The sequence below is a fragment of the Adiantum capillus-veneris genome, chromosome 25, assembly GCF_014529385.1.
Source record: "Adiantum capillus-veneris isolate H3 chromosome 25, ASM1452938v2, whole genome shotgun sequence".
NCBI lineage: Eukaryota > Viridiplantae > Streptophyta > Polypodiopsida > Polypodiales > Pteridaceae > Adiantum > Adiantum capillus-veneris.
Window position 1 is genome coordinate 75,206,227 of NC_140955.1, and position 72,089 is coordinate 75,278,315.

A 72,089-nucleotide genomic window follows, 5' to 3' on the forward strand; every position below is an offset into this window, starting at 1 on the left:
TGCGCAGAGGAGAGTTGGGTTTTCTTGAGGTAGAATTGACCAAGAAGTGGATCGAACTTCAAGACACTTTCATATTACCCGAGCATTGTGAACAAATAAGTCAGTAAAGTTTGCCTCATTTGACTTTAGAGGACTTGTGTGCCTTGACCACTCATGTAAGATACATTTCTCTTGCAGGTGCAAAGTCACAACCAGAGTGGTGGTATGTTATAGAGGTAGCCCCATGCAGTGAATGGGTGTACGAGGGGTACAATTTTCCAGTCACCTTGGCATCCGTGGAGGAGACCGGAGAGGAAAAAAAACAAGAATCCACGGATGTGGTGCCAAATGAGCCCAAAACTGCTTTTGAAAGAGGGGTGCATGTAGAGGACCTCCTAGATGAAATAGAGACATTTTCTTAGATGGAGAGCTCTATATAGACATAGGGAGTTATTTTGAGTTATGCAAGGATGAGAGAGAGAGACCTCTTAAAGTCATAGACATTGTATCTAAGAAATTTTTCTCCCTTTTGTCATAGAAGTTATATTTGAGTAGTTTTGTCCCCTCTTGTCTTTGTACTAAACTTGTGAATAAAATTGTAACCGGTTCGAGTTTTCCTTCTCCTTCTATCCTTCACATGTTTTAACTTCAAAAGTCTTTTTTTAGAATGAAGAAATGGATCCAAATCAGTTTAACACTTCCTTGGACCCCGAGCAGAGGAGGTGGTACGGCGTCCACCATGATGGAGGGTCACATGCGCATCATTCCACTCCTTTGGAGTCTTCATTTGCTTTGGAGCAATCAACACACTCTGAGAGCTCGATGTTGACTAGATGGACTCACACTCCTCTAGGCAGCGACGCTCTAGTGGTGGAGGTGATGCCTACTATGGAGAATGCTCCATTGAAAGTTCCACACTGCCTTGTAGCTGTCAAGGCTCCTTACCTCCCCCTTCTTTGCCTGCCCCCACACCGGCCATGGTGTCACCCTCTATTCTGAATTTTGTGCGACCATCAGCCACTCCTGGCTGCACACTACTCGCTACTCCTCTGAGACTCACCCCACTCGACACTCCTTGCTTCGGAGCCCAGACTCTCTCAGAGACACGTGCAGCCCCGCGACCCCTTTGAAGATGCCATTCGAGACCCTATTGTGACATGTGCAATGACACCTAGGTTCAATCGCAATAGGCGATGAGGCTTTCCGTACTCGATTGACATTAATGGTGGCAGCATGATATTGGATGAGGACTGTAAGAAGGTGATTTTGCGCATGCACGATCTATGCTCTCAGGTCTCTCGGCACTACATATTAAATACCTGGAGCAAAGTGCCCAATAAATTGAAAGACAGAGTTGCGAGTATGGTGCATGATAGGTTTCCCATGGCAAATCAGGAAGAGTGCTTCAATGAAGACTTAATGAGGATGCAGATGTGTGGGTACTACAAGCACAAGCGCTCCAAAGTGCAAAAATCAATAAAGCATGGGTGGAGCAGGCCAGCTTAGCTTATTAAAGAAGATTGAAAGATTGCAAAGTGAGAAACGCGCAAGAATCTCGATAAGTGGAAGCAACAAAGGGAGACGGCCAAAGCGCGAGTAGAGGCACGGAGCTCACACCACTTGGGGAGCGACGGATGGGCATCATTTGAGGTCGACTTTGTAAGTGTTATTCTAGTCCCCTTTGAAGCTCGAACCACTTCAATTAACCACATTGAATCTAACCACATAGTTGAAAAAGACTTTTTGTGTAGAATCACTTTGGAAGTTCATCTAGACAATCAAGAAGATCCATCTAAAAACAAGACACGGAGAGATAAGACATAGTAGTACAACACCATATTAGAGAGTTTGAGACTTTAGACACAATTTGGGAATCACCAATGTCTTGAAGATTTGTCTATATGGACAAATCTCAAACTATTTTTGAAGGCCAAAGACTTTCACAAGGTAGTACTTGAAACAATCTTCCAGGATATGCTCTAAAAACTTTGGCTAAGATTTGGCATGTGGTCAAATTTTAAGCTTATTTTGAAATTAGAATTGAAATTTTCCCAAATTCATTAATATGGTATTGTACACATGTGGAACAAAACTGAGTCTATGCAGTAAGTGATGCACCATATCTGCACTTCACCTCTCTAGCACATAAGAGCTAGTTTTGACCTAGAAAGGTGAAAAGCAATATTACACATGCACATGAGGCATCTTCATCTATCCATGAGGCTCCATACATTGTATGATATCATTCCATCAACATTAACATGATGCAAAACAGCCCTGACACTTAGGTCAACCATAAATCATTACTTCAAATATATGTGATTTTTTTTTCATTTTTGGGTGCATGCATAACACGCAAATGAAAGTGTTTGACCTCAAAAAAATGCATCAATCTCATCCTCATAATATAGAATAACACCTTATCACATCACTTTGCTCATATGATACTCATGCAACAAACAATAACACGAAAAGAAAGCCACTTTATGTAATTTGCCCGTACGGTTCGGGTTGACTAATTATATACCCCCATATAAGTTTATGGACATTTAACACTTGAAATCAACTCACAAAAACAAAACATAAACCATATATAAACAACTCGGTCAACTCACGACGTCATATGGTACTCCTCCTAGGTAGCACCCCTACACGTTGTCAGGAGTTTTTTGGAGCAAGGGATTGCGCATATATACATATACATGCATGGTGCATCAAATAAAGGATTGCCCATTTTCCTTAGCCAGGTGGTTATGTGGGGCCCACATGTGTACAGGTAGGACAGTGTGTACATAGTGCATCGATTTTCACTATCACCAGTACCAGTATGTTTTTTCTACAATAATGAGGAGTTTATAGCGCGTAAAACTTCTCGAGGAAGCTATCCGCGGGCCGACGACGTGAGATCAGCAGGTGCGTCAGATGGAATCTAGTGGCGTCAGGAGGGCGAACGAGGTCAATATTTGCACGCGGATGAGGACGGACACAACGTGGGTTTTTTCTTGTGAGAGTTATGCAGAAAGGTCATCATTAGGACCACTTTTTCGGGCCACTTCACGTGGTGGCGAGATGCATTATTGGAAAAAAGCTGAGTGCCAGGTGTGCAAATGATGCAAAAAGGTGACAACTATGCACTGCGAGGTCAGTTTTTGGCCTGTTCGGGGTCTGTTTGAGGTCATCTAAAAGGCCAAGGGTGCCCAACTAATAAAGCTAAGTGTGGGAACTGAAAAAACAGAGAGAAGACCAGAAAAAACATGGAGAAGAGAGGAGGAACAGCCGCAGGTGTGTTTTTTGGGTTTTTGGAGCCTGTTTAGGCCGTAAACTGCTCATCCGAGGTCGGATTTGAGCACTTTGACATTGTAGACTGGGGTTTTGGGCCGTTCCGGACGCGATGACGCTGTCCATTTTGCCAAATTCCTCACTCTTTTCCTGCTGTTTTTCTGTGTAAGTTTCTCCTATGAGCGAAGTTTCTGCTCTAGTTTGTGATTGTATCTGGTATCTTTTACCCATATTGTGTGAGCTGTTTGCCCCATTGGTGTTGGCCCAAGCTCATTTGTATCTAAACATTAGAAATTCTCCTCCTTTGAGCTGAGTTTTGTGTGTGTGTGTGTGTGTGTGGAGTGGGCAAGTGGATAGTCTCTCTCCTCTCACTCCAGAGGTGTGTTCCCTGTCTCGGCCAGGTGTGTTGTGTAAGCCGAGTGGTGCCCCATAGTGTGTGTGTGTATCTTCCCAAGAGTGTGTGTCGGGTCATTATAGAGGCGCTCTGTGTGTTTTCATCCCGCTCACAACGTGTAGGTAAACGTGGTTATGGAATAGCTAAAAGCTTGCATTTTTGAAGTGACATCGGAGACCTAAATACATTTATCATAAATTTTAATCAAGATTTTTATCTGGTTGAGTGGGTTTGCATATCCAATGAATCTATATAGTGGTTCTCCAAGGAGCTTGGGGTCCAAAAATTTCACTAGGTGTAGTGGGTAGCAAACTGTTTTTTGACCATAACTCGTGCGTGATTTTCACATGACACTCAAGAGAAAAAATGTTCTAAATGTTCCCTACTGGGTCTGGCTTGCGTACATTAATTTATTAATACATGAGATTCCCTCACGAGATTATCGCAAGAAGGAAAACTCGTGCCTGCTGCGCTTCCCACGGGGTCCACCTGTCCACCTAAGCCTAGCGTCACTGACGCCGCCCAAGAATTCCCAGCGCCGTGCGCAGGCGACTCCATTGGCCCGCAGACACCAAACCGCTTCCAACCATGCCTGGGTAGTGTGCTCCTTTTACAACCCTGACAAACAGGAAATCTGCATTCAGCGTGGTGGTCTCACAGCACACTGGCTTCACAGACAAAGGCAACAGTCCCACGCACGAAGCAGGAAAACCCCTGCAGCCAGTCGCGCACGCACCCACGCGAGAGAGAGAGAGAGAGAGAGAGAGAGAGAGAGAGAGAGAGAGAGAGAGAGAGAGAGAGAGAGAGAGAGAGAGAGAGAGACTATGGCTGGCATCTTCCTCCCTTGCCCAGCCTCATGCTCCTACAACGCCGGCCCTGTCTTCCCCTCCCTCAGCATCGTCTCTGCAGTGCCTTTCCCAGGCTCGCACAGAAGCAATGGGGTCGACCCCAGGGCATTGAAACATTGAGTAGCCTAGCTGCACACAAAATATCCCACAAAATGAGACGACATACGCGCGTCCAATCCCCCCCCTCTCTCTATCTCCTCCACGTGACACCTGTGCCTTCTTCCCCTCCAAGCTGTTTAAGAATCTTAGCAGATACCCCTTAATGTGTCCTGCCGCGAAGATTAGGGCCACATACTGATGTGTTTTGTCTCTAGTTTAAAGGGTTCAGAATGATTCAAAACAGTTTGTGAGTTATGACTACAACAGTGTTCCTACCGCTTACCTGACACACACACATGACCATAAACACATCGTGTGCATAAATCAGCATGCCAAACATGAAGAAATAATTATGGAGAAAATTCATACGCACTCGACAAGTCCATACATGCACTTGTATACAGAAAAGCAACCACCAAGAGGGTAACTACTCATAAAAACGAGCGAGAGAGAGAGAGAGAGAGAGAGAGAGAGAGAGAGAGAGAGAGAGAGAGAGAGAGAGAGAGAGAGAGAGAGAGATGATGGATATGGAGTTTAGAGCTTCTCACCGTGCTTTAGGATTGATTAGGGGTTGTCAAAAGGCTGCTTGACTTTTTGCAAGAGAGCGGTGATGAGAGCTATGTAGAGGTTTTCACCCCACGAAAGCCATCAAAGAGCACATACACCGTGAAAAGAGAGAGAGATAGTAAGCAAGTAGAGAAAGAGCATTTTTCTTCTTATTCTTCCCAGGAACGAGAGAGAAGAGTTTATGGAGATTGTTATGAAGAGCTTGCACCACTCCGTATAATAGGTATGTATTACCGTGCAGTAGTATATGCAACTGACGACACAAAAAACTGAGCATTGCCTACCAATTTATAGGCTCTGCAGAAGGCTGGAGTGTTGTCCAAGCTGAGAACTAACGCTACCTTCTTTGACCGGATTAGCTGCAAGATTTTGGGAACTTTGCTAATAACATGGCACAACTTTTGACAGTCAACTGTCCCAATTTTCCTTCAATTTTTACATTAAATTTGACTAATTTGACAGTATCCGAGCAACTAATGAAACCATGACTAGATCATGCCGCAACGTGATGTCTTGAAATGATTATGACTTTCCAGTACTATCCTAGTGTATTTTACGATACCGCCTTTTAAAAAAATAATTTTTGTAAAAACCCCGTTTAATCCCGTTTTTTTCTCCGAGTGGTCACTTTTAAATCTGACAAGACTAAAAATAATATTTTTATGTTTAGAACATCCTAAAAAGCACGTTGCTTTTCAAAAATTCAAAAAAACACAAAAAGCTAAAAATAACATAAAAAGAAAAAAAAACATAATTGTCTAAAGTTGAACCACGGGTTCCCCTTGTCCACTGGAATAAGAAAGCGGACTCGCTTTTCACTAAAAAGCACTAAAAATCATGAAAAGCAAAATATAGCGTGAAAATTGCTCGAAAAGCAGATGTTTACAAAATTGAACCATAACTTTCTTTAGACTCGTAGATTAAGGGGAAAAAGCACCGAAAGCATAAAAAGCATGAAAAAACTAAAAAGAAAGTGGATCTTTCTAAAAATGAACGAAACGTCCGTCTAACCTACCAAAACATGTAAATGACCTTGCTTTTCACTTTAGAACCCTACAACACTACCACACAAGCATTTTAAACCAAAATCTGGCAAAACAGATATTGGAATCTATTTTTCTTATTTTAAAAAGAGACCCAAAATTTGGGGATCTTACACAAGTGGACATTTTTTTGTCAACAAAACTGCAAAAGAAATTCTTTTTGCAAGAATTTGGTGGTCTCCCTTGTTCATGGCTGTTGAAGCTTACGTGAGAAAATGTGACGAGTGCTAGTGAACAAAGGTACCTATGTAAAGAGATGAGATGTCTCTACGACCAATGATGAGAGTGAGAGCATTTTCCAAATGTGGTATAGATTTTGTAAGACCTGGAGCACCTCCAACATATCATACACATGCTCAATACATCCTAATTGCCACATAATATTTGACCAAATGGGTAGAATCAAAGGCGGCACAAAAGAATGATGCAAGAATGATAGCACAACTCTTGTATGAGAATATTTGACCAAATGGGTAGAATCAAATGTGGCACAAAAGAATGATGCAAGAATGATAACACAATTCTTGTATGAGAATACCTGGGCTACCAATTGAGTTGATTCCTACACTTAAAGTAGCCAAAGACTTAGATTGGACAGGTCATGAGCTATCTGAGAGGTTAGATATTCTTGAGAAGCTAGATGATACAAGATTAAAATCTATCGCAGGCATATATGTGCAGCAAAGACGCATAAAAGAATTTCATGATAACATGTGATCAACAAGGAACTCAAAAGGGGAGACTATGTTCTAGTCTACATGTTGAAACTGCACTCCAAAAAATTAAAGAGGCGAGGTAATGGTCCATTTTTTATTTATGACATGTCATCGAGTGGAGCCATAAAGCTTGCTACATTAGAGAGAGAAGCGATGCCCAATTGGATCAGTGGATGCAGGTTAAAGAAGTATCATTTACCACTAACCACTAAAACATTAAAAAAGATCTACATAGTAAATAAAAGGAAGAAACAAGCCAACGCTAATAAAGCAAAAGCTCAAGAGGAAGCAAAGCTGCAGATTTTAAAGCACAAAGAACGAAGAAACAACTTGCAAAATTTACCACATCCAAAAATGGAACCTCCTCAAATAGAAGCAATTCAGATGGGACACACTTGGCTTGGAGGCATGGATGTATGCATCAAAATACAACTTCCAAGTAGATCAACAAGAGGAGCACTTGTAGACATAGAAGCAAGAGCCAATGTCATCAATTATTCTATGTATAGGAAGATGACAGATGTGCCACTAATGACAAATTGGGTAGAGTTAAAGGCTAGAAATCAAGAGAAGATTGTGAGCTTAGGCTAGATCAATCTAACAATCAATATCAAAGGCCATCAATGCCACATCAGTTTCACGTCATGGCAAATACAGATATAAACAAAGTAGTCATCCTAGGCATTCCTTGGATGCAAACATACAAGCAACTCTAGTTTGGAAAGAAGATGCATTGAAGTTCATTTACTTAGTAACACCACTTATTCACTCAGCTTGCAAAAAGTGACCACTTGTGGGTATTACAACCCATTGTTGCAAATCCACAACAATTGATGAAACCTACACATGTGTGACATCATAGCAAATATGGGTAAATACATCTATCATGGCCAACAAACCTAAGCATATATGGATACCCAAGGCCACACTTAAAAAGTAGCAAATCAAAATGAAATGGCATAGTCCTTCTAAAAAATCTCAATAGCCTCAAGGAAATTATACTTGGAAGTGGCAACCAAAATGACAGTCGAACTCCAGGGAAAGCCCACACAAGTCTCAATGGTTTCCAAACAAACCACAAACCCACCAACCCCAAAGAGTAAGAACAATTTTGCAATGGAGATCAAAACTACCTATTCAACACCTAGCCAAACTGTCTCCACCAACCACAACAACTAAGTACAAGTGGGTACCTAAGCTACCAAAGACAACTAAAATCATGATACATGTATTTCAAAACCTCACAATCAAAGAATGAGTATGCCATCTTCAAGCACTTTTGATCAAAAACCATAGTATAGATGAATACTCTGCAACAAATACCATTGAACAAACAGTTTAGTACCGACATCTTTCATAGCATAGTGTTTTCCCGTACATTTTTTCCATTGGAATAATAGGGCCACCTTACATAGCCTTACACAAACACAGTGTTATCGCCCATGCACATTACATAACCTTTTGTCCACGATAACTCAAATTAAAAAGGAGGGAGTAGTAGCCCATGGCTATTGTAAGATGATGATGAGAACTCATGTGTATAGCGTACAAAGGGTGTTTTTTGCTAATTTTTGCTTTTTTCAGGTATATTAATGAGCTATACTGACCAAATTTTTGCAATCATAATACCTAGAGTGAAAGTATGTGTCTATGAGTGTGAGGAATAATTTTAACAAATTTTTGGCCAAATAATAATAAATTTTAGTATTTTTTCTTAATTTTAAGCTAATAAGGATAAAAAACTAATAAAACTACCCAAGAGAGTCAAAATCAAGTTCTAGAAGCAAACACCAAATTAGCAAAGCAAGAGCTTTGAACATAAGTTTCAAAACATTCGGTGCAATTCAAATTTTTGGCTAACTTACAGATGGTCAAATTTGCAAAATCAAGGACAAACAGTGATAGGATATCAAAATCACGAGCCATTTGACCTGCAAGTGATATGACATGAGCAATCAAGGCAAAGAAGGTAAAAGTACACTTGGGGTTCTAGGTAAGTTGGATACTTATATCCAAAGTAGGGCAAGTTAGACCTGAGAGAGAGAGAGAGAGAGAGAGAGAGAGAGAGAGAGAGAGAGAGAGAGAGAGAGAGACCTAGAGCACACACTACATTTCTACCTGCTTACGAGCCACCAAGGACACCACTCCTCACCAAATTCAACATGTACGGTCTATATTCCTTACTCGACATGTGTATATGGTCTGCACAACAGAGAAAACACCAAAATGATTACACCAATGAAAATTAAATTGGTCTTTTTGCAAGAAATTTAGTGCTAATAGGAGGATCAAACCGATCCAAATCCAAGAAGAATTGGGCAAAACACTCATCAAGATAGGTACTTCAAGGCCATGTGATCAAGTTCTAGTTTATTGGAGAAACATGGATCGCGATTCATGCTCTCGAGCAGCCAAACTTCAAAAGATTTTAGGAGAAGACTTCCCCTACCCATACCAATGCACTGCAACAAAAACTACAGGAAAAGGAGATCAAACATGGACCAATCCATGACCCAAAATTGCTTAGAATTAGGGAAAGTCTTACATGCATCTAGAGAATATCTTTGGAAAGTGCTCCTAAAATTTGGTTAAATTTGGACACCTTTTGACCTAAAAACCCCATATTTTTCTTAACTTAGACTCCAAATGGTCATTTTGACGCAGAATAGGCAAAATTGGTGCAAAACCCAAAAAGTTGATACCTAATGACTATAGAAACATGCCAAGGAGATACATTAGAAATTTCATAATATTTGGTTCAAGAATATGGATCGTGATCCATGTCCCAAGGGCATCAAGAGTGGAGTGAAATCTACAAGTTGGATGAGATTCAAGAGATTGCACCTTTAGAGATTCCAAGTGTCAGGAATTATGGTATTTTGGAGAAAAACCTTAAGTATGAAACTTTGGAATTTGCATGACTTAAGGAGCCAAAATGCATTAAAAAAAGTCCTTTAACAAGAGCATGAAACTTGGCATCAATGGCAAAAGGTTCAATCAAAAGCATATTATGATGAGAATCGACAAACAGGTCGATATATAGGTGTTTTTCATCATCAGAGCATCAGATCACACGAAACTAACACCTACTAACCATGAGATTGCAACAAAGAGAGCTCCAAAAATAAATTTTGGTCAAAGTTGGAAAAAATATGGCCATAAGCTGGGAATTTGGGCTAACTTAGTGAATTTTGGTCTGAATTTGAAAATATTTCATCAGTGTGCTAAGATTAGCTACTAGGACATATTACCCAATTTAGCCCATTCTATGACCAAACATGGATTGTGGTCCATGTACCCCTCTTATACTTCAGAACCAAAACCCAACCATCTTGACCTTTATGCTATTTAGAGCCCAACCCCAAAGTTTGAAGCCATTTGAAAATACAAATCCTTGTGAAAATCCCAACAGGGTCCAAATCTATGGTAAAAATGCAAAAATGACTTGATGTGCAAACCAAATATCCAAACCCAAAAAGTTTGCTTCCACAACATCTACTTACCATGTTGAACATGAGGGTATCAATAAAACTCAAAATGGTGTTCCAACATCGATCAGAATCCATATATCTCTGAGTCAATTCTCCCTAGTGCCTATAGTTATCTTAGGCACACTAAAGTTTGGACAAATTTGGATCACATTTACTTAAGTTATGCTCATTTTTTAACGGTCAAGTTTGCACTAAAGCAGATTTTTTGACAAGTTTGCAACCAAATCTTGGAACTAAAATGATAAATTTTGTTAGCAAGATGCCTTGCAAGGAATGGAGAGCTTCTCCTTATGAAAAATTTGATATTTTATCAATTGAGAAATCCCACATCAAGGATGAATACTTGGAGAAGATCCCAACAAATATCTTCATTGGGAAGTTTCAAGCTACGGATGGCACAAAAGTTAAAGCTACTATATTTCCGAAAGAGTTGTGGACTCTACACCAAAATCCCAAAGTGATTGAGAGTGCCAGATATTTGCAACTATTCAATTTTTTTCTCCGACCACCATGGGGCATAGACTTTTAGAGATCACATGAACTGATGTCAAGCATCCAATACAATGGAGAAGCCACTCTCACACACAAAGATGGAGCTACAATGTAAGTTAATATAACTAGCGAGATGATTTGCCAGACACTTCACTTACCTACCAGCCACAACAATCTACTATTAAAGACAAAGAAAATTGATAATGAAAAATAATTCATCAAGCAACAGGGTCATAAACTTATCTACAAGGATCTGATCTATTGAAAAATTGAACTTCGACTATGTTGATTTCTCAGCACTTCAAAGTAAAAAAGGCACCAAAATACACAGAGACTCTCCTACATTTGGTGATGGTGATGGCCATTGGCTTATCAGAGTGTTGCATCATCAAATGTGACATCAAAAATTACATTTTGGAAAATCTGGTGGAGGTAAACCTCAAGAGTGGTGTCAAGAAAAAAAATTATATGAATGCTAGACCTATGCTCACCCACATAGCATAGCAAGCCCTTGGGATAATTGATGACCTCCCAAAAGCATCCTCCCAATTGAACTTATTACACAAGTCAAAGCACAGTGTCCAAACAGTAAGAAGTGCGCGACGACTCCTATTAGGAATTTCAGAGGTCATTCGGAGGGCCTTTTAGAAAAGAGAGAAAAAAGAGGTCCTCAAATGAGAGGATAGCCAACGTTACGTAGAAAAATAGAATGATATTAAAAAAAAGATGAAAAAGGTGCGGCCCACTCATTTACTCATCTATCGATGATTGAAAACGATCACTTTTTCATTCAATGAAAGTGTTCATGAGGTAAGCACAGCTCATTTAATATTGCTTTTGTCATCACTAAAACGAAAAAAGTCACAAAATTGTCTTGTAGTGGCAAAATCTGAGTATTTTGACATCTCCATGTATCTTGAATGCCCAAAAACCTAGAAAATAAATGTCTACATGCCGTTCTCCAAAACCCACTTTTTAGGGGGGGGTTTGGGATTTATTTTTGGAGAACCACATGTAGAGAATGGCCTTCGCACACTATTCTCCAAACTCGAAGAGGGAGAAAATCCCAAATAACCCCTAAAAAGTGGTTTTTGGAGAACAATGTGCAAAGTCCATTTCAAAAAAATTTGGAGTGGCCTCGACACATTGTTCTCCAAAAATAAAGCCGAAAAACCCGGAGAACAACACACAGAGACCATTCCAAAAAACAAATCAATGGCCTTTGTGCACAATTCTCCAATTTTTTTGACATGACCTCTATGTGTCGTTCTCCAAAAACAACTTTTTAGGGGGTTTTTTTGGGCTTTCTCCCTCTCCGAGTGTCCGAATGAGGCATGTAGTGATTCGTTTTTAGGTGCTTCATTTTCTCTCATTACAAGCCATAGCTATGAAATCTATACCATCTCAATCTCCATCTCCATTCCCAACCTAGGTTTAAGGTAAATAGATTGAAGATTTAGATTTAAAGTTGGATTTAAGATTTAAGTTTAGGTTTTGGGTTTTGGGTTTTGGTTTAAATTTAGGATTTGGATTTTAGGTTTTAGGTTTTAGGTTTTGAATTTACATTTTGGGTAAAAATGCAAACGGGCTTAAAATTTAGATTTGGGATAAAATCACAAAAAAAACTCTTGCCATTTGTGCTTGCCATTTTGATGCAACCATCAATGAGCACAAGGGCAAGCCATGTGTAAAGTGACAAATCAAAAATGGATAGCGATAAGCCGTTTGTGAAGTCCATTTTTTGTTTTTATTTAAAAACTATTTGCTCTCTTGTCATTTGTACTTGTTGCTTTGCATATGTCTTTTCCACTTGCCCATTGATAGTTTGAGCAAGTTGTATGTCAATCCGCAAGCACAAATGGCGAGTACACAAGAAATTTCTAAAGTCTGTTTATGTTTTTACCCACGAATCATAAATGGCTTGACCATTGCCATTTGTACTTTGAGATCGGATTACTATTTTCCCAAACCATTAATATGCAAGTGGGAAATCGTATCAAAGCAATAAGCACAAGCGGCAAGAGACAAACCCATTTTTGAAATCCATCTTTATCTTTTTGCCTAAAAACACAAATAGACTTAGAAATGGCTTGTGCTCTTGCCATTTGTTCTTGTTGCTTTGTAAATGGCTTGTTGTAACCATCAATAGTCAAGTGGAAAAGCTGCATGCAAAGAAGAAATCATGAATGGCAAGAGGAAAAGCCATTTACGGTTTGTTCTAATCATCAATAGGCAAGTTTGCAATCCATATATGAAGCATCAAGTATAAAGGCAAGCCATGTATGAAGCTACAAGCATAAATGATAAGTGAACAAGCCGCTTTTTGAAATCCAATTGTGCATTTTACTCTAAAAATACGAAATGAACTTTAGAATGGCTTGACCACTATCCATTTGTGCTTTCCACTGCCTATTAGTAGTTTTGGCAAGCTGTATATGTTCTTGTGAGAAATTTTGTTTGTATTTTTCTCTTAAAAAATGCAAACGAACTTCAGAAATGGATTGCTCTCTTGTCGTTTTTTCTTGCCACTTTTCATATGGCTTGTCTAAACTATGAATAGGCACACAAATTTTTTTGTGAAAAGTGGAAAGCATTAAATGCAAGTGTGCAAGACTTTTTTGAAGTTCATTTACGTTCTTTGAAAAAATGCATACAGACTTTAAAAATGGCTTGCGCACTTGCCGTTTTTGCTTGTTGCTTCTTATATATCTTTCCCTCTTGCCTATTGATGGTTTGAGTAAGCTATATGCAAAGAGAAATCACATATGGTAAGCCATGTGCAAAGCAAAAATAAAAAATATCAAAGTGCGCAGGCTGTTTTTAAATTTGTGTTTTTAAGAAAAAATGCAAACGACTTCAAAAATGGCTTGCACACTTACCATTTGTGATTGACGCTTCATAGATGATTTTCTCACTTGTCTTTTAATGTTTTGTGCAATTTGAATGCATTCTTGTTAGCACCAAAAAAAGAGGACAAACCGATATTGAAGTATGTTTGTGTTTTTTCTTTAAAAAATACAAATGAACATTAGAAACTATTTGTCCTCTTGTTGTTTATGCTTGCTATTTTGTATATGGATTGCCATAACCATCAATAGATACAAGAACAAGACTTGTAGGAAGCAGCAAGCATAAATGGCAAGAGGGAAAGCCGTTTTAGAAGTCCATTTGCATTCTTTCTCTTAAAAATTCAAACAAACTTTAGAAACGGATGTTAGCCGCAGTGGACATCCATAGCTTTCTGTCACTAACATACTCTTGTCAAAACTTTAAGGGAATCTTTATTCGATCTAAGGAGGCAAGTCTATAAAATCTATCAATATTTTGATATGCTACAAAAATAACGATCCATGAGTGTTACCATGTCATAAAAACTACAATAGAGTCATTCAAAGAGGTTACTCTAAGGTCTAATATCACTCTCCTATAGTCAAAATGTCATAAAATAATGATTCAAGCACTCAAAATTGAAGATAGGTCTCATAGATGCGTAGTGATAGACCACAACAAAACTTGAATTGCTTACACTTGAATGAAAGAGCAAGAGAAGAGGAACATGATGCAAGCTTTGGAATTCAAAATAGATTACCCAATCATGAGATATGTTGATTACAAATTTGAGTTGAGAAGTCGCTTGTCTGTACGTTCATCATAGGTTCTTTCTTTATCCAAACGATTATCTCTTTTCAAACTAGAGCTATTATCTTATATACCTAGAGCTTAAAAATGGCCATTGGCTGGCTACTTTGGGCCTTGCAAACATAATAATACATTACAACTCAAGAGTTTGTAGCTCTAGGATCAAAATTTACATGTCTCATATACATGGTTCCCGGAAAAAATAAAGTACAATGTATCAAAATTTTGGCTCTAGAATATGTGTCCAACTAGGAGGGTTCCCATAAGCTGTACTGGCCAAACACTCCCGCCTTCCTAGCCAATGCATATCCTCGTACATGCTACAAAAGATTTATCAATAGTTTTCAAAGTGTCGCTTCTCCAAGGACTTTAGTACTTTATTAAACTTTGTTGCTCTTGCAATTATATATGCCTTGAAAGAGAGATATCTGAGAGAGTTGTTGAGTAGTGTGCTTTGGTAGGCCACATGGCTTGCTTGAAGTTCTTTTGAAACATATCTCCATGTCTAATTTTGTAAAAAATGAGCAAATTTGGGTAAAAAGGCATCAAAACAAAAGATAGCCCATCATGAAGACCTCTTCAAAGGTCTGCATATAGTGTGATTGTAGAAACATGATTCGTGCATAAATTCCCTAGAATATTTTCTTAAAAGATACTCACACTTGTCGAGTATGTCTAAACGAACAACTAAACACTTTGAAAAGTGAACCAAACTTTCCACTGATCTTTGAAAAGGATTACTATTTCATTCAATGCAAGTGTCTTTTTCATGGGGTAGACACCGCTCATTTAATATTGTTTTTTTCATCATTAAAATGAAAGAAATCACAAAATTGTCATCTATTGATAAAATTTGAGTCTCTTGACACCTCCAATGCATCTGTTTTAAAAATTTATTGCAACGGTAGAGAACCAATCAGGAAAGAAGAGGATTTGTGCATTGAGAACGTGGGAGAGTATGTCTCCACTGAGTTCAAGAATTTTTGTAGCAAAAGAGAAATCAGGTGACACTTTACTACACCATACACACATGATTTGAATGGCATTGTTGAGTGTATGAATAGAAAAATTCAAGAGAGATTTGCAGCCATGTTGTCTATGGCAAGTTTACCTCCAAAGTTATATGGAGAGGAGGTTTATGACAAAAATTTACATTAATAATTGTTCACTTGATACTACATTGAGCTATAAGATTCCATAGGATATGTGGACTAGCAAGAATCCAAACTACGACAAATATGTAAATTTGGGTGTGAGGCATTCTCATATGTCCCTAAAGAGCTACACAAAAATCTAGATCCCAAATCACACAAATGCATCTTTATTAGATATGGTGCAGATAGAGAGATGGGCTATTGTCTATAGCACCTAGAAAAGTAATTTGCAGCTCACACGTTATCTTCAATGAGAAAAGATGCACAAACAACCTGTCAAAGAGGTTGAGTATTGCAAGGTCAGATTTGAGGATATATCCTCAAGTGAAAATAAACCAACAACTCAGTCTACTTGTGATCTTCCTAACATTATAGTGCTCCAAAGATAGCACAGTCTAGAAATTAGGTAGTGAGGAGTTTTACATGAGTCTCTTGTGCCACTTAGTGTTTTTAGCAAGAGTTAGACTATTTGTTGGCCATTGACTAGGAAGAGCCTACCTGCTACCAACAGGCTATTCAATAGATAGCATGAAGGAAACACAATCTTAGTATAACTCAATTATGGAAAATGAGACTTGAGAATTGACAGAGTTTCCAGAGGGGCAAACAAACCTTGCCTTGAAAATGGGTGTATAAGAAGAAGTACAGGATAGAAGATCTCGAGGCTAAGTATATGGCTATATTAGTTTCTACAAAAAAAAAGGCATGGAATTTGATAAGATTTTCTCTCTAGAAATCAAGATGATTACATTGCATCTTGTGCTTGGAATATAGGACATGGAACTTGTCTAGATGGATGTGAAGATGGATTTCCTTTGTGGGGATCTCAAAGAAGATGTCTACATGAAACAGACAGAAGGTTTTGAAGTTGAACATAAAGTGCCTACGAGGGAAGAACTCGTTTGTAGATTTCATAAGGCATTATATGGCCTAAAGCAAGGCTCAAGAAATGGTACCACAAATTTGACAAGTACATGCAATCCCAAGGTTATGTACGAAGCCCAAAAGATTATTGCTTGTATATTTGGAAGTTAAATGATGGTTCACTTATCATCTTGATACTTTATGTCAATGTTATGGTAATTGCCAGAAAGTCTAACAACAAGATTTCCATCTTGAAAAATTCACTTAGCATGCAATTTTCTATGAAGAATTTGGGAGATGAAAGCATGCAATTTTCTATGAAGGATTTTGGGAGATGCAAGCCACTTTCTTGCTATGCATATCAAGAGAGATTGAAAATGTGGAATATCGGACTTATCTTAGGAAACATATATCTAGAAAGTCTTGCAACATTTTGATTTGCAAGGCAAGAAATCTACATTGAAAACCCTACTGCAGGCATATGAAAAATTTAGCAAGAATGATGCTCCAAAATTTGATGTTGAGAAAATATTCTTCAGCAAGAGGCAGTCTTATGTATGCCATGGTAGTCACCACACCAGAATTTTCATTTGAATTGTGGGTGATTAGCATATTTATGGAAAATCTTGGTAGTATGAAGCATTGGGAAGCAGTGAAGCACACTTCGGGATACCTTAAGGGTGCACCAAGTAAGTGCTTATGCTTTGGAAATAGTGATGCATCCATAGTGGGTTATATGGATGCAGACTATGTGGGTTGTGTGGATAGTCAAAGATCCACGTCTAGCTATGAATTTGTATTTACTAAAGTAACTATGTCATGGAAATCATGTCTAAGCCTTCCTTGTATTTATCGCTCGCTGCATGTCGTTGCACACCATTTTTTTTTTTTTTTTTGTCATTTTGTTGTTTTGACATACTTTATTTTGTTTTAATGTTTATTTTCATTTAGTTTTATTTCATTTTCTAAATTCATTTTCATTTCATTTTATTCGTATTTGAGTTAATGATAGTATAACTTTATTTTAATTTTTATGTCATTATAATTTCATATGTTTGCAGTTTCATTTTGTTTGTTTTTAAACAACAACAAAAAAAAAAGACAAAAAATAAATTTAAATAATCCAATTAAAAAAAATAAATAGACAAAACATCTTTAAAAAAAACCAAAAAATAAAATTTTACTAAAGGTAAAAAAAGAAAATCTCAAATAATGTCCCCAAAGAGTTGGTCTGATGGTAAGGCTTTGGCCTCTCAACCTATGGGTTGTGGGTTCAAATCCCCCTTTGGGTCACCTCTAGAGGGACACCTTGTGCTCCCTTGGTCTTCATGGTGCTAGGGCTCTTGCACTTGGACACCTGAGTGCATCCTCCTCGTGGGGTGGGTCACCCAAGGAGGAGGTTTCTAGCTAGTTGTTACGAGTTCTCTCCATCGTTCTTAGCACGTGGTGCATAAATTAGGTGGCTATGGTGATGCCTATGCGAGGCTCTTGCCCAGTGGTACGCGGCCCTTGCTCGACCATGTTTCATGGCTAATATTTGGAAGGGATAAGCACCTCCCCCTAAGGGCCCTCTGGTGTGTAAAAAAAAAGACGAAAATTGAAATAAAATTTAAAATACAAAAAAGCCAAAAATAAAGAAAAAACAAATAAAGGCACAAAAAATAAGAATAAATTTGAAAAAAATCACAAAATTTTATTAAAAATAATAAATCAATAAAATATATTATAAAATTAGAAAAATAATGTAGAATTTTATTTGAAAATAAGAAAAATCAATAAAAAAATATTATTAAATTGGAAAAATCACCAAAAATTTCATACGAATAGCCAAAAATAATTTTGTTTTAAGTGTGCAAATTCAATTGAGGTGAACATAAGCAAGGTAAAAAGCCAAAAAAAAGTGTGACTTAGCCAAGTCTTGAGCTGATAAAAAATCTAAAATTTTTATTGAGAAAGAATTAAAGAAAAACTTAAAACAAAGCAATTAGAAAACCCATTAAAATCCAACATAAAAAAAGATTGTAGATAGTGGGAACATACAGTCAAGAATCAAAGTAGTAGTAGGAACTAGTAATTATCGGATACATTTACCACAATAATTTCAAAGTGCGTAGTTAGTTAGAGGCCCAAATTAAAACCTATAAGTAGGGCCCATTACTCATTTTGTGGAACTACTATTACGACTATCATTGTAGAGTTATGACCCTAGTTACTCTAGAGTCTATTCTACTCTTTGTACTCTTTTGGAAATTGCTTTGAGCATTACTTGGCTTTGATGGCTGTACTTGATACTAGTTGTACTCTTATCGAAATAAACATTCCAATTCTAGTCTCAATCTCTTATTTCTATTTCTAGTTCAGTCATTGTTTGATTGTGTACTTGAAGTTCCTATCTGGAGTCTACTTGTCTGATCTGAACTAACTAACTCTTACACTCCAACCTGGAATAGCTGTCATAAGTAACTTGCTCATTCCATTTTCACAATCCCAGTGATGAGTGGAACAGCTCTTTACAAAGAATCTATCTTCGAGTTGGGGTTTTGAGTTAGTTGAAATTTAATCATGCTGCCAAGACAAGTTGGACGTGGATGAAGGCCAACAACGAGATTCATGGAGGAATATGATTATGTCAGTACCATACTAGAGGATTTGGAAGGAGGCTTTGATACTGGCAATGAACCTGAAAATGATAGAGATGTGCACTTGGACCAAAGGGATGTTGAGGAGATGGAGGATTCCCAGCATTTCCCTCAGTCCAGGCGAAGGCATTCGAAATGAGCAGAGAGACGCTCTCGCTCAAGGGGATCTCAAAAGAAGGATAAGGTCAAGAGCCAGAAGTAGATAGACAATAATGAACACAGTTGGAAAAAATGAAAATCATCATGAAGAAAGTAAAAGAGAAGCCAAAACCAAATATTGTTACTAAAACAAATGACAATGACAAGTGGGATGCCGACACATATCATTATGGTAATGGATGAACGAGAGACAAACAATCTATTTCAAAAGATAGAACCAAACATCACAAACACTCCATTGACTTGGAAATAGCATTTCTAGTGTTCAAAGAGGGAAAAAAGGATGTTTTTGATGTACATACTCACGCATTTGAGCAATATGGTGAGCTAAAACCTATTGGTGAAGATGAGTGGGGGGAATGTGACTTCCCACAGACAAAAGTACTATCTTTACCCAGCATTTCCACTTAGAACTTATAGTAACTTGATCAAAGCATTTTGCCTATAATATTAGGATAATAGGGGTGATGAGAACATCCTTTGTAAACTGGACAAAATCAAACTAGGAAAACTCTTAGTTTGGAGCTATGTAGAAAAATCAAGGAACTAATGACACAATTGTATGAACCCCATCAAAGAAGAGAATGAGGGCCCTATTCCTCAATGGATTCAAAAGCAAGAATCTTAGGGAACATGAGGTTCTAGCCTCAACCAAAAAATTAAATGATCTGGTCCAAAGAGCATTAAAGCTTGAGAAGCAAGCTAAGCAGGAAAAAGGGCCATAAGAGCATATGAGATTCCACCGATAGTGACACATCAACTAAGGAGTTTAAACCAAGTTCAAGTTCCAATTCATCTAATAGTGATTTATATGATCAAGGTAAAGGGAAGAAGAAAGGGTCATGGATAAGGAAGCTGGAGGAAATATCAAAGAACATAGGTGAAACGTCCAAGACCAGAAATGGTGTTCAAAATTCCAATCTAAGTTTCACAGTCTGGATGAATGTACTCAATGTACATACTGCAAGGCATATAGACATATCTAGGACAACTGCATTACATGAATTCACCACTTCAAGAAGAGTAAAGACTTGTTGATGATTGCATTGACCAACCTAGAGGTGGTGAAGACAAATGGAGCAGATGACTCCAAAAAGAATGAGGCTAGTACAAGTGCTAGACTTGGTAGAGGAAGTGAGGCACATTAGAATACACTTGGTTGGAGCTAAAGAGGAATCTAAATTTCCATCAAAGGGTGAAACAGCCATCAAAAAACATAGGAGGCCAATGGAGTGGCACTTTGAACATAGTCAGTTGGAAGAAAGGTCTTCCATGTCAAAGAATAGCTCTACAATGAGCAAGATGAAATATATGTTAAAGTGTTTGAGCAAACCTAGAAGCTCACAATGAACTAGTTGATATCAAAAGAACCTTACTAATAGTTGTGAAGCTTATAAGAAAGAAAAGAAAACAAGAAGGAGAGGCTATGGAAATGGATTTATCAGTCGTAAGAGATGATGAGGTACCTATTATCCAAGTGGAAGCTCAAGAAACAAATGGTAGCCCTTGTCAAAATTTATACTAGATGGTGCGGCAGTAGTGACCATCCTAGGAGAGCATCTTTGATAGAAACTTAGTATCCTCGGGATCTCAAGCCAGCACCTTTTAGAATCAGAAGGGCTAATCAAAGAGTGTTTCAAGCCACTAGCCCAACAGAGAACGTGTAAATTATAGTGGGAAAAGGAGAAGTTCAAAACTAGCTTCTTATTAGTAATGGATGTACAAGGGATGTATGGAATGCTATTGGAAAGACCTTGGCTCAGGATTTCTAGAGCCATACATGATTATGCAAGTCAAAAGCTGACTATTCAAGGGCCAAGTAGGAGACTTCCAATAAAGACTCATAAAACTAGAAGCTCAAAAAAGGCAATGAGGCCAAAAGAACTCTGCAAAAATTAAGGAACAAAGAAGGTCAAGGGTATGCTCGCATCCATGAATATTTGTCCAATTGCACAGATTGATCTAAATGTTGTCTTGATGGACAACAAATGAACGAAGAGATAAAGATGGAAATACCTTGACCACTTCATCGAATCTAATCCCGGTGAGAGGAATGTTCATCTTGATAGGCGAACATTGGGCCAACCATACCAAGAGAAGTAGGACTTTAAATCAGGAGGGCACAAATAGACTAATATGGAGAATCTAGACCAAGCTACTATTGAGTGGGTAGAGATAGAACTTGGACTCGCTGAGTTAGAATATATATTCAATGAATATGTAGTTGGTATTTGAATTGAAAAAGAAGATGAGTCATTGGCCAAAAGAAAAGGAATTGTCTACTTCCAGATGATCAAGATATAGAGGAAAGGAATCAAAAGAAAATCCTTGAATGATCAAGTTTAACAAACTTTAAGGCCAAAGATTAAAGAGAAGGACAAGGCATTATCTAAGTTGCATTTTACGTTATATGGGGTACACATAATACACTTTAATTGGGCATTTTATACAATAACACCAATTATATGGATGTATAATACAATGCCACATCAGCATAATGACCCCCTCATATAATATCTTAGCAATTTGAATGAAATATAGTCTGATCAAACTATAGTTTGATCAAAAGATATTGTTCTATATTACAAAGATTTGTAAGTTTCTTTATCATTCTTGGCTTCTTTATTGAAAAGATTGCCTTGATTTCACCCGAAAGGTGAACTCTAAAACCTCAAAAACAAGAAAATGTTATGTTTAATGAGCTTTTCATTAAACTAAAATCTATTTTAGTTTAAAAAAATTATATTTTAGTTTAATTTGTGATCTTTAGACAAATTGGTTAATATATTTTGTGTAGAGTAAATTAGTTAGAGTGAATTTAGTGGTTGCTTACCATGTGTAGAAGAAATTCACACTTGGAAGCAATTTAATTTAACTTAATTTAGTAGTTACGTTTTTGTGTAGAGTTATGCTCACACTTAAAAGTAACTTAGATAGACTTAGTTCATGGTTGCCTACTAAGTGTAGAGAAATGCTCACACTGGAGGTGATTTTATGTAGGTAGAATAGTGATCACGTGCCTTGTGTATAGTTTGACTCACATTTGGAAGTGATGTAGGTAGGGTAAATATAAATTATCTCTCACGTGTAGAGATTGACTCACCCCTAAAGGTCATTTTCATAGATCTACCATGTGTAGAGTTTACTCACACTTGAAGATTATATAGATGTAAATTAAGTGATTCTTCGTCATGTGTAAAGTGAAGCTCACATTAAAGATGAATTTTTAAGATTGAAAGAATAGTATATTATTAAAAGTTAATGCTTATGTTTGTGGACATTGTAAATGGGTTGTTGATTTTAAAATAAGACAACAATGATAATGATTTGGTTTTTAAATAGAATAGTAATGATTTGCATATATAAAAACTAATTTGAGCTATATATAGATAGATACTTTTGTTGGTGTTCACAGACCCCTTCACAATATGGTGAAAGGATAAGAATGGACCTACATAGATTAATTGATAGCAGGAAAGACCACATTCAGGTTGAGGTTTAAGACTTGTGGCCATAGAATTAGCAAAAATGCACACAGGATAAAAGAACATGTGTTCAAAATACCTGGAAATGGGCTAGCTTGCAAAAACCCTCCTAGAGGCATTGAGGAAAAATTTCATGAATGTCCATTGAAGGCAAAGAGAATACTTGTCGAAGGGAAAAAGAAGGGCGGTCCAAAAGTAATCAATTCATTGATTGAAAGGGATGTGGAGATGACTTTTGAAGATGAAGTAAGTCAGCTCGTGTGTGCACAAGGGAGTGAACAATGCTCCCCTACTACTGCTACATACAATCAAGCATCTGGTGGTTCAAACACCACACCTGGCACTTCTAATTTAAAAGGATGCGATGTAGCATTGTTTGGTCAATAGGCACATAGTACTTCTACTTTGTATCAAGCATTTGACAAGCAATGGTTTCTTGAGCTACATCTCAATTGGACTCGAGCTTTTGTCGCTTGTGTAATCCCTTTTAATTTAATTTCTAGTCCTATCTTCAAGGATGATTCTATGAGCACATCAAAGAAATGATTTGTGGCACCTGATTACAACAAGATGCGCATAGAATATCTAGAAAAAGTGAAAGCTTCATCAAAGACAATTTTGAAGTGCATAGTTCTTGAGTATGTGCCACAATATGAATGTACAATTTCTCTTGATGAATGGATGAATTGTCAAAAAGATCCCTTGATAAATGTGATGTTGACTTGTCTGAGGGGATTCATTTTCATTGAAGCATTTGATACATCCTTGCAAAAAAACATGCAATTTCCTACAATCCAAAAAGTTGGTGGGCCCAGGTATGTTACTACCATTGTCATAGACAATGCATCTGTTAAGGCGGTTACGCCGCTAGCGGAAGCTAAATAGCGAGAACTCAACCAACAACAGAATTTGTCACACGAGGACGAAGCTTGACCCGCAGGCGCATGGAAACAACTAGGTGGGTGTCAAATCACCTACTTGACCTTCTAATGACAATCACTACCAAGGAAATCAAATCTAAGTTCTAAAATACGCAAGTGACTGAAATCCGTACTACGAACGAATGCTATACGAAACAGGATCTAGAATCATTGAATCGATCTCAAACTCAAGGGGAAGTCTATACACTAGGTAAGAACAACACCCTAAAGACTTGAACTGCAAAATCAACCTATAACCACTCCGTGCGGTAAACGCGTATGAAGACAGGCCGAAAAATACAGGTGACCGAAACTTGACCCCGATGGTACTAATGTGTAGCTCTATTCGTTGTGGTTCTATAGATATGCTGCACGCTCTATTCCGACACACGAGTTGGAAGAAAAATCACACCGAAGCTCGTAGGAACTTACCACACGTAGAAGCCGATAGCGCGCACTCTTGGTATCTGTGCGTAGCTCTCACCGTTGCTAACACAATGGCGGTGTCGCTTCTCCAATGGCGGCCCCGTAGCTCGCGTAGCAAGAAGATAAGACTCTCTCTCTCTCTCTCTCAGACACAGTCACGGCGCTCAAAAACTCACTTTGATTAATTGAATCCACCTTAGGTTACAAAACTTTGGCTTATATACCTCAGCCTTGGAGGTGAGAACATCTCTAATTATTTACATCAACATGTGAAATTACTTCAGGATTACAAGCTGGAAACTCAATTGAGTCCCGTTACTTAATGAATGGCTCAAATCAAAATTAATGTCGGAAAGACATTTATTACAATCAATGGTTACAAAATGATGGGTGTGAGAAAAAATGTGGGTGTAATCCTCTGCTGGCTCAACACTTCCCCCCTCCGCGTTCATGTCGTCCCTGACATGACTTTTAGGCTTGGTCAATAGAGTCCTGTCGTCTTGAGCATCTGCAAATGTGATTCGTAGCGTAGGTTGCCGATGGTCAAGGTTGGGCCGAATATTTTGCTTTCGTGAGTGAAAAAGCCGGTGTAGAAAGCTTCTTCGAATGTTTGCATGTGGAAGCTAGGCAAAAACATAATTCTTTGATATAAGAGATGTAACACCTTTGGTGATGGCTGCAATGAAAGATCATACATCATATCCGTCACTATGTCGGCCGTCGATAGTAGACTCGAGGTCATGGCTTTATCTGGCGCGAACACTTCAATGCATGCTAAGAGAGTCCTGCAGATTTTCTTTAGCATCTGACACAAAAGGTCAGGAGAGCCAGTAAAGAGTTTGATGGTGCCCGTTAGGGTTTTCACCATGTAGGCTTTACCTATTCTCTCTCCTGCCTTTGGTCCTGGCATCCTTGGGTAATTAAGCCAATTTGGCTTCTTTTCTGCAATCCTGCCATGCTCTTTCCAGCTTCTGACTCTTGGCACCGGGCAGAAGGTTGCATCCTCCCGAATCTCCTTTGGAGCCTCTACCAAGTAGATGAGGTAGGCTGGGTATTTGTTCAGCCAACCTTTTCTCCATCTAGGTTGAGAATCTACAATCTTCTTTGATTGTTCATCTTTTGTGATGTCGCCTTCGTAAAGAGCGACATACTGCTCCTCCTCTATTCTCTTTTTCGTCTTTATCACTTCAAATTTCATCAGAGGGAAAGGCAGGCTTGGTTGCATCCACTCTTCATGGAGCACTTTTGTGTCTAAACCTTGAAGTCTAATGGAGATGAGAAGTCTCCTTTCCCATTCCATTTCCGCCTTGGCACTTTCCTCTGTTGACTTTTCTATTTGGTCCTGGAGCCTTTGTTCTTCTTCTTCAGAGATTCCTGAAGTTGAGGCCACTTCTTGAACATGTGGCCTGGCTGAGCTGGTTCCGACTTTAGTGGGGTCTGGCACCCACATTTCTTCAAAGTCCCCCTTTAGAGCTCTTTCCGCTCTAAACTGCTCCACCAGCCTTTCCATTCTTGCGGCTTTTTGACTTTTGGTTTGCTTGGGATCAGCCTTCTTCTTTGCTTTCTTCTTGAGCGGCTCGTCCACAGTCTCTTCAGGTTCTGAAACTATTTCTAGTTTTCGGCGTGCTCTTGTGGACGCCCTCTTGGATACTTCTTGCTGTTCTTTCTCTTCATCGGCTTCTCTAAGCCACTCATTCTGGGAGGGAACCCGTGGCCCTTGATCCCTCGCTCCAATAGCTTCATAAGCTATTCTTGTTAGGATTTCTCCTCCTCCTATGTACTTTGGCTTCTGGTTGTGCATGGCGATTACTTGCTCGTGGATGTATTGAGCATAATTCACCTCTTTTGGCATGTTGCTCTTCAGTACCCATGTGATGGTTGTCGCACTGGCATGGGGTGGTGTAGTATACTTCTGCGGTCTTTTACTGCACACATGGAGAAACTGGTTGTATAATCGGCAAAGGGTTGCCACTCGTTGATCTGCCATATCTCCGTAGGTTGTATTTTGTTTCTTTGATCCATAGACCTCTATGGCCTCCCTTCTTTCTCTGACAGAACTCCCTTTGTTGTGCAGCTTCAATGCATCTGCAATGAGCTGTGGAGTGATCTGTACTTCAACTGTTTCTCCATCCATGGCTGTCAACGTGGCTTTCCCATCCTTCTGAATGGATGTTGCCAACTCATACACTCTTGTTGTGTCTACACCTGATGGTCTCGAGGTGAAGAACCTGTGTAAGTCAGCCTTTTCCAGGTATCTGCTGATGTTCTCTGATCTGCTATAATCCACTAATTCTCATGGGATCATAGGTACATCGACCGATTGCCCTTGAGGATCTCTGAAAGTCCCCTGGTAGATCTTTATTCCCTCTTTTTCTAGTACTGCTTCCTCCACCCAAGTCTTGGTTGGCTTGAGGGTTTCTGTTGGAATATCAAAAGGTTCTGCTTCTACAAGAGCATCCTTGATGGTTGGTCTTTTTCTCTTAGTTGCTGATGACTTAGTGGAATCCATGGATCCTGTAACTCCAATTACAGAAGTTAGCGTCTTTTTAGTACTGAAAGCCGAAATGAAGCTTTTAACTATTCAAATGACTTGAAAATTGAAACATGAGCTATTCAGGGCCTAAGGATGCAATGTAGGTGAAAAAATATGCAAACTGGGCTCAAAAACATGCTTGAGACATCATACGCGTATGATGTCTTTTGTGTCAGAATGACTTCATATTGGTTGTGCTTGTAGCTGATAGTGTATACATGAGTATCATATGCTTGGATTTGAGTTTGGATCCCATTTGGTCAAGTTTTGGCCAATTCAGTCCAGTTCAGGCTCTTGGCAAAATTTTGAAAGGGAAATGGATTTTATGATCCAAATTGGATAAAACTTGGTGGTTCACCTTCAAATGGCATGTAGATCACTTCTGTTTGGTGGTTGAAGCCCTGAGGTGCCAAAATCACATAGTGAGACATCATACGCGTATGATGTCTTTTAGTGCATTTTTGGACCAATTTTCTCTATAAGCTTGGTTTTGGCTTTAGATAGGCTTATTCAGTGGATTTATCAAGTTTGGATAGAATTTGGACTAAAAATGGCTCTGGAGACATCATACGCGTATGATGTCTTTTTCATCAATTTTTCATGGGATTGGTTTTGTGGACTCTCCATGTGCTAGTGAAGGACTGTTTATACTCAATCTTGGTTTGGACTTGAATATGTTGGATTTGGGACAAAAATAGGCTTTGTATGAAGGATTTTCTCTTAATTGGGCTAATGGGGTGATCCACCTGACCAAATGGTTCCAAACTTCATATGTAGCATGTATTAGATATATATAATGGATGTATGATGACAAATGAGCATTTTTTGCTCTGTAAGTGCAAATAGACATCATACGCGTATGATGTCTTTTGTGTCAAAATGGTGCTTTTTGGTTCCAGATAGCTTGTAGATGTGTTAATCAACAATCCTACAAAGTTTCAATGAGTTTGGAGTTATTTTGACAAAATTAGGACCAAAAATCAATTTTATGGCCTACTTTGCGTCTTTTTGGTTTTCCTTGGGTTTTCTAACTCCAATTCTCATGATACTTGGTTCATAGGATGTGATTAACATGTGGAATGAGGCTATGCACTCAAATGTTGAAATGGATGTGAAAATCATGCTGTGAGACATCATACGCGTATGATGTTTTTTCTTGAAATGTTGGTTTTTTTGTGCAAAGAATGCTTTGTGCTAGTGCCCTAAGCCCTGCTAAATAGTTTTCAACTTAAAAAGTCATCAGTTTAGCTAAAAAGCCCCCTTATAGGCATTTCAGTCTCCGAAGTCGTCTTTTTGCCTTGGAGTTGAATTTCTTCAACTTTTCTTCTCGAGAGTTGCATTTCCAGCTCATTGGATATGTTGTGAAGCCACCTATTTGGTTGAACTTGACTTTGGCTCCCCGTTCTCCATCTTTCTCCATTTGGTTGCCCGAAAGCGTCTTTTTCACCATCGGTAAGTGAATCAGCTTTCTTTTGGGTTTTGCTTGCAAACATAAGTCATCCATGTACATTTGAAGCTGCTTGTGAAGTTTCATTTCATTCCGTCGTCAATTTCAGTCGTTATGCCAAAATGACGCTTTGTGTGTCCGCAGCCGAATCGGTTGTTCCGACCTACTTTTGGTGATCCAAACCCGGAGATACTCTATGGTTGCATTGCCCTCGATGTTGTTAAGCTTCCTGAGAAGTTTTGTGTCGTTTCGACAACTTTTTTCTGTTTGCCTCTTGCAGGCTCTGTTGACCTAGGGTTTTTTCAGTCGTTCTTTCTCGAGCTTTGAGTGTTAGAAACTCATCTCCTATACTAGGGTAACCCACCTCTAAGTTCTTGCAAGGTTTGGTTAGGCGGTTGTGCCCCTACCTAGCGTTCTTCCCCATTCCCCGTCTGCTCTTGTTTCTTGGTTTTGGTGAGTTTTCGCGACAAAAGTTAACGATAAGCATCAAAAGCTTATGGCAACGAGTCTACCTCTCATGTCTGGTGTCCTCTGAGCTCTCGTAGCAGTCGTAGAAGGCGGTAGAAGGTCGGATGCTCCTGTGTGCTCTTTGCTCTCTCCAAGAAGGTAATAGTGGAAATGAGCTTGATAGTGAAGTGAAAAATACTTAACTTCGGGCTTCCCGGATCACTTGTTACCAAATTTGACATGTGCTCCTATCTCGTCGTGAAATGCACTTTAGGATTTGAAATTTCTCAATTTGGACTCCTTTTGACCTGTTTCTGAGAAATCTGTCCACTTTGCCAAAATATTGTCATTTCGGGCTTTCCGCAACTTTTTCAGAATTGTATCCAATTTTTACCATGGGTTGCCCTTGTCATTAGGACCATCACCGTCTATTCTTTTCTTTTTTCCGATCTCATTTCACCTGCTTTTTTATTTTTCTTTTACTTTTATTAAGAAAATCATAAAAAATAAAGGAAAATAGCAAATTGAAGCCAAAAAATTCCAAACATACACGATAAATAGCTGGTAACCCCGTGTATATGAATATACACTTCTTTGTGATTTTTGGACTTGGATTACCACTTTTTTCCACTTTTTAGCTCCAAAAACACTCTTATTTAGTGATATTTACACATCTAGAGACCCAAATTCATCATTTGATCTCTTCTTGTTGCAAAACAAGGTATATAAGGGCATAAATATTATCAATATCCGCAATCAAACATAAAAAATTACAAAATCATGTAAGACACTGCCCTTGTAATATAATTTTTGTTTTTCTTTGTTTTTCCCGCTTGTAGCTGCTTTGTAGCTCCTGTATACCTCCCCCCCTCCTAGTCTGAGTCCTCCCGGACGACTATGAAGTGTCTGTGGGCGAAGCCTTGTAGTTGTTTTGGTCATAAATTCCCAATGTAATTGTAGAGCGACGATACAACATTCTTTCCAATAAAGCTGCTCTTTGTTTGATTGATGGATTGGTGGTCGGGTTTTGGGTTGGTTTTGGCAATTTGGTAGTAGAATCAGTAGATGGATTCTTCGTTACCTTGTTGTCTTTTTTCACAATCCAATTCTGCTTCCGCTTTGCTTGTGCTTGCCACAAACTCTTTGCGACCCAAACCTGGTTTGTTCTGTGTGTTGATTTCCTTGGCTTGAAATACCTAGGAGTTTCCGTGGCTTGTACTGAAGGGAGTTCCTGTTTACAAATCTTTGGGATCCAAATTTGCTTGCTGTAGCTTTGTGCCGTCATGAACTTCTTTGGAATCCAGATCTGTTTCACTGTCCTTGATTGTCGGGGATCACTCTGTTGTCTGGTATTGAAGACTCTGTTTGTGTTTTCTGGCACAGCCTTTTTTGGTCTCCATACCAACGTTGACTCTGTTTTATCCCAAGGTTGAGCTGTTATATTATTGCTTGTCTTCCTTATCCAATGTTGAGAGTTCCTCGTCGGACGAGCAATCCAGTTGTGTAGAAACTTTTGGTTGCCATTGCTTCTTCTTTTTCTCTGTTTGTTGTTTGCCCTTGTCCGTGGATTCTTCCTTTGGAGTTGTCTCTGATCCTTTGGTGTACTTAACTGATTGACTTTCACCTTCGTATTTGATAAGCACTGATTTAGAACTCCAGTCAATCATTGCATTGTATTGCTTCTGCCATGGTTGTCCTAGCAATAATGGATGTTGTGTAGCTTGGTCTTCAACCACGTAAAACATATGAGGATACACATACTGGTTAATCTGTATATGTAAAACTGTGCATCCGACAGTTTTGATTGAGTTCTCAGAGTAACTTTTTAACTCTTGCTTGGCAGTTTGTATTTTAGTGTCATTTGTCGATTGTCTATACAAACTGAGTGAAAGTAGGTTAGCTTGAGCTCCTGAATCCAATAGTGCTCTGGCTTTGATTTGGTTGGTTCCCACTTTGCATTCAATGATGGGTTCTTCTTTGTTCTTATCCATTTCTGTTATACTGACTGCGTTTATTCGTATTGCTCCTTCATGGCTCTGTTTCTGACGCAGTAGTCTTCTTTTCTCCATTCTTTCCTTCGCCTCGGCTTGCGCCTCCTCCACAATCATTTTCTTTTTCTGGACACGCAGCTTTTCTTGATGTATTTTGAGAAGCATGTCTTGTGTTAGCGGCAACAGATACTTTTTCACTCTGCATCCACTAATCCAATTGGGCATTTCTTCTCCGTCTAATGTAGCAAGCTTGACGGCTCCACTTGGTGATAGATCTTTAATCACCAGAGGACCCATCCCTCGCTTTTTAAGCTTCTTAGCATGCTATTTCAGAGTGTAAACTAGGACATAGTCCCCAACTTTAAACTCTTTAGTCCGCACATGCTTATCAAAAAATTCCTTTTGTCGCCTTTTTTGAGCGTAGATGGAAGCTACTGCTTTTAGGCGAAGCTCATCTAGCTTTTCCAGGTCATCTATTCTATCAGAGAGCTCGTGCCCTATCCACTCTAGATCCTTAGCCACCCTTAAGGTTGAAATCAAGAATTCTATTGGCAAGATAGCATTTAGCCCAAAAACCATGTTATATGGGGTCGTTCCTATGGATGTTTTATACGCCACCCTATATGCCCATAATGTTGAATGTAACTTTTGGTCCCAGTCAGTTCTCGACTCAGATACAATCTTCGTGAGGACCGTACATATGGTTTTGTTTGTTGCTTCAGCTTGTCCGTTTGCTTGTGGATGATACGGGGCTGATTTCCTATGGATTACCATGAATTCATCTAGAAGGATCTTTATCACTTCATTTATGAAATGTGTGCCTCGATCACTCACAATTTCTATTGGCAATCCATATCGTACAAAGACGTATTCATATAGAAATTGTGCCGTGGTCCTGGCATCTGCTTTTTGAGTTGCCTTTGCTTCGACCCACTTTGTTAGATAGTCTGTAGCCACAATGATGTATTGTGCATGAGTCTTATCTGCAGGAGGTGAAATGGGTCCGACATAATCAATCCCCCATTTTGCAAAAGCTCTTGCCCCCATCATCGGTCTAAGCGGCATATCATCTCTTTTAAGTGGTACTTTGGTCCGCTAACAGTTATCACACCGTTTAACGTATTCCTCAGCGTCCATATGTAATGTTGGCCACCATATTCCTGCGGCTAAGACAAGTTTTGCTGTCTTATCACCTGAGAAATGGCCTCCACCTACTCCTCCATGAGCTTGCTCCAGGATTATCACATACTCAGACTCTGATGCGCAAATCCTAAGCTGGTTGTCTTTACCTCTCTTATAGATTTGATCTCCTATTAAAGCGTAATCTCTAGCTTCTGTCTCTACAGATTTCTGACAAGCTTTTGACGTTCCTTCTGGGAAAGTTCTATTTGTGAGATATTCAACAATATACTGACTCCATTCTGGAGCGATCATTATCTGATATAATGTCGAATACTCGGCTGGCGGTTTTGATGAACATACAATACATACAGTGACATATTCATGTATGCTTTCTTTCATTCCTGGCCAATAGACTCCCAATTGTAACAAATTCCTATATGTGTTCCTTCTTGAACAATGAAATGCACATTCCTGAACATGTGCTTCGCGCAGATATATACTATATTCCTCAGGATTGATGCATAGTCGTAAAACATGATCATTTCCCAATTGATACAACCTTCCTGCAACCAATTGAAGATTCTTGGATTGCTGAATAGCAATATGTTTCAGGTTGTATTCTCTTCTATCGAACTCTCCTCCATAGGTTAATAGGTTAACAACATTTTGAGACCACTTCGGTATCATTTCTATGTTGAACAAGTACGCGTCTGGCATGTCGTCATCTACTCCTATAGGGTCTTCTCCATTCGTCAATCGCGAAAGATGATCAGCTCTAAGATGTGTTTTTCCTTTCTTGACTACTACCGTGAAGTCGAATTCCAGTAAGATAATGAACCATCTCACTATTCTCCCAGTATTGCATGGTTTATTCACTAGGTAGAGCAAGGCTTGGTGATCCGTAAAAAACACAAACTTGTTGGCTAGAAGATAATGCCGAAATTTCTTCATAGCATAGATCATTCCTAATCCTTCTCGCTCTGTTGTGGTGTAATTCTTCTCTACATGGTTGAGCTGTCGACTGGCGTAACAGATAGGAAAATCCATGTTTCCTTCTTCTGGCTGAGCCAGAATACATCCTATTGCATATGCCGAAGCATCTATATGCACATGGAATATCTTCTCCCAATCTGGTGATTTCAAGACTGGAGCAGTAATGAGTGCCTCTTTCAATTTCTTGAACGATTCCTCACACTCCTCTATCCATTCAAAGTTCACTATTAGCCTGTAAAGTGGTTGGCCTATTATAGCGTACATGTAAATGAATCATTTATAATATCCACAATGTCCCATAAATCTCTGTACTTGTTTTGCATTGGTTGGTCTAGGCATATCCACTATAACTTTTATCTTCTCTAAATCCGTGGATATTCCGTTTTGTGAGACAATATGTCCCAGAATTCTGCCCTGTCGGACCATAAACACACATTTCTCAGGATTGAGACAAATGCGATATGTCCTACATTTCTCAAATACTTTTCTTAGGTGTTCTAGATGCTCATCTCTCAGTAGAGAATGTACACATAAGTCATCCATGTAGATTTCTAGAAACAGCCTTAAGTATGCTTTGAAAGCATGCGTCATCAGCCTCTGGAAGGTTGCGGGAGCATTGGTTAGACCAAAAGGCATAACCCGATAAGCATAAATTCCCCACTCCGTTGCAAAAGCTGTTTTATGTTGATCTTCCAGTGCTATGGCTAGCTGGTTATATCCTGAAAAACCATCAAGAAAGGAGTATGCTGTTTTCCCTGATACACGCTCTAGAACATGATCAGTTATCGGCAGGGGATAATTGTCCCTGATTGTTGCAGCATTCACTTTCTTTAAGTTGACACACACTCGGAGTTTTCCGTTCTTCTTAGGTACTACCACAATCGGAGATACCCAATCGGTGTGTTCAATCTCGTATATGAATTCAGCTTCCATTAGCTTATCTATCTCTTCCTTGATTCGCTTAGCAAAAGTATCATTATATGTGTATGGTCTCTGTCTGCTAGGCTTTGCGTCTTGTTTCAGTGGGATTGAGTGTTGGCATATCGATGGGTCAACTCCCTTTAAGTCCTTATAAGACCATGCAAACACATCCCTGTACTCTCTGAGAAGACTCAAAAGTCTCTCTTCCTCGCTTGGAGACAAATCTATGGCTATGTACACCGGTCTAGGCGTCTCACCTGGAGCTGCTAAATCAACTTTTTTTGCATCCTCCGGTCCGTCATAAGATTCGTTCTCCTTCCTCTCTCGAATAGGTGGGGTTAATATCACCTTCCTATCCTCTATTGTGAATTTCCTATAGTGAGAGGGAACATCCATGTTTTCCTTGATTTTGACGTTTTCGTCCTCTCCACTCTCAATTTCTGTCGTCCAAACTTTCTTCAGAGTTTTCTTGAGCTCTCTGTACTTGTTTCTACGTTCTAACTTGGACTCCGTGTATTCTCTGTTGCGCTTGTTCTTTTCTGATTTTTCTGTTTCAGTTTTCGTTCCATTCTTTTGAACTTGATTTCTTGAGCCTCTTTTGTCTTTTCGTAAGCTCTTTTGATCACTGCCTCTCATTCTTCCAGAAATCTTATCCTTAACACAATCTTCAGCCTTTACTAGCATTAGGAGTTGATTTTTTCCTCTTATTCTAGGCATCGGATTGGTTCTAACCCCCTTTGTTTTTCTCTTTGCTCTATAGCGTTTCTGGCGTTGTTTAGTTTGTTTCGGAAAATCATAAAATCGGACATCCATTATAGTTTCTTCGTTTCCGCTTGAATTGTCCGTTGACTCGTTGTCTGCTTCATTTCCCCACTCTGGATGATCGGTAATGTCGTGAAACACCTCCTCTCCATCTTCCTTTTCCAGTGTATCATTCTTTTCAGTTTCTTTTTCGAGTACAGTTCTCAACATGAAGTAAGGAACCACATCGTACCCGTCCTTATCGCAAAATTGCGTTGTGGGACCATCCGGAATTGCACAAACATCTAGGGTTGCTAGAATGTGTGTCCATTCTAATGGTTCAAACGTGTCCTCTGGAAAGGGTTCTCTTATATAAGTTTCGTTTTCGATAGCCCTCTCTAAAACATCTTCTTCTCTCGTTAGACTTCCACATCTCGAAGCTCCACACATCCATAACTCCTTGGGTTTACCTAACCAAGCTGGAAATTCGGATCCTGCCAAAGTAGCTGAATCAAACTCCTCTACCGGTGTTCGGTTCACATCTTTGTAGCTATGGTCTTTCAGGTTCACACGTGTAGTGGTTTCCATATTTCTCAAGTATATGTGATCGTAGCCCCAATCTTGGACCATTTTCAACTGTCTCATGAATGGTCTTCCCAATATGATATCATAGTTATTCTCCTTGGCAAAATCGACAATAGCAAAAGTATGTTCGTATTCAATGCCGCAAGAAGTCACTACAACTTTCTCTAATAACCCCATAGGTTTCTCCATGTGTCCATCTGCTAATTGGAGTTTCAACCTAGTCTTCCTTATTGCTGGTTTCCCCCATTTTTTCCAGATTTCTTTTGTAGCAATGGCTACCCCTGCTCCGCTGTCTAGTATTGCCATCGTCTTCACTCCTTGGAATTTAACTGGTAAGGTTGTATTCCCCTCTTCACCTTCGCAATACTCTCCGACCTTGTTTAAGGGTACAGGCTTAGCGTTCTTTTGTGGTTTACTCAGATCTTGTATACCCTCTTCCAGTCTCGATGTTGGGTCTGTTATCCCGAATTTCTCCAAGAATTTTCCTACAGTTGTCCACATATGTGGTCTTAGCCTCAAAAGCTCAGCTAGAGTGATAGTGCATGTCACTGGTGTTGACAAGATCTCTATCAATCCTTGCGAGTCCATGACTTTTTCTGATGAAATTCTTCGTGAGGGAAGTGCTCTAATCTCGGATTTTGCTTCATACTCTCCTAAGTATGAAGGTAAGGTTTTCAGTGAATGAGGTTTGCTCTCCATTGTTCTAACAGAGCCCCCATCTCCCCAGTAAGATTGCAGATCCAAGTCCACTTGAGATCCTGCCTCAAATTCCACTATGGGAGGATTCCTGATGTCCTTTTCCCAATTTGGCTGATTAGCTTGGCAACTTAGCTCGTTTGCAAAGTTTGCCTCTCTCACTTGTTTCCAAAATTCATTGTAATCCTCATCTTTTCCGTAAATCCTCTGTATGACTGGATGAAAACTCTCTATCTCCTGATCGGTTGTGTTCAATACTATGCGGTCATCCTTTTGTGTATTTTCAGGCTTTTGTGCACTGGGAGTCTTTTCAGCTACCCGTGAAACGATAGTCTCTTGCTGAATTGGGTTTTCCTTCCCACAATTCATTGTTTCTTTTGGTGGTTCTAATAAGGCTTGTGCAGTCTCGATCATTCTCTGGCACATTTCAAGTCTCTGCTTTTCCAATTCCGCGTTTGGGTATGTCATCCACCTCTGTTCTTGTGTTTGGTTGTTCTTTAACCTAGCTTCGTAAGCTCTCATCAGTGCGTCCAATGGTTCGTGTACTTTGTCGACTAGCACTGATCCCCCTGAGCTTAAGCTCGTTGTTTCTTTGATACTCTTTTGTTTCGTTCTTTCCGGGCTCATCTCTCGTTTCCCGTTTTGACTCTCAAGTTTTTCTAATCTAGCTTTAGTTTGCTTTAGTTCCTCAGCTAGAATAGCGTCTTCACTTTCTTTTCTCAACTTCATGCGTGCTTTTCTAGCTTTCCATGTGTTTTTCTGACTCCGCGGTCCTTGACTAACCACTTCAGTCACTAACTTTTCTTTCTCAGGTTCTCTAGTGGTTTTCTTAGCTTGAGCTCTAGTAACAACTTGCGTTGGTATCAGAGTTTCATTTTCAGACCCACTGCTGGTAGGAATAGTTTCTAACATATTCAATGTCGTCTTTTGCATTTTGTTTGGATTCTTTGAACAATCCTCAATGAAGTGAGTAACCCCACACTCAGTGCAATAAGCGTTAATTCTAATGATTTCCGTATGTGGGCAAACATTCATCAGATGGTCACCTCCACACTTGTAATAGGGTCCTAGTGCTGGTCTTGGTCCCATTTGATTCGTCCTTTGTGGATAGGATGGTCTTTGTCCTGTTAACCCTCCATGAGCTATGAACATCAATGTTCTTGCGTCCAAATTGTATCTCTCTTCATCAGAAGCACTTGTAATTGTTGGTATTCCAACATTCCCAATCATGCCCCATGGTTCTGGTTGTTTGGGTTCTTCTGGTGGGTAATACACAGTTGGAGACATGTGTGCACCTGATTCTTCGTAATAGGCTTGAACAGGCACTAAGGCTTGTTCTTCCTGATTCTCTAAGGTTGGTGCATATCTAATGCCCACTGGTCTTGCTCCTGGTAAAGGTGGTTGTTGTCCCAATACCAGTTGCGGTTTTTCTATCCCCATAGGTCCTGGTACACTTCCCGTTGGGTATCGAGGTACTGGATGTATCTGAGGTGGTGCTAATTGAGCAGGAGGTGCATACTGGCGCTCCCTTACATACCCTTTATTGTAATAACACTCCTCTGTTGGATGATTTGTCCATTTTTGTTCAATAGCACACCATTTCAGTGTTTTTGGCAATGGTTTTTGGTATGGTGCCATCCTTTTTAGAGCATCTTCTATCATTTGCTCTACATTTGGCATGGTTGTTGTTTGAACATTCTTTTTAGTGGTAGTCTCGCTCGCTACGGAGGAGGAGCTACTGGATGCAAAATCTATATCCGCTGACACCTCTCCATAAACCGTACAGTTATCCACTAAGTACAATGCCTCTCTCGTTACTTGCTCGAAACTTGTACAAGCTTTCAAGTGCAAGTCCTTCTTGAGAGTGTCGTTCCTCAGTCCCTCAATAAAGAGAACAGATAGTCTGTCATCTTGTGGTCAGTCACGTACTGGACATCTCTCAATGTATTGTTTGAAGCGAAGTGAAGCTTCCTTCACCTTTTCGTGTTCTCTCTGTTTAAAAGCATATATTTGTGAGACCGTATTGTGCTTAATCCCTCGTTTTGAGAATTCCTCAGCAAACTCTCTTAGAAAATGGTCAATGTCATGGAATCCCCCTATGTTCATTGGTTGAAACCATGTCAATGCAGTACCTTCTAGAGTAAGACCAAATCCCTCGTATTGTGTATGGAAATCTGTTATCTGCTCAGCTCTTAAGACTTGCTTAAAGAGTGACACATGTGCATACGGATCTCCTGAACCACCATACTTCTTTGGCATACACTTGGCTACTTGAGATGGTCTCATACGTCTATGATCTGCTACCAATCTCATTGCTCTTGTGTCTCGGCTAAAGCTTTCTCTAGCATCATGGACTTCATGGGTTACCCTTGTCGGTTCCTCTGCCCTGAATCTACTACTGGGAGGTAAATGTGATGGTTCCGCTTCAAACCTTGGACCTGGAGTAGTATAGGTGGGGATTGGAACTGCACTACCTCGATTCGTCTCCATTGACTCTCTGGAATGTAATGATCCCATTGGTCCGAGCTTCGAGTCCCAAGGTTGACTGAAAGAGTCAGCAACCTGAGTTCTTTGTCCTCCTGTTGTCATTGAGTTTTGCACTCCAGTTGTTGGTGCTGGTCTATGTGAGCTAGAAGTAACATAATACTGATGTAGTGGTCCCCCAAAGTATGTATATCCTTCTAATTCTTTCTTGCCCATTGTTGAGTATTGCCTGCCATACTTATCGTAAGCGGCAATTTTCACTTCCGATCCCTCTGTGTAGGTAAAGACATAGAGTCTTTTTTTGTCTGTCAACTCTCCGGTGTAGGGTTCTTCACATTTATAATAGAGATCTTGCTCCCCATTATTATATTTGTATAGCCCCACATAGATGTTATCAGTGTTGATCCTTGTAGTTTCATTCTCTCTTCTTAACCTCGCATTAGGGAAGTTCATTATTGGTGCTTTCTCCTCGAGTTCTTCATCTATTTTGGCTTTGGTGCCCATCAATCCCCACTTGTCCACAATGTTAGGGTTTAGGAATACCAAGTACATGGTACCCTCGTCATCTAGATATCTATCTCCGCTATAGCTCACAGGCACTAAGTCCTTGAACTCACTAGGTCTTTCTTCTATCTTTACACAATAGCGGTCCATTCCATCTTTGTAGATCTTTGCACCTTGCTCATTGTCGTACTGATATTTTATGAACAATAGCTTCATTGTGGCGGAAGGGTTTGATGATCCTGCTGCCATATTTTCTCTGTTGTTCCTGTTCGAGTGTTCGGTGAAAATCTCGTAAGACCTCTCCGAAGAAGTATCAGAAACACTTCCTTCAAAGATCGGCTCTAATGGTTGCACCCAACTTTGGTTTACACTTCCCTCGGTTGATATGACACTTGCTGGTTCCCCTTGTTTTGGTTGATTATTCCAGAGATTCCTGCCCGATCTCAAATTCATCAATTCCCCTAAAGGACTGTAACTTTTCCGTCTCGGCAATTTGTTTTCCCCAAGTTTTTGTGGTCAGAATTGATCCAAGCTGATTGATACTTGGTCAATTGTTTAATCTTGTCAGTTGGACATCTTCTGTTTCATCAAGTGAGAATTTTGTCGCAGTTATGCTGAAAAAGACATTATACGCGTATGATGTCTTTTTTCACAGATTTTGACTATTTTGGTTATGCTCACTCTCAGTGGCCCCTTTATGCTCTGTTCACTCACAAAATTCAGTTTGAACTCTGTTTGAGCAAGTTATGGCTAGTTCAGGCTTTTCTTGGCACTTTTCTGCTTTTGACTTGTTTTTGGGTCAATTGTTATCCAAATGGGATGAAACTTGAAATATAGCCTCTAGATAGCTATTACAATGGATCTGTGTTGGCAAAGTATCAAAATATGTCCAAAATTAGGTCAAAGACATCATACGCGTATGATGTCTTTTTCATCAATTTGGGTCCAAACTTGATATTTATGCTTTCTACAGTGTTTGTAACAATCTTGTCAGGTCAGATTTCAAAAATAAGCAGTGGAAGTGCCAAAGGACATTATACGCGTATGATGTCTTTTGTCCCAGATTTTGACTATTTTTGGTTTTAAGCCTTCTCCAATGTTTATAATTGAGTTTCAAGTGTTTTTGTCAGGTTTGAATGTAAAAACAAGATCTGAATCAAAATTTCTTGTTCTTTGCGTTTTTTTTGCTCTCTGACTTGGTCTTTTGGGTTTCTGAGAGTGTTAATGCTCTTGTTTCAAGTTGATCTTAGGGTAAAACCCCCCTTCTAAACACTCTGGCAATGTCAAATTTTCAATTTTAGTCTCTGTTTAGGTCCTAAGACATCATACGCGTATGATGTCTAAAGTTGCAGATTTCCAGTTTTTCAGCACAGAACTCTTCCAATAGCTCTTTTAAGTGCTCAGCAACAATCAGTTACACAGAAAATTTTTCTGAACTTTGTTTATTGCATATTTCACTACCAAAGCGACTTTTTCAGTGATCTAACATGCAATCAAACACATCAAGCAAATAGAACACCAATTGATAGCTCTAGATCAGGATCAAATCAGGCCCTACCTAAGCTACTTCTAATCATAAAATGGATTTTTTTTGCAATTGAAAATATAAAGAGATTTACTACCACACAAGGAGTAGCAAATGCTTTTTATGTCAACAACCACTTAAACACCATCAAAAACAATCTAATCTAAGCTAAACTAAAAATACTGTCAACACGGAAGACCCAGGAATACCCCACTTCCTAGTATCTCTCGAGACCTTCGGAGTCCACCACTCCTAGATCTTTTCTAACTAAATTATACAAAGTAGTTTATACGACTCACCTCGTAGGATTAGTCTAAGGTCACCTACTTAGGGCTCTCGTCCCCGGCAGCGGCGCCAAATGTTAAGGCGGTTACGCCGCTAGCGGAAGCTAAATAGCGAGAACTCAACCAATTGTTGGTTGAGTTCTCGCTATTTAGCTTCCGCTAGCGGCGTAACCGCCTTAACATTTGGCGCCGCTGCCGGGGACGAGAGCCCTAAGTAGGTGACCTTAGATTAATCCTACGAGGTGAGTCGTATAAACTACTTTGTATAATTTAGTTAGAAAAGATCTAGGAGTGGTGGACTCCGAAGGTCTCGAGAGATACTAGGAAGTGGGGTATTCCTGGGTCTTCCGTGTTGACAGTATTTTTAGTTTAGCTTAGATTAGATTGTTTTTGATGGTGTTTAAGTGGTTGTTGACATAAAAAGCATTTGCTACTCCTTGTGTGGTAGTAAATCTCTTTATATTTTCAATTGCAAAAAAAATCCATTTTATGATTAGAAGTAGCTTAGGTAGGGCCTGATTTGATCCTGATCTAGAGCTATCAATTGGTGTTCTATTTGCTTGATGTGTTTGATTGCATGTTAGATCACTGAAAAAGTCGCTTTGGTAGTGAAATATGCAATAAACAAAGTTCAGAAAAATTTTCTGTGTAACTGATTGTTGCTGAGCACTTAAAAGAGCTATTGGAAGAGTTCTGTGCTGAAAAACTGGAAATCTGCAACTTTAGACATCATACGCGTATGATGTCTTAGGACCTAAACAGAGACTAAAATTGAAAATTTGACATTGCCAGAGTGTTTAGAAGGGGGGTTTTACCCTAAGATCAACTTGAAACAAGAGCATTAACACTCTCAGAAACCCAAAAGACCAAGTCAGAGAGCAAAAAAAACGCAAAGAACAAGAAATTTTGATTCAGATCTTGTTTTTACATTCAAACCTGACAAAAACACTTGAAACTCAATTATAAACATTGGAGAAGGCTTAAAACCAAAAATAGTCAAAATCTGGGACAAAAGACATCATACGCGTATAATGTCTTTTGGCACTTCCACTGCTTATTTTTGAAATCTGACCTGACAAGATTGTTACAAACACTGTAGAAAGCATAAATATCAAGTTTGGACCCAAATTGATGAAAAAGACATCATACGCGTATGATGTCTTTGACCTAATTTTGGACATATTTTGATACTTTGCCAACACAGATCCATTGTAATAGCTATCTAGAGGCTATATTTCAAGTTTCATCCCATTTGGATAACAATTGACCCAAAAACAAGTCAAAAGCAGAAAAGTGCCAAGAAAAGCCTGAACTAGCCATAACTTGCTCAAACAGAGTTCAAACTGAATTTTGTGAGTGAACAGAGCATAAAGGGGCCACTGAGAGTGAGCATAACCAAAATAGTCAAAATCTGTGAAAAAAGACATCATACGCGTATAATGTCTTTTTCAGCATAGCTGCGACAAAATTCTCTCTTGATGAAACAGAAGATGTCCAACTACGGGGCCGCCATTGGAGAAGCGACACCGCCATTGTGTTAGCAAGAAGATAAGACTCTCTCTCTCTCTCTCTCTCTCTCAGACACAGTCACGGCGCTCAAAAACTCACTTTGATTAATTGAATCCACCTTACGTTACAAAACTTTGGCTTATATACCTCAGCCTTGGAGGTGAGAACATCTCTAATTATTTACATCAACATGTGAAATTACTTCGGGATTACAAGCTGGAAACTCAATTGAGTCCCGTTACTTAATGAATGGCTCAAATCAAAATTAATGTCGGAAAGACATTTATTACAATCAATGGTTACAAAATGATGGGTGTGAGCAAAAATGTGGGTGTGATCCTCTGCTGGCTCAACAGCATCTAACTACAAAGGTGCAAGTTGTGCGATCAAAAACAAACATCCTCATGTTACTTGGGTTCCATGTGCTACCCACACTTTGAATTTGCTTCTCAAAGACTTTGGAAAAGTTTCATCAATGAGACAGACTTTAATAGACATTGATCATGTCGTCAAGTACATTAGAGAGCATATTTTTACTTATTCTCTTTTTAGAACTAAATCACCCGACAGAAATCTATAGATCTTTTGTAACACATGAATTGCAAATGTGTACTATGTTCTTGAAACGTTGCAATAGGTTAAGCCGGCCCTTTGTGAAATAGTTTCAGCCAAAAGATGGATGTTTGGATTGACAAGCATTCCCACTATGAGCTTGCAGCCACTAAGTTCTTTCATCTTGTGAACTCTCCTATGTTCTAAAGAAATGTAGAAAAAATGTCACCGTTATAGAGCCTTTTGTGCTTCTAATGCGGTTGGTAGATAAAAATGTGTTCTTTTCAAATTGCAAGTTAGGTTTATAAAAAAAATTTAATCTTTTAAAATTGTAGGCCCAAGTTCTTGCAGCATTCTGACAGAACATGCATGATATCCTACTGATTAAATTTAAGTGACTCTATGTATTCAACTTCTCTTGCACATTTATTATCTTTTCATATTGTAAACTCATCAAGTATCAACCTCGTCACAATACATGTATGCCATATTAAATTGATTAAATCTAGAAGATTCTCAAAAACTTTAAAACGTAGGAATTGTCTTAGCTCTATCAGCATTAAGACTTTTTAGTTTTTGATGTCCTAACCTTAGTGGTCATTTCAATCACCACAAATCCAATAGCATAGTGAATACTATTAGAGATGAGAATCCACAATATTGCAAGGGCATAACCATCAAAGAGAAGTTTTGCCACCTAGCTTGAACAAATTATGGGATGGGCCAACATTTAAGTAGCGTAATAGCAACAGAAATATAGGCCCATGATTGTGGATGAAAAAACCTTGGGGAAACAAGGGAAAAACCCACAATCCCCATTAATTGTTCACTTCACCATTAAAGTAAAATCCATACAGAGGAAATAGTTAAACAATGAAAAGTGTCAAAGTTTAGGTCGAGCCATCCTAACTACTAATCATCCTCAAGAGGACCACATACTTTCTTCTCCAAATAGTTGGAGAAGACAAAGAAATCTCCCTCCAACATCAAGAAATGACGCATCTCCTTTGTGCAAGTGGAACTAAGTTCACCACATCCAACAAATATATCAAGTACGTGATCATCCTCATCCGTAAATGTTGCCAACAACCAACTGTGGTAAAGAAAACAAACATTAAAAACATCTACTTTAAATTCCAATAAGTATGTATGTGTATGAGTGTACATTTAGTTGTATTTCTCTCGTAGTGTACATGTATAAATTTGTTGGTATATGTGTGTATGACTTAATATTTGTATCTGTTTGTGCTTGCATCTATACAAAATATATAAGAAAATATGTGAATATGTGTGTAAGTTTATGAATGTGTATTTGTATATACGTACCTAAAAAAATCTTGAGTATGCTCTCGTCCTCCTTGTACCACAACCCCATCCACTTGTGTGTAGTCCTCGCCCGCACGTGGTGGAGACTCCATGAGGTAGCTTCTCATAGCGGGAAATCCTAGTGATACAAACTCTCCAACTTTCCTATCATATTATGGAACACTACCACTAGCATTTTTTTGATAGAACAAGCCAATCGTAAGTTTGTACACATTTTCAAAATTGAATTTAAAAGCAAAAGATTTTTCAACCAAACATGAGTTAGAAACATCTATTTACACAAGAAATAAAATGAACATGTTCACTTGTTTGTGGGTGCAAGTACCTTCCATCACACATTAGCATCCATGAGCGATGGAGATGCAAGCCAAATTTGCTAGCACATTTGACTATCTTGCCCAAATGTTGTGCAAGAGACAAAGTCATTGAAAACCCCTCATCAGCAAGGTGTACATCATCAATCTTAATGACTCCTCTCACCAAAGGGACAGAGAATTTGATTCCACACAAGCACATTGACATTCACAACTAACTACTTAAACATAAAAAGAAGACATCAAGAAAATCCTACAAATCAAACAAAAAACCATACAAATTTGTGCTATTAAATAAGAATAAAGACCATTGTCCCAAACATGAGGCAACATTTTCACAACCATGAACAAGCATATATGTAGGAAAATTTGCAAATATCAATTTAGCAACATATTGGGATGCTTCACCCTTCAAGTGATATTGTAATGGAAATGGCCTATGAACTTTGAGAATAGCGGAATTAAGAGAACTATAGTAAGCATTTTTATGAGACTACTTTGAGAACATAGAGGGTGAACTTTATTAGCAGTAGCAACATAACCATTATACTTAAATAACTTGGCATGAAAAATACTTTTGCAAGAGAGAGAATTAGAGAACTTGATAAAATTTGAGGACCGGATTTATGTGGAGTCGGTCCCCCTTCCAAAAGGCTTTTGTATTATAATTTTTCCCATAAAGAGAGACTTGATGCAATACAAGCTTTGTGTTCCTTAAGACCTTGATGATTCAATAAAGATAGAGAGCTTCATGCACCACAATTATGCCCATAACTTAGCTAGATGAAAGCATTTACTTATCCCCGGCCTCAGTTCCAAGACCTCAAACACCTTCGAAGGTGGAGAGAGCTAGCAGGGAATGAGGGTAGGGAAGAGGAAGAAGAAACATTCATATGAGAAAGAAATAGTTCCTCACTTATCATCACTCTTCTTGCTTAGAATAGCATAATAGCATAGTAATGAAGATGGAAAAAATGGCAAGCTTAAGTATTGAAGCATGGCTCTTGGTTGGATTTTCATTCCATAGTCAGGAGTGTTCGTGTAGGCTCTCAACGTCTCAACAAGCTTGGAAAAGGAGATGGAGTTATTGCACTTTCACCAAGTGAGTGTGTGTGTGTGTGTGTGTGTGTGTGTGAGAGAGAGAGAGAGAGAGAGAGAGAGAGAGAGAGAGAGAGAGAGTACACCCCCCAAGCACACCCCTAGCTTGCTTTGGTTGACCCCTCCTTGTAGCTCATGATTGCATTTGATTGGACCTCTACAAGCCTAGCCAATCACATGCATAGCGTATATCAAGAAACCATGGTAGAGTTAGGACAAGTTTCCTCCTTTCCCCTTTGAGAGAGAGGACTTTATAAATGCATAAACAATTAATTTAATTAGCTAAATTATCATTGGACCCCTCTAGGGATCAAATGAGGGCAACCAAGCTAAGGGATTGACATGTGTCCCATTTGCCTCTTTGAGAAAGGGGTGTCCTTTGGGTGAAGAAGGAGCCATTCAACACACAGCCCTTACTCTTGGAGGTCGCCCCCTCCTTTGTAGGCATATGCTTGACTTTTTGGAACACCTTAATCCCATCTAGCACCTTAGTCATGAAGCACCTTAAGCACCTTAGTCATTAAGCACCTCAAGAACCTTAGTTAGCAAGCACGACAAGCACCTCAAGCTTGGGCCGGGTTCCCCCCTTAAGCACAACCCTAGTTTTTCTAAGGTCCTAGGTCTTGGACTTTTAACACCAACCCGGCTTGGAGGTCTTTAATGAAGCTAACCCTAAGTTCTTTCAAGCTCCATTAGCTAGCATTGCTCTTTGACATACCATCTTTCATTTGGACCCATTGACTTTGGCCCCGTGTCGAGATAGATCCATAAGCACATGTCTATATTCTAACTCTTGTTCTTGTTTATTCTCCCACATTAAATTATCATTTTTAAATTAGAAAATCATTTGGGTTAGTTAGATATTAGATTTTATGAAAGATATTCCTTCTTAAGAAATGTGGGTAAACCTTCGAACCATGTCTCAATGCTACACACAAAAAATGTAGTGCAAGCTATACACCCAAAAATAGTCGATGGTAGAAAGACTATGCAAACCTATGTCATGCTAGATCATCTATTTCTTCAACATCCAACAAAAGAGAATCCACATATGTTAGAATATTTTCTCCCATATATTACACAACATGGGTAGGTAGTCATAATCACGAAAATAATTATGATCATGCTCATTTCAAGCTACCATCCATAAAGATAGAAGCCGAACCTGTAACTCGCTTTGTAGGCATACGTTGAGAAGAAGGACAACTTGAAATTGGTAGTGAAAGAGCAGATCTTGACATGATGCAATCCGTAGAGACCCTCCATGTAGACACCTTGGGACTCGGGGCAAGCTTTTCTCTCCATCATCATCTTTGTGTGGTTGTAAGCTTGAAGAATCCTTTTTAGAAGTTTTTTTGTCTTTATCACGTTTAGATGTTGACTTAGAGAGCACATATTTGGCTTTTTCTTTGGATGTGCTAACATCAATAGTAGAGATGGGGTTCTCTCTTTGAAAGCCTTGAAAATCATAAATTCACACAAAAATCAATGTTGCAGAACACTCATTTTATATAGCAATTAATTTTAAACAGAAAGCCAACATACAAGCATGCATATCTTGTTCACACTTTGGCACAACGCCTAGAGGGTGTTCCAACCACCAAGGCGATGAAAGCACTCCCTTATCCAAAATGGAAGGCAAGTACATAGTATTTTCATCACTATTATCCACCCATCCCTCTATATACACGAACATGATTTCAATTGTTTTCAACCTCATGCAATCCAATAGCAACTAAGGATTCAAATTTTATTTTTATCAATGAGTGATGGCAATTAAGTACTTTTCCTTCTATATATTGCAGTAAGTAGTACCAATAATGTCTTTGTGTTAAAACCTGATGAGATTTACATCATGAAAGGCCCGAAGCTTGAGAAGTTGAGTGAACAAGTCTCTCTCGCAAACAAGGTGAGGGTAGCATCATATTTACAATAAATTATATATTGTAAATAATCCTTTTTTGAGAAGTATATAATTTATTTTAAGGCTTGATTTTTTGAGAAATCAAACATTTATTTACTTATTATCAAGTCATTTGCTCGCTTGAAGAACTTCGCACAAAAAGGTACAATTTGATGCACTTTCCATACCTCCCAAAACATGAATATACGCCTGAGCCACATGTATCTTGCAAGATAATTTGAAGAAAGTCTCAAATGTTTGAGGCAATTGTGGAACCTCCACTTCAAATTTTGCAATGAGAATGATTTCCTCCCCATGCATCCCTTGCCAATATGCATCTTGCCTCATGCTCTTAACTTCTTGTAATCCACAAAATGACCACATTTTGACTCTTTTACTTTAGACTATAAAAAATGTACTTACCTTCCAAACCAATGGAGAAATAAGGGACGGAGTACCAAGGATTTACTCCTTGATTGTGTTTATTGGCCAATCCAAACTTTTGAAACAAAAAAATTCATGGCCAAGTTTGGTGTGGTTGTTGTCCTTGAGATCCTACAATAGCAATCAATAAAGAAGCAAACCTCAAGATGGAAGCCAAAGCAAAAACCACACATAAGTAATATCCAGACTTACAATCACCTCTACTTCTTTTTTCTTATCAATTTGAATAAATTGGCATTGCACAAGCACATGATACTTCTCACCTTGAGAATGCACTGCAAGGTAATTCACAAAACAGTAAGACATGTACTCTTCAAGTTAACAAATGAAAAATCTTACATGTCAAGAACAAAGAAGTATCTAACTTCTTCAATCCTCTTCATCCATTTCTTCAGCATGTGGTTTCCATCCCACACAAAAATTAGTTGTCCCTCGAGCTCTTCCCACTCACCTACTAGCTTGCTTTCAAACTCTACATTAAGCTTTTGCCACATAGTATCCCATCGCTCTATCATCTCTTGCATCACCACCTTGTTTTCTCCATGACGTCCTTTGAGAGAGACAATAAATGATCCCATAGTGGAACATATCCAGTCCTGTCAAATATCTGGTTCATCATTGGTGCATCCGAATCGCCAATCTTATTGCATCTGTAGCAATTAATCTACATAGTGGCACCAAAGGGGATTTGACTCTCGACGAATGTGAAATTGACTCATCACATCATTCATGAGTCCTAATGAAATTTCCAAGCCAAAAACCCTATTGTGTTGTGAAACTTCATCATCCTCATTTGTGTTAGCACCAATGTTCGTAGCCTATGCATGCGGAGTGAGAGAGACTAAGATATTGGAAGGAGCAGCAACATTGAAACCAGGAGTTGACAAAACGCCGTTAGAGGCTTCATCCATTGAGCCATCCACAAGGCCTCATCATCAATGAAAACAAATTTATTTATTTTTCTTTGGTGACTTCGTGTGCAAAACCAGACCTGAGAGTCATCTAAAACGAGGAGGTTCCCTTTTGTTTTTGTGATAAACGTTTGGGTGCCATAAAAGATTTTGAAAATAAGTGCATAGAATGTATGGCAAGCAAGGAACCGTCATGTTTTTGAAGGAGGATTTGAGGTGCAAGCTTGGCAGAAATCATATAGGAAAGCAAAGTGCTAATATGGGCACTCGGGCGCAAGCATCACTCGGAGGATTAGTCTAGGACTACTTGTGCCTTGTTGTCAGCAGATGGAATACCTGGGATGGGGGCAAATCTTGACCATCGGTAATTAAAGATCTCAGAATGACAAGAGTATGGACCTTGGGTATCAAGGATGTGGGGCGGGGTGGTAGGAGTGGCTGCCCTAATAGCCATTGTAATTATGATCCCTGGATGCTGTCATGGCTTAACATAAGCATGACAAAACCTTGTAATTTTTTGGGCTGCTCAATATAATTCACTCACAATTGTGAGTTTTGCCAAAAAAAAAAAAGATTTTGAAAATAACGGGAGAGGATAGTATTCATTATATTTGTTTATTTTCATGGTTTGTTCTCTTAACATCTATTGCAAATGAAAACACACTACAATGTACACTTCTGTTCATTTGCACTTCAACATGTATCTTTGAAAAAGCATGTGCTTCTAGAATTTTTATGTTACTAATATACATAAAATAGTGGGTCATTACATTCCATACAAAATCTATATGAGGGGGGATGGCTCATTGCGAGAACATATGTTGTCCGTATGTAGGGGGGTAGGTTAGCATGTAAGATACCGTACATAGGAGGGTTTCTCTAATTTGATGCATGCAGGTGACATCCCCTCGTTACTAATAGTGAATCCCCTGGGACTCTTCTTAAATCGGGCACCGGTATGTTTTCTCACATGGGATCCATCTTTTGAACTCATTGATGCATTCTAGGACATGTGAACATGTGGGTTGAGTTTTTTGACCTTGGAGAAATAGTTTGAAAGCTCTAGCATCCTCTCTCGACGCCCCATTGTTTGTGTCAACTGGAAGAGCCTTAGGTTATGTAGCCGCTGGGCTGAATTCTTTTACAAACCCCTTGGCGAATTCAGAGTTGATCTCCATGTTTGTTGGGGGCTTCTGGTACACCTTGTAATGCAGCTGCATCACCTGGTCGAACATATCAATTCGCAAACAACTGCATTTAATGCGATAGTGACTACAATTCTTTGACTCTCTGAAAACACTGAACCACTCCACATCACTGATCTGATCCCACCTCACTAGTTTGGGGTTGGCACCAGCCAAGGAGAGGCCATGAACATCATTGAACTCTTCTGCTGTAATACAGAACTTGCTCTGTACTGGGACTGTAAACTTTGGATCTTTCCATCGGCCTGCACACCCCCAATGTCACAACATTAGTAGATTTTTATATTTGTTGGTAGGTAAAAAATAATGTAGCCAAGAGTGTGTTAACAGTAGGAAAGTGCAGTATTGAGCACTTCCTTCCAATTTCAAGGTTCAAATCAAACACTGCTTTGTGCTTCTTGAGCCAGACTTTGACTTGAGCGATTGTATTTCAAGTGACTATTCACAAGATGTCCTACTGCTAAAGCCAACATCAAGGGACAACTCTCCAGCCAAGACAACACCAACAACTATCATCGCAAATCATAATGAGGTAGAGAGAGAGAGAGAGAGAGAGAGAGAGAGAGAGTACCTGAGTCATCCTTCCCCTTTGTATGCAAGGTCTTTGCCATTGGGGGTGCTGGGGAATCAGAGAGCTTCACCCTTTTTTCCGGGCGGAGAAGAAGCAACAGAAAGTTCAGCCCTCGACTTTGTTTTTGGTTCTCTCTTACCTCTTACCTCTGGCCCCTGCACCCCCCTTCTCTCCATGCATGTTGACTGCCCCACTCCTCTTCTCTCCATGCATTTTGACTACCCCACTCCCCTCAGAGTAACACTGCGTAAATGGTCAAGAAAGTGGATTCAGGGTGGTCCCCCTATTTTGAAATATTTGATGGATTCCCACACGTTTGAAAATTTACACTCTCATTTTGCTTACAAGATATGCTTGTTGCCACATGATAACTAGCACAAAAAGCATGACAAGTTAACATGCTTACACCCACCTTCCTTGGAGGTGAAATAGTAGGAGCTTCCTTGGAGGTTTGTGTCACTCACTTCAAGGCCATCGTATCAAGATAGAGAAGAGGGAGAGAAAAAAAGAGAGCTCTATAATCTGAGGGAGATGGAGATGGAGATGGAGATGGGTTGAGGGTGAGAGCTTGAGGGAGAAAGGTTGAGGGAGAAAAGATAACTCTGGCATCAAGGCAAGAGAGATTTTTCTTCTGAGAGCTTCTACGTGTGTTTTGAAATTGAGGGAAGAGAAGCCTTTTTATAGGCTCTCAAAGGCAAAAGCAAAATCTAAGAATAGTGAAAAGTAGGAAGATAAGTTTTTGCACGTGTATATATATAAATAAATAATTTTATATATATATATATATATACACACACACACATATATATATATATGTGTGTGTGTGTGTGTGTGTGTGTGTATGTGTCGTGTGTGTTGCTGTTTTAAATACATATATACGCAAACGAACACAAGTGTCCGGACAGCCATATCCTAGACAAGTATAAGGGTTATGCACAAAAAAATTATTTTCATGTTTGAAAATAAATTATGTACATGGTATCAGTAACCGAGAATACATCATAGGAAAATAAAATCCCAAAGAATGGTAGTAGAGCCGCTCCCCATTCGAACGAGCATCAAATTCAAGACATAAAGAATAGCCTCTTTTAATCAAAGAAGGTAGCCCTCACCTGCACCCATAATAAACAAGAAAACGCTCAGTTAGCACTTGTTTATCGTTATACAGGTGATGCATGGGCATCCCAATTGTTATCCATGTCACAATGATAAAACAAATCATCTTTATGTGTTTCCATATAATCCTTTGAAAATAATGTGTCATGATACTATACTTCTTCTTTTTATTCCTCACAGCACCATACATATACAAAAAGTATCTCATACAGATTTTATGTAGTAAAATACTCGGTATTTTTTCCTCTAGAAGTGATAGAGGAAGGGTTCTTTTACATACATACGTTTGGCGGTTTTTTTAAATTTTTATCATAATTTCTTAATGCCTTTGTTCAATTTAAAACCTAGTACATACCGTTAAGGTTTTAGATACCATAAGTAGAGACCTAGGTATCACAACATATGGTAGCCAATTCCCAGAATCAAGGTCATCCATGTTTGTAATATGCACAATATTGCTTATTTCTTGCTTAAAAATACTCGCACACTTCCTTGCCATACAGCATTGAGATTAAAGTATTTAACCAATCATTTTCAAGAGTAAAAAGAGCCTATAGTATTCAGCACCACACAGTACCGACACAAGATAGACGTCATCCCCAACAGCAATACAGGCTATAATACTTTTACACCAAGATGTGAACCCAAGATCAAGTCTTCAAAACACAACCAGATCATCGAAAAAAATTTCATTAGAATATTACATTCCTTCTTACTAAAGAACAAAGTACTAAGAGCTGCAGCCCGAGTCCATTCTCCGACATGAAGACAAGGTACTAAGAGGCGGTAAGACTATCCGACGATATCTTATTAAATTTAAGAATTATCCTTTTGAAGATGCTAGATGGATGCAAGGCATACAATTAAAGGATAACCTAAACAATTTCAATGCTTACAATGCTTCCCAAGAGTAAGCAAATGTACAAAATGTTAAAAATGAACAAAGTTTTTGTCTTATAAGACTCTCTTTTTCTTTATTGTGCACAAAAATGAAGTAGTATGCATGCTTAGATCAAGTTTGCGGAGACGACGTCTCCCAAACACCAAGTAGAGCTTGTCACTCTACTATGGAAGATTGATAGGAATAATGTGCAAACATACTTGCGGTAGCCTCAGGCTCTCAAGCGCCAAATGGACTAGTCATCCATTGTGGAATGATGTCGTAGGGTAACATAGGGATCCTCTACCCGCTAAGAAAAGGACTCATGAATATGCTTTATCTTCTCTACACCATAGTCGAGGACGAATATGATTTCAAGAGAGAAATAATCAATATCTAATTATCCTAAATGATTTTCTCATGTTAAACTGGTCATTTAATATGCGGAAGTGCCAGGGGAGAAAAAGCTAGAATATTGGTTAAGCTAGCAGACCGGCCACAGTAGGGATCCAAAGGAGGGAGAATAGGGATCCAAAGGGGGGGCCATCTGCAAAAGAGCCATGTGAAACAATGGGCTAAAAAGACCCTAAGGTTAAGCCCATTAAGACTTCCAAAATGCTAAGGTTCCAAAATTCAAAGGTTATGTCCAAAGGTCAACCTTAAGGAATTGGATGCTTTGTGTGTGACCAAAAAAGTCTTGCATATCCCTACATAGGAGGGGGCGAGCCTAGCAAGTAGGGGATGAGAGAGAAAGCCACACACACACACACACACACAAGCCCCCTTTACACAAAGGGAATGAAGGACACATGACAGATGCCTAAGCTAGTTGCTGCCAAAGTGTGCTCAATTCCTATTGGATGACCCTTGAAGTGGACCAATGAGAATTAGGCTAGAGCAAATTTAGCCTAATTAATTTTAAAACACTTAATAAAAAGAACCAATGAAAATTAAGTCTCCTGGATGATTATTGGACAGCCCGTGAAGGGGTCCAATAGGAATTGAGCAGCCCAATGGGCTACTTAATTCCTATTGGTTAGAATGGGGAAAGGTCCAATGGGGATTTAATTCATTTAAATCAATTAAGTTTAATTGATTAAGCTCTCACAAAAGGGGAAAGGGGGACACATGTCAGAAGGCTATCACTTATGCTGCTTAATAGCCATTGGCTTGACTTGGGGAGGTCCAATGGGGGAAAAGCAAGAGCAAATAGCAAGAGGGCTCGCCCAAGAGAGAGAGGGGTCTGATTTTTGCAAGGCATTATCACACACACACTCACACAATCTCATGTGTGAAGAAAGAGAAGACTATCTCTTCCCAAGCTTTAATGGAGAGCTCATCACCTACTCCAAGCTTGTGAGATAGAAGCCTACATCGACACACTCTTGGCATGTGGATCCAAGTCCAACCAAGAGCCAAGATTCAATGCATGCTTATCTCCTCTACCATGCTAATTACTAAGCTAATCTATGCTAATATGGGTGATTATGTGAGGAGATGTACATCTTTCTCGTAAGATACTCCTTGTTCCTCTCATACCCTGCTAGCTCTCACCATCTTCAAAGGTGTGTGAGGTCTTGGGTCTAAGAACGGGGATAATTACTAAGCTAAGCTATGCTAATATGAGTGATTATGTGAGGAGATGTACATCTTTCTCGTAAGATACTCCTTGTTCCTCTCATACCCTGCTAGCTCTCACCATCTTCGAAGGTGTGTGAGGTCTTGGGTCTAAGAATGGGGATAATTAAAGTTGTGTTTGCTAAGTGTTTTGCTTAGTGCATGAAGCTTTCATCTTCATTGCACTAGCTAGTCTTGAAGGAACACAAAGAATTGTATTGTACAATGTCTCTCTTGATGGGAGAAACCATAATAGAAAACCTTTTTGAGGGGGGACCAGCTCCATGCAAATCCGGTCCTCAAATGTTGTCAATAGCTTAATTTCTCTCTCTTTTGAAAGTATTGTTGATGCTATCTAACTAGGTGTTATGCTTTTTGTTGCTCTCTCCACCCAAGCACTCTTGTAATTCTCATTAGGAATCTATTCTAATGAAATGCCCACTATGTTCATGCTAATTTCCGCTACACATAAGTTTTTAGACCATTAAATGTTACATTGATTCTTCTTAAGAAGGAAATACCATGTTTTAAGCTAGAATTCCCATGCACCATAGAAGCTCTGAGCGGTAGACAAGAGGTAATATACCCTGGTAGGCTGCAGCCCAATTTTGAAGATGGTATTACGAAATAGTTATTCCAATCCTACTGTAGACAACCAATTAGTAATTCAAAGGGTACTCCATATTTTACAAAATTCTCCTTATATAAAGACCACAACATCTATACAATACAAGTTAGGTGTGCTTCTCTTCTTTTTTTTAAAGGGGACTAGGCCAAAAAAAAGTTTATAGTATTTTTTCGTACTGTATAGAGCAGGCCTGGAGTAGCATTAGTACATACATACTAGATGAAGGGTTCTTTTGATAATAGATTATATGCAAAAAAACATAAGCAACAATATTCACGGTTTTCAGAGGAAAAAACAAACATTATTCTATATATCTATCAAGGCTGAGTCATATCTACCATACCTGATGATGTTTTTAGGTACTACGAGCCAATTATTCCCTGCCTATTAGTATTTCAAGGGGTAATGCATATTATTTCAAGTCCTTTTATATAAAAAAAACTTTCCTACACCCAAGTTAGGTATTTTTAAGGTATTTCCTTGTTTTGTAAAAAGCCCAGCCTGGAGTGGCATCAACACATATGTACCAGATGAAGGGTTTTTAACACTAGGTTATATCACTTCATAAGCAACATCATGCAAGGTATTCAGAAGATCTTTAAACAATATTCCCTGTACCTATCAAGGATAGGTCATATATTCCATATACCTATTGTTTGGTGTTTTAACCCGAGTAAGGACAAAGCAGAGTTATACCCTATTTAGTATAAGAGAAAGAATCCATTAGAGTGGCATCAAACACTAGTACAGGAAGTTAGTAAGCTTTTTTACACTTATCCCTCATGGCAACAAACACTGATCTGATATTAGCTTTTGCAGTCCAACACCTGCAGCAGACTAATGAGTTAGCTCGTAGATCATTTGTCAAAAAATATGCCAGCCTTCTCTTTCCGAACCAGGGAACATCTGTAGCCCTGTTGGAATTAGGGTTGCAGAGAAACACACACAGCTTGGAGAAGACGAAGGAACCTCAAGGCACACAATAGAGAGTGTGTTACTTAGTGTGCAATGGAAAGATTGATAGCCCTAGAGTGATGGCCGTTTATACAATGCACGGGGGAAAAAACCTCCTAAAGAGGGAAAAAATGCCCCGGCAGTCCTAGTGTGTTCACACACATCACTACCACATGTATATGGTAACAAATCCCCCCTGGAGTGATGCGTTGAACGAGAGCTGGCACATGAGTAAAGGGAAGTGCCATGCCCTGAGGACAAGATCAGTCCACAAAGGGGAGTAAGCCCAAAGCTTTGCGGAAAGCTTCAAGCTTCTCAGGAGACAATGCCTTTGTGAAAATATCTGCAAGGTTGTCTTGTGTTGGCACATAAGCCAAGCTGATCTCTCATGCTAAGAGCCTCTCCCTGACAAAGTGGTAATGCACCTCAATGTGCTTTGTGCGAGCATGAAAAACTGGTTTCCTCGCAACTGCCAATGCGCTCTGACTGTCAGTGTAGATAGTGTTGGTAGTGTCCTGTCCAACACCCAAATCATCCATAAGGCGTCTGAGCCATACACACTCAACCGTAGCCTTGAAGACTGCCCTGTACTCAGCCTGACAACTCGAAGTGGCCACAGTAGGTTGCTTCTTGCTCAACCATGATATACATGAACTGCCAAGCATGAAACAAAAACCACTTGTGGACACTCGCGTGTCAAAACAACCAACCCAATCTGAGTCCGAAAAAGCATGTAAGTCTGGCGACAATGATCCCCCCTTGGGATAAAACAAGCCAAGATGTAAAGTGCCACTAAGGTAGCAGAAAAGCCTCTTGACAGCCTGCCAATGCTTAGACCCTGGGCTATGCATAAATTTGCTGACCTGTGAGACGGCAAACTGAATATCCGGCCTCGTGTTGCATACATAAATGAGGCAGCCAACAGCAGTTTGGTAAAGAGTGACATCAGCACGATCACCAGCATCATGTAGACTCAACTTCAAACCTGTTTTCATGGGAGTGGCAATAGGTTTGCAATCCTTAAGTCCAAACTTACATAGCAATGTCTCTATGTAACTTTTCTGACACAAGGCAATACCACCATCACACTACTTAAACTATATACCCAAATAATGATGCAACAGCCCCAAATCTTTCATCTTGAAAGTAGCATTCAAATCAGCCTTAAATTCAGCAACATGTCTCTTATTTGGTCCAGTGATCAGCAAATCATTAACATAAAGAACCACAATGAGAAGTACATCACCCTCACGCTTTACATACAATGTGCTTTCTGTTGGACTCTTATGAAAGCCTTGTTTGACCAAATGAGTGTCAGCTTTCTCATACCAAGCATGAGGAGATTGCTTCAACCCATACAAAGCCTTGTTACATTTGCACACTTTGTCCTCTTTTCCTTTTATGACAAAACCGCTAGGCTGTGTTACATAAACTTCCTCAAATATGTCACCATTCAAGAAAGTAGTAACAATGTCTCATTGATGTACATCCCAACCAAAATGAGCTGCCAATGCACATAGAAAACGCACAGTAGTCATACGACAAGTGGGAGCAAAAGACTCTTCATAATCTATGCCTTTTTGCTGTGCATAACCCTTTGCAACAAGTCGAGCCTTATGGAGATCGATCTCACCATCCGGTTTGCGTTTCAACTTGTAAACCCACTTTGCACCAATGGACTTTTTGCCAAGAGGCAAACCACATAAAGTCCATGTGTCATTCTCTATAAGTGCATCATATTATGATTGCATGGTAGCCATCCAATTTTTTGAATTTTGTGCTTCATCAAAAGATAGAGGCTCCTCAACATCATGTAAACTAGACACAGCCAAAGCATAACAATCTAATGCATAAGATGCATGGCGAGAGCCTAAATAAGTACAACTAGACAAAAGTGCATCCAATTTACTGTCACGCAAACTAAGTGTGCACCAGCCATTTTGGCATACCTCTAGCCTGCTGATTTTCAGCCCTTTCCTCATCAAGTACATGATGTACATATACATCAGTAATAGGCTGATCTAAAACATTTTCAGAAACCCCCATAGGCTGTACATTTGACTCATTGGAACTTACATTCGTATTTCCACCACTGAAAAGAGGCAACAAAGTGTCATAAATGTCTTGTGAGCTTACATTACTGTCTCTAGTACATGACAGCAAGGGCTGAATAGAATCTTCCACAAACACTACATCCCGAGAAACCAGAATACGTTTTGTTTGCAGATGATACAACCTGTAACCTTTGCTTTCATCACTATAACCAACAAAAATACATTTGACAGCCTTATCATCCAATTTTCTGCGCTACACTTGTGGCACCAAAGTATATGCCAAACAGCCAAAAACACGCATGTGCTCAATAGAAGGTTTTCTATCATGCCATGCTTCATATGGAGTAATAGACTGCAAAGCTTTCGTAGGACACCTGTTAAGTACATAGGTGGCACACATAATGGCCTCAAGCCAAAAAGAATGCGGCAAAGCTTGACTTTTGACCATACATCGTGCCATTTCCGTCAGTGACCTGTTTTTCCTCTCAGCAACACCATTTTGCTAAGGTGTATAAGGCACTGTACATTGGTGTTTTATCCCACGACTAGCCAGAAATGCATTAAATTCATGAGACATATACTCCCCCCCTCGATCGGAACGGAGGGTGCCCATAGTACATTTCGAGACATTTTCAGCCATAGCCCAAAATTGTTTAAAGCACATAAAAACTTCGGACTTCGCTTTAAGCGGAAATACCCATGCATTCCTGGAGTAATCATCAATGAAAGTCACGAAGTACAGGTAATTGCCCAAGGACGGAGTTTGCATGGGCCCACAAACATCACTATGCACAAGTTGCAACCTGCATGTGGCCCGAACTGAACCATCCTTTGGAAACTTAGAACACTGCATCTTACCCAAAATATAGCCTTCACAAACATATTTGACAGGTGCTTCAAGAGGTGGCAAAGAAGCAACCATATCAGATTTCTGCAAATGCAGCAAACTAGCAAAACTCAGATGACCAAAACGTGCATGCCAAACTTTTGCATCTGAAATAGCCCTTGAATCTGCAACAGCATTTGCAAAATTTTGTCCACACTTGTCATACAAAGTGAGCTTATACAGCACACGACACAAAAGCCCAGATGCAACAATTTCATCACCAAAACTGAGATCATGAACTACACATCTGTCATCCACAAATTTGACTACAAGTCCAAGTCTAGCAAGTGCGGATACAGACAAGAGATTCTTCTTGATACCAGGTACATAAAGTGCATCAACAAGTGTGAAGGAACTGCCATTAGCAGCAGTGAGCACAATCTTTCCAACTCCCTGAACTGAATAAGAGGCGTTGTTGGCACAAGTGACTGAATTCCCATGAGGGACAGACTCAAGAGAGGTAAACAATTCACGATGTGAGGTAATGTGCTTTGTAGCACCACTGTCGAAATACCACACACGTGAATCTGCAGCAACTGACAAGCATGCATCATGGACAGCAGGATTGTAAGTGCACTCTGCGCTAAAAGCCCATTCTGCATCAACATCAGCAACACAGTCTCCTTTCACAGAAGACTCAACAATGGCTGCATTTGTAGTGGAACCATCATTTGCAGTGGAACCACCCTCTTTCTTCTTAGCCTCTTTGGCCTTCAACTTAGGACACGACTTGATCAAGTGATCATTGGCTTTACAATAATGGCAACGCATATTCTTTTTGCCCTTATCACCATAATTGCCAGACGAAGTACTGCCAGCAGAAGCATTAGGAACAGGATTTTTGCCACTCGCAGCAAAACCATAAGAAGTGGCTGCATTACTGTTACCACCCTTTCTTTGAGAAGCAATAAAAGCTTGTTCAACTGCACGCTGCCTAGTCCTGTTTTTTCTAGAAAGTGACTCTTGCAACAGCAATGTGCATAATGCATCAAACTTGACAACTTCAGGATTTCCTTGGGTCATCAGTCTCCAAGTACTAGCAAAAGTCTGGTAGGAATCTAGTAAGGCATCAAGAACAGTCTGCACAAGGGAACTGTCTGAAATGACTTCACCTGCAGAAATAAGCTGCTCATTGATATCCTTGACACTAGCAAGGAAAGTGTCTATATCATCTTCCTCATGCATAATCTTCGACTCCAGCTCTTTACGCAGCAAAGCAATTTTAGCCTCATTGCGGCTTGCATAAAGACCTGCTAAAATATCCCAAGCCTATTTTGTAGATTTTGCTGAACGGATGTGAGGAACAATGGTGCGCTTCACAGACAATGCAATCAATGCATGAGCCTGCGCATCCTTAACATCCCAACGAGCTTGTTCTGCCATAGGCAAAACAACTCTAATAGCTGTAGTCCTTGTAGCAAGACCTGCAACATCCTCAACATCGCCTACATCCTCAGAACCAGGACGTACATCAATGCCCTGCACAATGTTCCAGACACCCTTTGACACAAGAACATGTTGCATCATATAAGCCCACATAGGGTAGTTGTCCCCATCCAACCTGTCCTCAACAGCAAACATCTTGAACACATCTGTGTTGTTGTTGTCAGCCATGGTAAATGCTGCACCTGATGTGAAAATTGCCCGAAAATAGGAGAAATGGAGCGGGAACAACCTGTGCAATATAGCACAAACCGTAGAAGACTATAAGGCACCTATTATGCAGAAAATGGCACTGACAGAAATTCTGCACAAAATGACGAAATAGCCTATGCAGTAATGCCTGTAGTGGAAACGAAGGCCGAAATGAGCCCAAATCAAAATTCTGAGCAGACCAAGCTCTACGAGCTTTCCCAAAAATTTTGTCGACCTGCGAACGCTCACCAAAGCTCACTGAAATCGGAGAAAGTGAGCACGCGTGTGCTGGAGCAGCTCGCGACTAAGCCAGGGAGGACATGACCTGCTTTGATACCAATTGTTGGAATTAGGGTTGCAGAGAAACACACATATCTTGGAGAAGTCGAAGGAAGCTCAAGGCACACAATAGAGAGTGTGTTACTTAGTGTGCAATGGAAAGATTGATAGCCCTAGAGTGATGGGCGTATATACAATGCACGGGGGAAAAAACCTCCTAAAGAGGGAAAAAATGCCCCGGCGGTCCTAGTGTGTTCACACACATCACTACCACATGTATATGGTAACAAGCCCAAACACAGTTGTGGACATATCAAGATAAACTCACCAGAGTAACATTATGGGGTCGAGAGCATTTGAAGAAGAACATTAGTCTCGTAATGGTAAAAGAGGCCATGGGTTTAGGTCCGAAGTACTATTACGTTGAGAAGTCTATGAAGCGCGGGTTCTCAGAGCGATTATTCCTACTAGCACAATTTATTCCTCATCACAAGCTCTTCCTATGTCCTCATTTTGGCCCTTACTTACGAGGATACTTTGATTATTCTCCCTAAACCAGAGGTTTAAGCATGGTATTAGCTAATCGTATCCTGCCCCATACTGAGCGACCACCCATATGTTTCTATTGCGATAGTTGTTTGTGTGATCATGTAATGGATGACTTAACCGTGATGTAAGAGGAACCTAGGCGGTTTTATCTGCTCTTATCTATGATAGACTCTCTTTTTTTAGGCAACACTTTTGAACAAGTATGTGTGTGTGTGTGTGTGTGTGTGTGTGTGTGTGTGTGTGTGTGTGTGTGTGTGTGTGTGTGTGTACATATATATATAAGTTTTTGCACACATGCATCTCATTGCACAATTTGGAGACTCTAAATTTAGGAGAAGCTTGTCTAAAAAGAAGAAAAGAAGCTTTAATCTTGACTTACCTCTTTTGCTTCTTTGAAAATACTCTTTCTTTGCTAAAAATACTCCTTCTTTCCTAAAAATACTCTTTCTTTCCCAAAAATAATCTTTCTTTCCTAAAAATACTCCATTTTTTCTAAAACTTAGCCAAAAGTTTCTCTATCATTCCCATGGGTCAACTCTTATCTTCAGCGATAGCTCCTAACCTTAACAACTTATTCTTCTCAAGTGAGTAAGGGCCATAATTAATTTGGGGGATTTCTAGAGGACTAGTCCTAAGTAAATAAAATGGCATTGATATTAAAGAATATGAATCTCATCATCATAGGAGGCGATTTATACAGATTGGGTATTCATGGGGTTACTTTGAAGGTGTGTGCCTATGCAGGGGAGAATGCCAGTGATCATAGAGTCTCTCACTGGAAGTTCATGATGTTATTTTTTGCAATAAAATCTAATAACCCAAATGATTTTCTCATGTTAAACTGATCATTTAATGTGGGAGAAAAAATGGGAACAAGAGTTAGAATATAGACATGTGCTTATGATCTATCTCATCACAAGACCAAAGCCAATGGGTCCAAATGAGAGATGGTGTGTCAAAGAGCAATGCTAGTCTCTAGCTATTGGAGCTTGAAAGACCTTAGGGTTAGCTTCATTAAAGACCTCCACAAAGGTTAGTGTTAAAACTTCTTAGACCTAGGACCTTAGGCAACCTAGGGCTGATCTTGAGGTGGGAACCCGAACCAAGCTTGAGGTAATTGTCGTGCTTGCTAACTAAGGTGCTTATGGTTCTTGCTAACTAAGGTGCTTGAGGTGCTTGTCGAGCTTGCTAAGTAAGGTTCTTGAGGTGCTTGTCATGCTTGATGATTAAGGTTCTTGAGGTGCTTGTCATGTGTTATGACTAAGGTGCTTGAGGGGCTTCATGACTAAGGTGCTCAAGGGGTGAGGTGTTCCAAAGTCAACATGATCCCTACAAGAAGGGGGGTGAGCCCTAAAGCTAGCCACATGAGAGAGAACACACACACATTCACTCAAGGCAAGCCCAAGACCTCAGAGGAAACAAGGACACATAAGCACCTACACATGATACCCTCATGTAGTGCCTAAAGCCTATTGGTGGACCTCTAAAGGGGTCCAATGAGAATTTAGTTTATTTAATTAATTGTTTAAGCATTTTTCAAGCCCTCTCTCTCAAAGGGGAAAGGAGGACACTTGTCCAAATGCTACCATGGTTGCTTGATATGTTTAATGCATGTGATTGGCTAGTCTAGAGAAGGTCCAATCAACTTCAAGGTTGAGCTAGGAAGAGGGGGTGGATCCAAGCAAGGAAGGGGGTAACTTGACCATATACTCTCTCTCTCACACAATCACAGACACACTCATTCTCATGGTGTGTTGAGCAAGAGCTCCATCTCCTTCTCCAAGCTTGAGAAGTTGAGAGCCTACACCAACAACTCTTGGCTACGGAATGCAAATCCAACCAAGATCCATGCTCCAAAGTGCAAGCTTGACATCTTCTTCATCTCCATTACTATGCTACTATGCTATGCTAAGCTACAAGAGTAATAAAAGTGAGGAGATTATTTCTTACTCGTAAGTTACTTCTTCTTCCTGTTCCCTAACCTCATTCCCTATTGCTAGCTCTCTGTTGGGACTAAGTCCAAGGACAAGTTAATGCTTTTATTTAGCAAAGTTACGGGCATAATTGTGGTGCATGAAGCTCTCTATCTTCATTGCATCATCAAGGTCTTAAGGAGCACAAAGCTTGTATTGTACCAAGTCTCTCTTTATGGGATAAGCTATAATACAAAAGCCTTTTGGAGGGGGAACCGGCTCCACATAAATCCGGTCATCAACTATTGTCAAGTTCTCTAATTCTCTCTCTTGCAAAGTATTGTATAATGGTTATGTTTCTACCTCTAATCAAGTTCACCCTCTATTTTCTCAAAGTATCCTCATAGAAATGCTCACTACAGTTTTCTTAATTCCGCTATTCGCAATGTTCATAGTCCATTTCCATTATTGGTATTAGAGCTATTGGTTTCTCTTTTCTTGCTTAAGAAGAGAGGTCCTTAAGTTTTCCATGAAAGGTTGGACCTGTTCATTGCAAGAGGGTAAGTGGGACAGGGATCTATTATCCTAGTTGAAGAGGACTTAGTTCAAGGTACACCATTGGGAACTATAGACTTAATAATGGATTCTCTCGAGGCTTGCCTTTGGCTTAACCATTATTGAGCTACTAGAAATCTCAACATGAACCATAATCGATCGGCAATGTTAAACCCTCTCCACTATTTGCAATCAATAGTCTCTAAACCATGGGTGTGGCTGCTTGAGAGCTAATTTTCAAAGGTAAAGAAGAGTAGCAACTAAGGTTTTTGAGGGTACCAAAGCACAAAGTAGCATACACATAATTTTAATTAGCATGGATGACAATAATAAAGAGAGTAGAATGAATATTGACAACTTTGATTTTGCACATGAAGGTGCTATTGATGATGGCCCAATGTTTGTGAACTATCTTCTAGGTTGCAACAAGCTATGGGCAACCCTTCCTTGCAAGCTGAACTTACCCAACAACTTTGAGCTTATGGGATTTCCCTACCTCTCCAAGAAGAGAGAGAGCTTAGGAAGCCTCTTGTTGAGACTTCCAAAAGAAGACTCTCTCCGATAAGAGAAGAGGAGGAATCCAATGACAAGCTATGGGCAACCCTTCCTTGCAAGCTGAACTTACCCAACAACTTCATGCTTATGGGATTTCCCTACCTCTCCAAGAAGAGAGAGAGCATAAGAAGCCTCTTGTTGAGACTTCCAAAAGAAGACTCTCTCCGATAAGATAAGAGGAGGAATCCAATGACAAGAAAGAAGTGAATCTCCGAATTCCTCTAAAGATGTGGCTCCACAAAGACGATGGTCTCGATGATCCCCCAACTCCTCCCAAGAGGAAAACATCATCATATAGTCCTTCTTTTCGTCACTTTAAAAGGAAAGAGAGGAAACAAAGGAAGAAAAAGGCAAGAAAGAGGTCACTCTCTTCTCCTTCTTCTTCACCTTCTTCCTCTTCCAACAAAATCAGCGGTTATTCTCCTAGAGAATACAAGAGGAGAGGACATCCCAAATTCTACCCTGCTTGGAAAATGTCCCACAAGCTTAAGGAGTTCAAAGAGGGAGGAAAGAGTATCTCTTTTCTCACCTATGATGGCACCTGTGGTGCTACTAACAAAGTATTGGCCTTCATCCAGCAATCCAATGTGGCCTTGGGAGATGAGGGATTCACTGAGTCCTCCAAGCTATACCATGTAGCTATGCACTTTAAAAAATCTGCTTGTGAAAGGAGGGCTAGTCTCTGCGGGAATGGTGAAGTCCCAAGAACATGGGAAACTCTACAAATTTCCATAATGAAGCAATTCCTTGCAAACGATGCAAGGGACAAAGTGCTTATTGAATGGAGAAGCTTGAAGCTACTCTCCCACGAGTCTATCCACAAATATGTAGACAAGTTTTGGGATTTACATCTCAAAGCTACAGTCTTTTAAAAGATAGACTTCTTTGAGCAAAATCGACAATTTTGTGCAGGGTTACCTGAAGAAATCACCAAGTATGCCAACTCCCAACGGCCCGGTTCTATAACCAAAGTCATCCGCCACACTATGGTTGCATCTTGTATCAATTTTCAACAAGGGGCTTAAAGGAATACCAAGCCCATGGAAAACAAAGATCAAAATGATGGAAATGGGAAAAACGATGCTCAAAGTTCTTCCCAAGGCAATTCCAACTACAACAACAATAACAACAATAAGACCAAAGAGAAAGGAGTTTGCAAAGGTAAACAGAAACTCTCTCCTAAAGAGATAGAGGCTTTTCATAAAGATCACAAATGCTTTAAGTGTGGGGAGCAAGGACATGGCTATCATTCTTGTCCCAAAAAAGATGCCCACAACGAGACTCCTAGAGCTTCCATGGTCAAAGATGAAAAAGAGGATGCGCATTGCAAAGGACCATCCCTTTCATATAATTGGGGAAAGGTGAGGGAGCATGATGCCTTCATCCTATTTGATCATGGCTCTACTCACAACTTCATATCAACGGAGTTGGCCACAAAGTTGGGCATACAAGCTTTCAAGATGAGAGATATTGTAATTCGCGATGGGTATTTCAAGGGATAGCAAGCCTGCATTACTCCCTTGATTGGGAAGTTGAGGCTTCATGTCCAAATCTACGTCGACAAAGAAGTTTTTTTTCATCTCTCCTCTCCAACATGAGGATGTTATCATAGGGGCACCATGGTTTAACCATTAGGAAAAGTTTGGACTCAAAAATGGGCCTTGTAAGAATTGTTGATGTGGCATAGCTTTCAAAAAGTAGGGATTGGTAATTTTTTTACAAATAAGATCCAAACTTGTCGGAGGTTGGATATTTAGAATCTACTCTTCAAATGCTATCTATTGATCTATAGCATGCATGTATCGGACATTGCCTTCATGTAGATCTAGAAAAAGGTGATTTTAGATTACCGTAACGGTAACAAAACCTGGCTAATTGAAACAAAATGGCATAACTTTCATAGAAGTCATCCAAACTTTTCGGACCTTGGCTCCTTAGAATCCATTTTCAAGAACTTTCCAATGATAGGTCATATCATGGGGTTCTAAGCAATATTTAGAGGGGTCTACCGGGTTGCTTTCTTTTGTACAACTTTGATGATGTGGCACTCTTAAAAGGCCCAAAAATGAGTTCAAAATTTTCCTAATGCACATGGCTGCCAACATGAAGTTCCTTCAAAGGAGAATATACTTCAACTACAAGGAAAAGAGCATGTATATAGATGATAATGAGTCCGGCGTACTATACCACATGTAAATTCACCTGCTTTTGATAATTCCATGAAAAGCTTGGTTTCCGCGTACATGATTTTTGTTAAAAAGTCTCTAAATGATGCTAATGTTTTCACAAAACAAAGTGGTAGGAATCAAGAAGAATTAGACTTGTCTACTTTTCTAAATGGATTCCAACATGTGTTTATCAATGACATCCCTGAAGTTACCTCCAAAATGAGGGGATGATGACCATATGATAGAGCTTCTACCCGATAGCTCATCGCCTAATAAACCTACTTATAGAGTTTCTCAAGCTCAACAAGAGGAGATTATGAGGCAAGTGCATGATCTGGTAAACAAGGGGATGGTGAGGCATAGCTCCTCTCCCTTTTGTTCTCTAGTCCTTTTAGTGCAAAAGAAAGATGGCACATATCACATGTATATGGACTATCGAGCACTAAATTGAATCACTATCAAGAACACTCCAATGAACTTGAGATAGAGTCTAAATCTTTGGAGGAGCATAAACAAAATCTCTAAGTAGTTTCTCAAGCTATGAGGGAGAATAAACTTTTCATTAACCAAAAGAAGTGTGAATTTTTCCTCCAAGAGATTCAATACTTAGGTCATATTATCTCTCAAGATGGTATCCATATGGATCCAACCAAGCTCAAGGTAATAAAAGGATGGCCTAATCCAAGGAATCTACATCAGCTACGAAGCTTTATCGGTATGTGTGCATACTATAGACGCTTCATAGCTAAATTCTCTCAAATAGCAAGACCGCTATATGACTTGACCAAGAAAAATGTTAAGTACATATGGACTGCTAAAAAGCAAAGTGCTTTTGAAAAACTTAAAGAACAGCTTACTTCTCAACTTGTGCTTACACTACCGGATGTCTCAAAACCATTTGAGGTCCAATATGATGCTTGTGGAGATTGCCTTGGAGCAATTTTGCTTCAAGAAGGGCATGCCATAGCATATGAGAATCAAAGACTCAATTTTGATGAGAGAGTATTGGGCATCTATGAGAAGGAGATACTAGCTGTCCTACATGCCCTCAACCCTTGGAAGCACTATCTTTTGGGGACTCCATTCATCTTACGAATGGACCACCAAAGTCTCAAGTACTTCATGATGCAAACCAAGCTCTCTGACAAAAAAATGAGGTGGGAAAATTTTATTTTTCAATTCAATTTTCATAATGTTCATGTTGCTGGTAAGCATAATCAAGTGGCCAATGCCCTATCATGACGATTGAGGGCAAATGCGGTGTCTATAGCAACTCACACTTATCTATCTTCCATGATAGATGAGTACGATACTAACACTTTTTTAATGACATAATGTCAGCTCTTACCTTAGGGAAGAAAGAGGAACCATTCACCTTGCATAAAGGTTATCTCTTCCATGGAAATAGGCTATGTGTTAATCACTCCCTTCGTGAGAAATTGATGTATGAACACTACAAGAGGCTATTCATATTAGCGACGCTCACACAGCGACGCTCAAAAAAAAAATTCCCAGCGACGCTCATAGCGACGCCGGCTAGGCTAAAAAAAAAAACAGAGAGCGCCCAAAAACTCAGATCTTAGATCTGAGTTTTTCGGCGCCCTCAAGCAAGGAGCAGGTAACGCTCTCCCTCTCTCTCTCTCTCTCTCTCTTTCTTCTCCACACACACACACACACACACACACACGAGGAGAGGAAGGAGAGCCAGGTATGCTCCTTCCCTCTCCTCACTCTCATGTTCCCTTCCCCTCTTTCTCTCTCCCTCTCTCTCTCTCTCTCACACACACACACACACACATAGTGTTTTTTTTTTTTTTTTGAGAGAGAGAGAGAGAGAGAGAGAGAGAGAGAGAGAGAGAGAGAGAGAGAAGAGTACAAACATAAACAAAAACGCACACACACATACATAAACAAAGAATGCACACACACATTGAGAGAGGAAAAGAGAGAGAGAGCATGCATAAACAAAAAACGCACACATTGAGAGAGGAAAAGAGAGGGAGAACATGCATAAACAAAAAACGCACACATTGAGAGAGGAAAAGAGAGAGAAAGCATGCATAAACAAAAAAACGCACACACATTGAGAGAGAAAGAGAGAGAAACTAATTTAACGTCGTAGGAAACTAATTAAAATTAAAAGACCTAAAGATCTAGCCGACGAGGAGTTGAACTCGAGACCTATTATTCAAGAGGGAAATGGCATAACCAATCTATCATACTTGGCATGGGTGATAGAAAGGTTATACCATTTATCTCTTTTTATTGGCACACACATCCACACACGCGCACACACACAAGAAGAAGAGAGTTATAACGTCGTAGGAAACTATCCTAAAAGACGTTAAAGATTAGGTTAGATGTAGACTTACGTTAAATTAGATTTAGGTTTATTTAAGTTAAATTAGATTAGATTTAGGTTTATTTAAGTTAAATTAGATTAGATTTAGGTTTATTTTTAGTTAGAGTTACGTTTATTTACGCTAGATTTAGATTTACGTTATATTAGATTAGATTTAGGTCTCCATAGACTGCGATGCCTGCATGAAGCGGGTGAAGAAAGCCCTCAATGGAATATAGGGTATTGCTGCCTTCACTCATGGTGGGCTCCGTCGATCCAAAAGTACTGGTGAAATGTCTTCAGAAGATAGGGAAGAAGGTGGATCTTCAGGGCGGCAAGAGTCACTACATCCCCGACAATGACCATCTAGACAATCTCTAGTCATTCAACAGCAACTTCAAAGTTAGTAACAAGAGCAAGAACGGTCCAAAGGGCCAATTGCTGTCGTCAGATGTGGATGGAGATGAGGCAGCGTCACCGCTGGAAGTAAACTCTCACATCTTTAGTGATGAGAATGCCAACTCTTGCCGAGTTATGTGAAAAATTATGTGTTAAATCAGTTTTAAGGTTCTTATAATCCCTGTTAGTTTAGTTCTTTGTTTTTAATATAACATAATTTACGTTAGATTTAGATTTATGTTATATTAGATTAGACTTAGGTTTATTTTGGCTTACACACACACACACACACACACACACACACACACAAGAAGAAGAGAGTTTTAACGTCGTAGGAAACTATCCCAAAAGACGTTAAAGATTAGGTTAGATGTAGACTTACGTTAAATTAGATTTAGGTTTATTTTTAGTTAGATTTACGTTTATTTAGATTTACGCTTATTTACGTTAGATCAAGTCCACGCAAGAATTACTTACGGTTTAGGGTTTAGAGTTAGACGAACAGTGAAAAGATCTACTGTGAAAAGATGTTAAGATGCTGTGAAGTGCTACAGCTAGAGAAGAGGCAAAGGGGTTTTGTCCACTACATGCAGTATCATGTAGACGTGGGTCTATAGATTTCTTGTAACCACAAATATAGGTATTGACCAATAAAGACGAGATTATAACCCGGTGGTTCTGATCTCCGTGCACCTCTAGACCGAGGTGTGCGGGGATTGGACATGACTAGAGAATGTGAGGTAGAGAGAGAGAGAGAGAGAGAGAGAGAGAGAGAGAGAGAGAGAGAGAGAGAGATAAGACAAAGAATGCCAATAGAATATTAAATTTGTTGTCCAGGTTATAAGATTTTTATCCTCATTATGAGTAGTGACGAGGATGTGGGACCGTCCAACCGAAACACCTATCTCTCAACGAGGGTCTTATGTCCTTGTAATCAATGCAAGCATGCTGTGCGACGGACAAGACGTGTTTCTTTGCAGCACGTTCGCGAATTTGGCGAGTTCGATCCATCTATTATAGATCGAGTTGTTTCCAATTATAACTCGTCGGACTCTAACGCTGGCCAACAAACACCAATCTTGCAACCCAATAGACGTGTTCGCAGGCGCTTTGGTCAAGCAGCATATGTGAGGCCACAATATGTAGCCTCTGACAGCTCGGGGGATGATCATGCAGAGCACATTCCCAATGAGGCAATGTTTGATCCCGAGATTGATGAAATGATCGAGACGATCATGGATTCAGAAAGGCTTATCTATGATGATATGAAAAGTGAAGCCGATACGCCATTGTATAATGGAGCACGTATGTCTAGATTGAAAGCACTCCTGGTTCTTCTCAACATGCAGGCAAAGTTTGAATGGAGTGACACTAGCGTCACAGCGCTTTTCAGGTGATCTATTACAATTAGTTTACTTTAATAAAACTCTAAATGTATAATGATCTGATAGATTTTTACACGACTGTATCGTATTTTTATGTTGTGTAGATTGCTTAAAGAGCACATACTACCAGCTGACAATGTGATGCCAGATTCCCGAGATGAAGCAAGAAAGATTTTGCGAAACTTGGGGATGGATTACAATTCTATCCACGCTTGTCCTAATGACTGCATTCTTTTCAGAGAGGAATACATAGACATGGAGAAGTGTCCGAAATGTGATTCCGAAAGATATCGAGTAGATCTCCACGGGACAAAAATTCCACAAAAGGTTTTGCGACATTTTCCTCTGCTTCCTCGCATCAAGCATTTCTTCGAATGTAAGTCCATGGCCGCCCTAGCATCATGGCATGAGGAGAATAAATCTTCGGATGGTGTGCTACGAATTCCTGCAGATTGCGCAGCCTGGAAACATATAGATAGAACATGGTCGGATTTTGCCAGGGAAGCTCGAAATTTGCGCTTAGGCCTGGCTATGGATGGCGTAAATCCATTTGGTCAAAGATCAACATCTTACAGTGTATGACCCGTTGTCATCGTCAACTACAACATTCCCCCGTGGTTGACTACGAAGAAGGGGCACCTATGGCTAAGCTTGATTGTGCTAGGGCGATATAAAGTGGAGAATATGGATGTGTATCTTCGTCCACTATTGGAAGAGCTACAACAATTGTGGATTGGCATAGAGGTGGTGGATATGAGCCGACACAGACCTAGACTGAATGCACGTAGGGCGCCCTCACTGAAGAAGCAAATCTACGAAGGTCATCAAGCGTATCTTCCAGAGAATCATGTGTTACGCGATGGCTTTTTGGGAAGAGAGCCACCAAGGATGTCTGCACAAGCATGGTTAGAGCAGAAGGAGATGTGCGATGACGGATTGCCTCCAGGGATGAAGAGACTATCTCTATGGTACGAGTTACCATACTGGCCCCGACTCATGATCAATCAATTGCTCGATCCAATGCACATATTCAAGAATGTGGGTAATCTACTATGGGACCATCTGACCGGCAAGAAAGATACTTTGGGATCCAGAGTTGACCTTAGAAATGTGGATCGTATGGAGCAATATTGGCCGCAAACAGCGTCTGATGGATCGATAAAACTCCCTAAAGCACCATGGATTTTCACAGGAGCCCAAGAACACAAAGTAAAAGAGACCATTCGATCTTTGCGGAACCCCAATGGCGTAATGCACTCGCTCCGAACGTGTTTTACTAAAGAAGGAAAGCTTACCGGTTTGAAGTCACACGATTGGCATAAAATGTGTCAGGTACGTTCATAGTGGACTTTAATATCATTGCATAAAATGTGGACTTTAATATCATTGCTGCACATACTTTACAGTTTATTTTACCGGTTGCCATTGAGGGATGTTTGTCTCTCGACATCCGTAACACAATCTACAAACTTGCAAAGCTAGTGCAATGGATCTCACAAAAGGAGATCAACGTAGAATCCATACCACTCGCCAAACTAAATGCTGCGGAGCTTGTGTGCATGTTTGAGAAACATTTTCCTACTACCATGCTAACCATTCAGGTGCATCTTCTTGTTCACATAGTTGATGAGGTGGAAATAGCTGGCACAGTTCATTCCAGATGGATGTTCTTCTTAGAACGTTTCATGAAAATGCTTAAGGGATATGTGCGTCAAAAGGCACATCCGGAGGGTAGCATGGCAGAAGGTTGGTTGGTATCAGAGTCCCTAGTGTACATTGGAGAGTGGCTAGACGGATTTGATAAATCCCGGGACACGCTATGGCGAACCATAGATGATGAGCGCATATCTGGGATTGTCATGTGCAATCTCGGTG